This window comes from Aegilops tauschii, chromosome 4 (genome assembly GCF_002575655.3).
Source record: "Aegilops tauschii subsp. strangulata cultivar AL8/78 chromosome 4, Aet v6.0, whole genome shotgun sequence".
Taxonomy (NCBI): domain Eukaryota; kingdom Viridiplantae; phylum Streptophyta; class Magnoliopsida; order Poales; family Poaceae; genus Aegilops; species Aegilops tauschii.
This window is the reverse complement of record NC_053038.3, coordinates 462,019,777-462,091,865: the sequence shown is the minus strand read 5'-3', so window position 1 is coordinate 462,091,865 and position 72,089 is coordinate 462,019,777. Positions and strand designations below refer to the sequence as shown.

Sequence of the window (72,089 nt, the reverse complement as noted above, 5' to 3'; positions counted from 1 at the left end):
AGGTGAGAAAATAACAATACCCGCCGTGAGCCTCAACATTCATCGGACCACATACATCAGTATGTATGATTTCCAACAAATATGTTGCTCGCTCTATTGTTCCGGAGAACGGAATCTTAGTCATCTTGACCATGAGGCATGGTTCACAAGTACCAAGTGATTCATAATCAAGTGAGTCCAAAAGTCCATCAGAATGGAGTTTCTTCATGCGCTTTACACCAATATGACCCAAACGGCAGTGCCACAAATAAGTTGCACTATCATTATCAACTCTGCATCTTTTGGCTTCAATATTATGAATATGTGTGTCACTACTATCGAGATTCAATAAAAATGGACCACTCTTCAAGGGTGCATGCCCATAAAAGATATTACTCATATAAATAGAACAACCATTATTCTCTGATTTAAATGAATAACCGTCTCGCATCAAACAAGATCCTGATATAATGTTCATGCTTAACGCTGGCACCAAATAACAATTATTCAGGTCTAAAACTAATCCCGAAGGTAGATGTAGAGGTAGCGTGCCGACCGCGATCACATCGACTTTGGAACCATTTCCCACGCGCGTCGTCACCTCGTCCTTAGCCAATCTTCGCTTAATCCGTAGTCCCTGTTTCGAGTTGCAAATATTAGCAATAGAACCAGTATCAAATACCCAGGTGCTACTGCGAGCATTAGTAAGGTACACATCAATAACATGTATATCACATATTCCTTTGTTCACCTTGCCATCCTTCTTATCCTCCAAATACTTGGGGTAGTTCCACTTCCAGTGACTAGTCCCTTTGCAGTAGAAGCACTCAGTCTCAGGCTTAGGTCCAAACTTGGGCTTCTTCACTTGAGCAGCAACTTTCTTGCCGTTCTTCTTGAAGTTCCCCTTCTTCCCTTTACCCTTTTTCTTGAAACTGGTGGTCTTGTTGACCATCAACACTTGATGCTCCTTCTTGATTTCTACCTCCGCAACATTTAGAATTGCGAAGAGCTCGGGAATTGTCTTATCCATCCCTTGCATGTTATAGTTCATCACGAAGCTCTTGTAGCTTGGTGGGAGTGATTGAAGAATTCTGTCAATGACACTATCATCAGGAAGATTAACTCCCAGTTGAATCAAGTGATTGTTATACCCAGACATTTTGAATATATGCTCACTGACAGAACTATTCTCCTCCATCTTGCAGCTGTAGAACTTATTGGAGACTTCATATCTCTCAATCTGGGCATTTGCTTGAAATATTAACTTCAACTCCTGGAACATCTCATATGCTCCATGAAGTTCAAAACGTCGTTGAAGTCCCGGTTCTAAGCCGTAAAGCATGTCACACTGAACTATCGAGTAGTCATCAGCTTTGCTCTGCCAGACGTTCAGAACATCTGGCGTTGCTCCTGCAGCGGGTTTGGCACCTAGCGGTGCTTCCAAGACGTAATTTTTCTGTGCAGCAATTAGGATAATCCTCAAGTTACGGACCCAGTCCGTGTAGTTGCTACCATCATCTTTCAACTTAGTTTTCTCAAGGAATGCATTAAAATTCAATGGAACAACAACCCGTGCCATCTATCTACAACAACATAGACATGCAAAATACTATCAGGTACTAAGTTCATGATAAATTGAAGTTCAATTAATCATATTACTAAGAACTCCCACTTAGATAGATATCCCTCTAATCATCTAAGTGATCACGTGATCCATATCAACTAAACCATGTCCGATCATCACGTGAGATGGAGTAGTTTTCAATGGTGAACATCACTATGTTAATCATATCTACTATATGATTCACGCTTGACCTTTCGGTCTCAGTGTTCCGAGGCCATATCTGCATATGCTAGGCTCGTCAAGTTTAACCTGAGTATTCTGCGTGTGCAAAACTGGCTTGCACCCGTTGTATGTGAACGTAGAGCTTATCACACCCGATCATCATGTGGTGTCTCGGCACGACGAACTTTCGCAATGGTGCATACTCAGGGAGAACACTTGTACCTTGAAATTTAGTGAGAGATCATCTTATAATGCTACCGTCGAACTAAGCAAAATAAGATGCATAAAGGATAAACATCACATGCAATCAAATATAAGTGATATGATATGGCCATCATCATCTTGTGCCTTTGATCTCCATCTCCAAAGCACCGTCATGATCGCCATCATCACCGGCGTGACACCTTGATCTCCATCGTAGCATCGTTGTCGTCTCGCCAACTATTGCTTCTACGACTATCGCTACCGCTTAGTGATAAAGTAAAGCAATTACATGGCGATTGCAATTCATACAATAAAACGACAACCATATGGGTCCTGCCAGTTGCCGATAACTTCGTTACAAAGCATGATCATCTCATACAACAAAATTTAGCATCATGTCTTCCATATCACATCACAACATGCCCTGCAAAAACAAGTTAGATGTCCTCTACTTTGTTGTTGCAAGTTTTACGTGGCTGCTACGGGCTGAGCAAGAACCGTTCTTACCTACGCATCAAAACCACAACGATTTTTCGTCAAGTATGTGTTGTTTTAACCTTCAACAGGGACCGGGTGTAGCCACACTCGATTCAACTAAAGTTGGAGAAACTGACACCCGCCAGCCACCTATCTGTGAAGCACGTCGGTAGAACCAGTCTCGCGTAAGCGTACGCGTAATGTCGGTCCGGGCCGCTTCATCCAACAATACCGCGGAATCAAAGTATGCCATGCTAGTAAGCAGTATGACTATTATCGCCCACAACTCACTTGTGTTCTACTCGTGCATATAACATCTACGCATAAACCTGGCTCTGATTCCACTGTTCGGGAACGTAGTAATTTCCAAAAAAAATCCTGAAGAGGACTCACGCATAAATTTCCTGAAGAGGACTCTTCCATATACTCTACGATCGTGTTGCTTTTGTGCTAGCCTTCTTAAGGCATCCTTGTCTAACTTTATGTTTGTACTCAGATATTGTTGCTTCCGCTGACTCTTGTGCTTTCGAGCTTCTGTATTCGACCCCTCAAGGCCCCTGGCTTGTAATATGAAGCTTGTATTATTTTATTTGTGTCTAGAGTTGTGTTGTGATATCTTCCCGTGAGTCCCTGATCTTGATCGTACACATTTGCGTGTATGATTAGTGTACGGTCGAATCAGGGGTTTAGGGAAGCCAGTAGAGTATAACCCGCATAACTTTCGAGTTCACGCGGATTTAGGGAAGACATAGATTCAACCCATCGGGGCACCTCAGGAACATATACCACAAACTTTAGGAATAAGTAACTCAAGCTTGAAAGTAGAGCATGGTTGAGGAAGCAGAGGATACAATTTACCAAAGGCTTTATGTATCCGAGGAAAGGCTCACAAGGTAATTGAATATGAAGGACGTTGTCGGATAAAATCCAACAAAGGACCTTGTGGTCCACAAGGGATCTGATCTGAGTACCGGTACTCAACCAGAAGAAGAAATAATGTAAGGAGATCAAATTATAGAAACAACTGACTAATTCGAAGCTCAAGTGTAACGGAATTACGATTTGCAATTCAAGAGATCAGAAGCAAACACTCTGATTAAGAATGGATAAGTTGAATAGACTCAGAATGACAATCAATCAAGGGTTGATTTGCCGAACACCAGCTCATGTCTGGAGTGACATATGAGCCGGAAAGACAATTCCAGGGAACAACTGACGATTGCGTGCATTCACACACATGTTGAAATAATAGGGTAAGGATGTCAATCGCAAAGGATTTTAATGAATATTGCTAGACAAATGGAAGTAACCATAATGTAAGCAGGTAAGTATTTGCAGAGCAATAGTTGGAGAGGATTATCGAAAGATCGGATAGTACTTCAAGGTATCTTGTGAATCACTTGATCAACTAGGAATGAACAAATCCTCGATAAGTGTGAGGTATTATTCATAGGGGTATTCATGGGGCAACGAACTGCAGGGCAGTAAGCATAAAGGATTCTCGGAACATCGGAGAGTATTTCAGGACATCTTGTAATAACAAGAGCAACTGGGGATGAAGGTATGACTAACAACGTATGTAGTTACGCATAAGGATTTATCGGTGGTAGGGATCGCAACGGCGAAGGGTCCAAGGGTCTCGAGAAAACATTGGAGAGTATCTTCAGAATCTTCTGGTGCACCAAGCAATCATCTGGAGTGAGGGGCTCTCCGAGAGAAAGTATTTACGAGAACCTAACGTTAGAGTTAGCAAAATCATTTAACCCGAATAGAAGATAGATCAGAGCCCCAGAGTATAGACGAGGAATAAAAGATCCTAATACCACCCAATGGCGACGTGGGCCCGTAAGCCACACAACCATGTTAGTAAAAGTTTTTCATTGACTAGACTCAAATTCGGCCAAGGAGTTGGAAAGGGGGATCCTACAGGCAGTTGGCTCTGATACCAACTTGTGACGCCCCCGATTCGACCGTACACTAATCATACACGCAAATGTGTACGATCAAGATCAGGGACTCACGGGAAGATATCACAACACAACTCTAGACACAAATAAAATAATACAAGCTTCATATTACAAGCCAGGGGCCTCGAGGGCTCGAATACAGAAGCTCAAAAGCACAAGAGTCAGCGGAAGGAACAATATCTGAGTACAGACATAAAGTTAGACAAGGATGCCTTAAGAAGGCTAGCACAAAAGCAACACGATCGAAGAGGCAAGGCCTCCTGCCTGGGACCTCCTAACTACTCCTGGTCGTCGGCTGTCTCCACGTAGTAGTATCCTTTGGCGGTGGCATCTGGCTCCAAGGATCCACCATCTAGTTGCATCAACCGGAAAGAAGAAGGAAGGGGGAAAAGGGGTAGCAAAGCAACCGTGAGTACTCATCCAAAGTACACGCAAGCATCAGATCTATGCTAAGTATGCATTGGTATCAAAAGGAAGGGTTATATCTGTGGACTGAACTGCAGAATGCCAGAATGAGGGGAAGGCCTAGCCTATCAAAGACTAGCATCTTCAAGCAGCTCCAAGCATCTTGCAGCATGTAGAAGAGTAAAGAATAGCAGTTTATATTTAACAAACATGTTGTAGCATTAATGCCCACATATCCTTCCTTGACTCCCTGCAAGAAAGCAATCCCGGAGCCACATATCTCAAGTATCCATTTCTAGTTGTAATAGATCAGGATATAAATCTGAACGTCCGTTACCGTGGACATGGCTATTAATAGATAATCTTCCCTGCAGGGGTGCACCATGTTTTCCAACACCTCTGGCCAGACACACTTTTCTGGGGTCAATGCCCGGCCTCGGAAGATCAACACGTCGTAGCCCTACCTAGGCTCAGCAGAGAGGTCCCCGCCGGTCTACATCCTAAGCACTCCGGGGTCTTGGGCCCCTCGCCCGGTGCACTCCGGGTCGTTGCGCGCATGGCGGGTCCAGGCTCCACCACTACAGGATGGTGCCGGCCCAGCCGTGCCGCCATGCTGAAATAGACGTATGACAAAGCTTCGGTTGATACTACGATGTCGAGGCCCATAACTATTCTCGCGTGGTGGTTAGTGCGTAAAGGCCAAAGGCCAACTCAGAATAAATACCCAAACCATAGTGTATTATTAGCTTGCAGAGACGAGCAGAGACTCACAATAATGTGACCCCGTCGCCCCGTCTCGAGGAAATACGGCAAGGGCTAGCCCAGCCCACTCGGGGGCGGCCTGCCGGCCCGGCTGTGCCTCGTAACCATCTTGCAGGTGCTCTCCTGGCCCGCCCGTCTTTCCCAAGGGTCTCAAGTAAAGTTAAGGTAACCGTGTGTCCAAACATCAAGGGGAAAACCCAAGGAATCACCCTCGGAGGATTCCACTTGATGTAATCATCAAGGTGAACATAAGAGGGACCACCCTCGAGGTTCACACTTGAGGTGTTGAACGACAGAGCTGTATCGGGAATGGTGAAAGAGGAAATCACCCTCGATGACCACGACCGAATAGCTACACTACAGAATTATCATCAGGGGTGCGTTATGAGGGATCACCCTCGGCACTCGATAGTAGCTCTGCAGAGTCGAGCAACAAAAGGGGTGTGATGTGATGTGAGGTGTCGGGCTCTGGTCGTCGTTCATGTTGATCGAGTCGTCGAAGATGAAGCAGGGGCAACAAGGACAAGGTGGGGGTCACTGATGGATCTCTAACCAACCTATACTAAGCAGTTTAGGATAAGCAGGTAGGTAACAATAGCAGGTACAAAAGCAGGCTATGCATCAGAATTGGAGCAATCAATTAAAGTAGCAAAATCTAATGCAAGCATGAGAGAATGGAATGGGCGATATCGGATGATCAAAAGGGGGGGCTTGCCCGGAAGCTCCGATGAAAGGGAAGAAGGGTCGTCGTCGACGTAGTCGATCACAGGGGCATCAGCAGCGGTCTCGGGGTCTACCGGAGAGAAGACGGGGAAGAAACAGTAAATATAATGCAAACAGATGCAACACAGATGCATTACGGCAGTAACACGTAGGGCTAGAGGTGTTCTAACGCGGTGCTACACGATACCGGCGAAGGGGAAAAACATCCGGGAATACTTTCCCGATGTTTGGCATTTTCGGACAGATGAATCGGAGGGGGACGGTTGCATGTTCAGGTAGTTAGGGGCACCTGACAGGCATGTGGTTAGCGTATCCGGCTACGGATTATTTTCTTATGATTTTTCAAAGATTTAAACAATTCCTGAATTAATTTATTTCGAAAATATTAAATAGCTAAAATTGTTATGGGTACACAGAAGTGTACCCAACAACATGCACATGCAGCTGATAGCGGGGTCCAAGGCATGCTGAGTCAGCATGGTCAATAGTCAACCTTGACTGGGTTGACTGGTCAAAAGGGATAGTGGGGCCCATTAGTCATTCACCGTTTTAACTAACTAATAGATTTAACCAACTGACTAGGTAATTAGGCTAATTCAGCAGGTTAATTAACTTAATTAATTACATTGCTAATTAATTAACTATTAACTATTATTATTATTTCTTTTTTCTTTTTCTTTAAAAATGTTCCAGGGGCGTGGGGCCCCGGTGTCATAGACCCGGGGGCTAATCGGGCGGCGGATGCGGGCGTAGCCTGAACGGGCACACCCGACTGGGCGCTGGCCCAGTCAGCCGCGGTGGACGGCGGATGGCGCGGCGAGGCAGTAGAACCGCGGCGCAGAGGAGCAGCGGATCCAGGCCGCGGCGGGACCGCGACGGGGCGGGGCAAGGCGAGGCTGCAGGCGACGCGGGTTGCGGCAGCGCCGTGCGGGGCTGCGGGCATGGCGATGCAGGGGGCGCCGGCGCGCGTCTGGGCGCAGGGCGACGAGAGGGAGGGCTCGAGGGCGAGCGGGTGGAGCACCACGGCCGCAGGTGTGACGCGCTGCAGGCGGCAGCAGGCCTAGCGAGGCGGCAGCGGAGGTGGCTGCAGAGGAGGTGGACGCGTGCGCGGGATGGGAACTCCGGCGGGCGCGGACGCTAGGCGACGGGGAAGCGGCGACCAAGGGAGGCGCAACGGTAGCACGAAGAAGCATGCGGGCTCGGACGACATGCGAGGTCGGTGAGGACAGGAGGGTGCGCGCAGGCACGGCGACCACGTGATGACCGCGGCCATAGTCAGAAGCATGGATGGCGCGGACGACAACCTACATCGGTGAACCGGGGAGGGGGAGAGGAGGCGGCCGCTCACAGCGTTGACGAGAAGGGGGGTCGTCGAGGCTCGGTGGAGCCAGCTCGAGGCGGTGGTCGGGGATGCGGTGCCGGCGACGGAGTCGTCCCCGGGAGGCGGTGGCCATAGTCAGGGAAGACGAGGCGATGGCGACGAGGGAAGGCTTCTCTGGCTTGAACGGCTCCTCCAAGATGACGTAGTCGACGATGGCGCTTCCACTGGACAGCCTCACCATCTATGTGGATGACGGTGGCCACGCGACGGAGGAGGTCAAGGCGGGCGGAGCTCGCGTGAGGGGGGAAAGAAATGGATCTAGGAGGCGAGAGGGGAAGAGTGAGCGAGGCCTAGGGTTTGGGGCGTCGAGGGGGGTATTTATCTCCCTTGGGGTACCGGCGGATGATTGCCACGGTGACAGCCGAGGCCGTGGCGGCGTGGATGGAGGCCACGACCCCCTCCCGTGAACAGGAGGAAGGGGATGTGGGGTTAGATGGGCTGGGCCTCTCCTGTGCACTAGAGGCCCAGGTGATGAGGTGAGGTTTTTCTTTTTATTAATTTCTTTAGAGTTTTATTTAATTTTAGTGCACTAAAACACTTTACGAAAAAGTTGGTTTACTACCATAATTACTTATGGAATATTTGCCACAGTTTGTACATTTTAGTTTTGACATAAGAAAACTTTTATTATTATTTTTTAATTTAAATTTGAATTTGGACCGAACTCGAACCAACGCGAGTTTAACAACAGTAATCTCGGTGACGTGGCATCATTAGCAGAGGATTACTGTAGCTAAATTATCCGGGCGTTACAGGCTCGGTGACGTCCCACGAACTCACGATCCAGCAGAGTGTCAATGGAGAGCTTCGTCAGCACGACGGCGTGATGACGGTGATGATGAAGCTACAGGCGCAGGGCTTCGCCTAAGCACTGCAACGATATGACCGGGGTGGATTATGGTGGAGGGGGGCACCACACACGGCTAAGAGATCAATGATCAACTTGTGTGTCCTAGGGTGCCCACCTGCCCCCGTATATAAAGGAGCAAGGGGGAGGCCGGCCGGCCCTTGGGGCGCGCCATGGAGGGGGAGGAGTCCTCCTCCTAGTAGGAGTAGGACTCCCCCTTTCCTAGTCCAACTAGGAGGAGGAAGGGGAAGGCAGGAGAGGGAGAGGAGAAGGAAAGGGGGGCGCGCCCCCCTCCCTAGTCCAATTCGGACTCCCTATAGGGAGGGGGCATGGCTGCCCCTTGTGGGCTGCCTCCCCTCTTCTCTATGGCCCATGTAGGCCCAATAGTTCCCCCCGGGGTTCCAATAACCCCCCCGGCACTCCGATAATTATCCCATGACCCCCGGAACTCATTCGGTGTCCGAATATAGTCATCCAATATATCAATCTTCATGTATCAACCATTTCGAGACTCCTCGTCATGTCCATGATCACATCCGGGACTCCGAACTATCTTCGGTACATCAAAACACATAAACTCATAATACCGATCGTCACCGAACGTTAAGCGTGCGGACCCTACGGGTTCGAGAACTATGTAGACATGACCGAGACACGTCTCCGGTTAATAACAATAGCGGAACCTGGATGCTCATATTGGCTCCCACATATTCTACGAAGATCTTTATCGGTCAAACCGCATAACAACATACGTTGTTCCCTTTGTCATCGGTATGTTACTTGCCCGAGATTCGATCGTCGGTATCTCAATACCTAGTTCAATCTCATTACCGGCAAGTCTCTTTACTCGTTCCGTAATGCATCATCCCGCAACTAACTCATTAGTCACATTGCTTGCAAGGCTTATAGTGATGTGCATTACCGAGAGGGCCCAGAGATACCTCTCCGACAATCGGAGTGACAAATCCTAATCTCGATCTATGCCAACTCAACAAGTACCATCGGAGACACATTTAGAGCATCTTTATAATCACCCAGTTGTGACGTTTGGTAGCACACAAAGTGTTCCTCCGGTATTCGGGAGTTGCATAATCTCATAGTCATAGGAACATGTATAAGTCATGAAGAAAGCAATAGCAACATACTAAACGATCAAGTGCTAATCTAACGGAATGGGTCAAGTCAATCACATCATTCTCTAATGATGTGATCCCGTTAATCAAATGACAACTCATGTCTATGGCCAAGAAACTTAACCATCTTTGATTCAACGAGCTAGTCAAGTAGAGGCATACTAGTGAGACTCTGTTGGTCTATGTATTCACACATGTACTAAGTTTCCGGTTAATACAATTCTAGCATGAATAATAAACATTTATCATGATATAAGTAAATATAAATAACAACTTTATTATTGTCTCTAGGGCATATTTCATTCACTAACAGGGGAAGTGGAAGGGAAGTGGACGAGGAGTTGGCAGAAGGGGTGATATAAATTGTCGAAGTGGTGGATGCATGCCCGCATGGACGACCGCTTTGATGAAACCAAGAAAACAAGTGTGCCATTAAGTAGTAACTGATGGCAATAAGCCATGCATGTGGCCGTGTGGTGGCCGGGTCGTGGCGAGTGTGCGTGCAAGCTACAACAATATTGTGTTTAGTCGAGTCAAATGCATGCACGGGTTAGTTAGTGGCTGCATGGATAAGTTGTTAGCTGGGAGGGATTTCAGGGTAGTTACCTGGGCGTGCGCTACGTGGAGTTAGTGGCCCAACCTGGCGGCTAGTTAGTACGTGTGTGACGCCAGCCCCTTGTATATATGTTGCATATCAAGCAATGAGAAAGAGGCCGAGAGGGCTGGAAAACAATGTAGCCACCGTGTGATCACCAAGGGAGCCTCTTGGCAAAGTTTGTGCGTTCTTCCTTGGTGCATGTGTGCGTGTGTGTGGAGTTTGTCCTTGAGTGAGGCAAGAGGTAGAAGAAGGGCGTTGCGGCGAGGAGGCGGCGCCAACATTTGGTATTCAGAGCCACAAGGTTCGAGGGGCGGCCGTGGCGCGCGGTCGGGTCCGCGGCGGACGGGGCGTGCGCGGCCGACATGGAGGCATCGGCTGCGGCGCGCGGCGAGCGCGTGGCGGCGGCGACGCACGGCGAGTCCGTGGCTGTGTGGTGTGATGTCGTGCGCGCGAAGAGCACGGTGGTCGCGGAGACGAGGAGGTCGCGGAGGACCTGCGTCGTGGCGCAGAGGTCGCGGCGGCTCGGCGCGACAACCGTGGAGGTGCGTGGCACGAAGCCGCGGTGGCCGCGGCGGACCTTCGTGGTGGCACAGGGGCTGCGGTGGCGCGGCGTGGCGGCATGGAGGTGCTGCGTTGTGGTTGAGGCCGCAGCGGTGCAGGGCAATAAGCCGCGGCGGCGAGCCGGGTGTGACCGGTGCGTGTTATGGGTGCGCACTGGACGCGTCGGGCACGTCGGGACCGCGGGCGCGCGTACGAGCATGCGGTTGACGTTGGAGGAGGCGTATGTCGCCGTTGTGCTCGAGTTCGGCTACATCCTTCCGGCGTTTGTCGCTGGCGGCTGCCATGGCGGACGCGTAGGCAGCGCGCGGTGAACGACTGGGGCGGTCGGGCTCGTCGGGCGCGTCGGGTGCGCGCGGGACGTGCGGGATGCACTATTGCGGTCGGGCGTGTCGGGTGTGCGCGGGACGTGCGGGGCGCCGAGGGACGCCAGGCGTGTGTCGCGGTGGAGAAGGAGCTCGGCGTGTGTCGCCGGAGTCGTGACGGAGCACGGTGTGACCGGCGTCGTTGCGCCAGGTCAGGTCCGCGGGCTGGGTCACGGTCGTGGCGACATCAACAACAGGAGCTGCAACAACTCCGACAACGACGATGTCATGGCTTAGGGGGTGAGTGATGGCAATAAGCCATGCATGTGGCCGTGTGGTGGCCGGGTCGTGGCGAGTGTGCGTGCAAGCTACAACAATATTGTGTTTAGTCGAGTCAAATGCATGCATAGGTTAGTTAGTGGCTGCATGGATAAGTTGTTAGCTGGGAGGGATTTCAGAGTAGTTACCTGGGCGTGCGCTACCTGGAGTTAGTGGCCGAACCTGGCGGCTAGTTAGTACGTGTGTGAGGCCAGCCCCTTGTATATATGTTGCATATCAAGCAATGAGAAAGAGGCCGAGAGGGCTGGAAAACAATGTAGCCACCGTGTGATCATCAAGGGAGTCTCTTGGCAAAGCTTGTGTGTTCTTCCTTGGTGCATGTGTGCGTGTGTGTGGAGTTTCTCCTTGAGTGAGGCAAGAGGTAGAAGAAGGGCGTTGCGGCAAGGAGGCGGCGCCAACAGTAACGGCTTAAGCAACCAAACAAAACCCTAGCTGCCTCCCGGGTCGCTCCTGAGCGAGTGCGGAGGCACCGCCGCCCCTACCCAAAAGTCCCAACCTAGCCACCAAATTTCCTGCCGCCGCTGGAGGAGGCTGACTCTCGACAGATGACGGGGGAGGGACGCCCCTCTGGCCCGTTCTCCCCTGCTATCGCCTCTCCTCAAACCTTCACCCTTCCTCCGCCCATCAACCATCGATTTGGGGTCGTCAACCGCTGGCCAGGTTCTAGCGCTGGTGGACGCTCTCACAACTATCCGTGCCCACAGGCAGTGGGGGCTCCAGTCGCTTGGCTACTACCCTATCTGCCGCCTGGTGCACTCCATCCAGGCTACTAGTGCTGGGGGGGGGGGGGGGCTTTCTCTCGGTCGGGGCACCAGATCCGGCAGCTGACTGTCTGCCCTCTCTCTGTGTCTGTGTGTGTATGTGTGGAAGCCTCGGGCTTGGGGTCTGTGCACAGCGGCAAACAACCCCTTTCTCCTCTTCTTGTGTGCATGATCTCCAAGTACAGCCGTGGAGGGTTGTGGATCAGGGTGGACACGGTCCGAGCCGGTCCGGTTCCGGTCTGAGCCGTCGTTTGGACCGGCCGCCGGCGGTCCGGTCCGGACCGGACCGAGCAGTGCAGCGGTCCCGATTTCGGGGACCGGACCGGCAGACGCAAAGCTCGGTGCGGACCGTCGATCCCCACGGTCCTGACGACATACAGTCACTGCCATGTAGGCCCAGGCTGTCGGAGCGGTAGTCGGCGCAGCAGCACGGTGGTCGGAGACGGACCTGATGCGCGGCGGGACGGCGGCGCGAGGGAGAGAGACGGAGAGGCACGGCCGCGCGGGGGAGAGGGGAGGAACAGCCGCGCAAGGGAGCGGCGGCGCGAGGCAGAGGCACGGCGGCCGGCGGCGCTTCCTGGTGACTAGTCCAGTCCGCTGGTGGAAGGAGCGGCGGCGGCGCGGTGCGTCCTGGTGGAAGCTGGAAGGAGCCGAACGGGATGCGGGATGCGTTTAGGTCACGCACACCCGCACGATCTATATGTGATGCGTGATGGGCTCTCCTGATTAGCTCTAATTGGGCTGGGCCATCGGTCCTCCGAGCCGGACCGAGCTAAGACCGGACCGGACCGGTCGATTTTTGGGCCGAAATTGCCAGCTCGGACCGGCCAGTTTTCCTAGCGGGCTGGGACCGATCGGTTCGGTCCTGGTTGGTCCACGAGTGGGCCCAAAAGCCCGCTCGCTACGTCCAGGCTGAGTTGTGGATGAGCGGGTACCTCCGTGTGCGGACCGGTCTCTGGCTAGATCCGGTCAGATTGGGAGCCAGGGGCCTGGTGTGCGCTGGGCTCTCCGCTGGATGTGGATTGCGCATTGAGGTGCTGGTCTTCCCCGCGTGCAGTGGCCGGCTGGCCGGACTACGGTCCACCGCTTGGTGGTGGTGATCCAAATCCGATTGATCGGATGGTGGTGACTGCAAACTCTATTGCGGCGACTTGCTACGGCTCCTCCACAACGCCGGTGGTCATCGAAAGATCTTCGGGAGGGGGGGGGGTGTCATCTCTCCTGATCCAGTGGTTGAATTCAGCAATGAGATTCAAGTTGTGGACGATGGCTTGACGCGGAGGGATGGTGTGCAGTGGCGGTGGGCGCATCACATGTGGATGCTGAGATCGTGAAAAAGTGGTGGCGACATCACATGAACGACTTCAACGGTGGTGCTACTCGAGCACTCAGTCTCGAGCTTTGGGGCGAAAGCCTAGATCCCGAGTTGGAGTGCCCTATTTGTCGCCTGGTGCACTCCATTAAACTGAAGAAGACGACACTCTCTGCCCTATCTGACAATGGCGATGGTTTTCTTATGTGATTAATTAGTTTGCTGAAGGCATTGCTCGGATATACCCGGATTGATTCTTATGGTGAAAACTTATATTCTAACCTTGTGGTTGGATCCGGCGACGAGGGCGCTTCAGCGTTGTTCCCATCATGAAGTCGCTACTGTTGAAGAATCTCGTCGTTCATGTGGTGCCATGAGATGGCTGAGGCGGTTATGATCATTGTTGTAGTTTGCTGATCGTATATATGATAGCTTTTTTTTTCATTTCCCCTGCCTACGCATTGCTTTGATCTTGGTCTTACATAACTTAGCAAGTTGTCGGCGTGCGTGTTTTCACATGTATGTGAGTTGATGTTGGCTGTGCATCCTATCTATGGAGAGACCAGTTGTGTGCTCATTGTGTAATTTATCTTCTTGAAGTTAGATTTTGAGCCTGTGAATTCTATGGAAAAAAATATGGAAAAAGTTCTGCACGAGATGCGGGTGGACTGATTATATATAGACTGTGAATTCTATAGATGATTTAACATTGAAGTATTGCCTATGTGTTATATCTGAATGAGACAAGGCTTTGCAGGCTAGAGTGCAGAGGCAAAATCAATAGACTTGGCTTTCCGAAATTCTCCAGCCACGGTCTAATGCACAAATTACATCAAAGTTTACATATTCATTCATACTGTTGCGTTGCCAAGAGCATGCAGTTGTCACAACACAAATTGACAAATCTCAGTAACAAACACAATGCAAACAGTTGGTCACACGGCATAACAACCTTAGAATTATATGGTCACACTAGACTAACTGAATACTTGAATAGAAAGCTGTCGTTCCTCTGAAACCAACAAACCGACCAGAAAGTTATTGTTCTCTGAAACCAAGTCGAAAGTTCAATACTTCAATCATACTCTCAAAACGCTCCAGCATTTCTCCACAGAAACTTGGCCATTATCCATGCAACTCCATGATTCATCTGCTCTGCAAAGTGGTCAAACGTTAGTGCTTTAGTCTGCCGCAGTAATAACGAGACAATGACTTCACATATGACGAGCTAATGGCATGGGCTCTATGTGGCAGACTGATCCTCTGAAGTAATGAATAAGGTGATATAATTACTAAGAGTGCATGTAAAGAATGCGCTGATCACAAGAAAGCTAAAATATTATAGATGCTCTAGCAACCTTCTTGATTCGACCTGAATTGAACTCAACCGCAAACAACCTGACCATTAAACTGAAGAAGACGACACTCTCTGGCTCTGGAGTGCTTAATTTGTTGCTTTAATCTGTGTGATTGTAAATATAGGCATGGAGCAGTTGGTATCATGCATGTGCATACTCTGAATACATGATCTGAATATGTCTACAAAAAAGGTAGAACCATATATACTATCCGAAATCATGGAGGGTGGAGTTAGAAACCCTATTTTACTTTTTATTTTTGTCAGTAGTAAAGCATATTCTATTTCCAGTTTTTATGTTTCATCCCCTATTTTTAATTTCTTGCCATGTGGGTGCAGGCAATCCAGTGGTAGTCTGTACCCGGGAAAAAGCAGAATATTTGATGGAACAACAGGCGACCCCTTTGAGCAACCGAGACTCCATGCTCTTAAGTACTCCCCCCTAGTATTTTTGTATAGTAGACACAATTTGGTAGCTTTGTTTGGGCAGATTACTTCCAACTGGCCAGGTAATTTGTAGTTTAATTAGTTCCGGCCATCTTGGGTGCTCACTTGGAGAAACACAACACTGAAATTCAGTGACTGATAGTAAATTTGGTATGTGGGTCTATGATTTCGAAAGGGACAAAATAATGATTAGAACCATGTTTGATCTAAAAACACAAAGAACTCTATATCACTTCCCTTAACTTCCAAAATAACTGCCAAAGCATGATGGAATTTGTTTCACTTCTAATTGTCAAGCAGATAAGTTCTACTAGTTGTCAGCCTTCTTTTTTGTAACAAAGTAAGCATTTCAAGCTGGTTGTCCTTAAACCTTTCATGTCATCCACTTATCTGCAGATTAAGTGTCTGCTTATTTTACTTGTCAATGCAGGGTTATGAAAGATTCCGGGTTGTAAGAATTGCTGTTTTTGGAGATGGACCGTACATGTGCGTCATTGTTCAACTGCTAACTATTTGCTGTTTTCAGTATTGAAGGAATCTGGAGCACTTTCATCTTCCTGTCCATATATATAGATAAACCTGCATCTGTCTTGAGTCCATTAAGAAAATGAAGCCTTTAAGATTGACTTCTGTTGCGCTTATCAAAATTCCATTTGTGTACTATTGTTTCCAAAATTTGCTGCACTATTTTTACGAAACATAAATTATTATATTTGTAGGCTTGAATACTTTGCATCAAAAAGATTGAACTCCACTTTGGTTTTCGATATCCCTACTCATATCCATCACAAGTTGTAGTTTGATTTATCCGATGAGAGCAAGCGACCACCATTTGTAGTCAGTACCAAGAAAATTGCAGATTACCACCTTATGTATGTCCCTTACAGATAAAAAAACTATTCAGCGGACTTGCCATGCCTAGACTAATTTTATGTGCACCAACGCAAAAAATAATTAAACTCAATTGCGCAGCTATTATAATAAAAATAATTAATCTTATTTGCACCGACGTAAAAATAATTAAACTCAGTTGCTACACTTCACCTATTATGGTTCTTTATGTTCAAAATAAAAAGGATGTTGATTTGAGGTAATTTCAATGTGTCTGCATATGTTGTGTATATAAGGAAGCAGGAGAAAACAAACAATACTAACAAACTTATAGTAAGTTAATATTGTACCTCATATTTGATTAGTTAGCTTCTTGGTTTTGCTGATGAATATGTGGAATTACAATGATTTGCATTCTGTAGAAAACAACTCCCTTAAACTGGCTATATGTCTAATATACAGAAAAGTTTAACCCTGGTTTTCCAAGATGTCTTAAGGAGCTGTGGTACGTTTAGTAGTCTAGGTCCCAAACTTTTTTGTGCCCCTAAAAATAGGAACAGATATCTTAATTAGTAATGTATGTAATATAGATTTAAAAATCTTTTATATATTTAGAATTTTGTTTTCCAAAGTAAACTGCGAGCACAAAATTATTAACTTGAGGTAAGTACAGCAAGGGAATGGTTCTTGTCATATTAACTATTCTAGAATGTACATTTTACACTTCTGTTTTATCAGAATCCATCGATCGAGTATCCATGATCCTTTGCTCAGTGATAATTTCATCAAGCTAGCATACAATGAACCATGCAAATCAACAATTTATGTGCATAAGAGATGATTCCCATGAGAGGTGGTTCCATTGATGCATGGAGTCAATTGGACAATTGAGGAGAGCCAACAAAGATTGGGAGCAAACCTTGAACATAGAAGTATTAACTCAAGAAAGATATAAGTACGGCAAGGGAGCACACTCTTTGTTTGTAAGTACATGACGTTATATACACCGACATGTTCTCCAGTATGAATATTTGACCATAACTTTTAGGCTAATGTCTGCAAAAGATAATGAAAATGCATGTGTTGCAAATATTTTTCACTCAAAATCCATTTGCTCGATTATTCTGTGTGCATGAGTTGTGGGTCGTTCTTATGCAATATAAAGTTGATATATATAAAATGAATTCTGCTCTAGCAAAACCGATATTTATATCTGTACATGGAATTAATAAGATTCCGTACACTTACCATTATGGATAATATATCTATGCCACGGAATTAAAAATTGGAGGCAAGCAAGCTGGCATGTCATTTTGTGAATAATTGATATTAAATCAATATGCTGAGATTAGTTGGAATAATAGCACAAACAATATTTATTTTTGCAACATATTATATCATCATGTAGGATCGAAGTTCAGATCACCAAGCAGATCGACCATGGGTTTTTTATTTTCTATTTGCACACAAATTATGGCCGCATGCATCTTTCGGATGCAGAGGCCGGGGGTGATCCTCCTTTTTCAAAAAATAAAAATAAAAAATTGCACACAGATGAAGTTTGAACCTCGAGTAGATTGATTCGTCATTTGTACTAAACCAATAGATTATCAGTTAGTGAAGTTCGCTAGACCTAGCACTATGGAAAACATATTGACCCTGCGAGTCACATGTATATGGTATTACACCAGTACATGACTTTGAAGCTTAGTAAATGTCATAGTAGAAGTCCTTGTTCAAGCAGTTGTTAGCTCTAAGGTAGACATTAAACTAAATCACAAGATGATTGGTACTTTGTACATGATATTAGACCAGTACATGTGATATCACGTATGAGGCCACTGAATTTCCAGAAAATAGCAGGCCACTCGATTGTACACCTTTTTTTGCGTATAACACTTGTACATGTGAAAGCATTACACTATTGTGATACTACATGAGCACAAAAATAATTAAATTCAACTGCTTAGCTATTATAATTAAGAATATGCAAGTCATGTGTCATCACTTGCCACACTTCATTATTATGGTTCTTTCTGTTCAAAATAAAAAGGATGTTGATTTGAGGTAATTTCAATGTGTATGTATATGTTGTATAAGGAAGCAGGGGGAAACAAACAATGCTAACAAACTGATGCAGTAAGTTAATATTTGGACCTCATATTTGAATAGTGAGCTTCTTGGTTTTGCCGATGAATATGTGGTATTACAAAGATTTGCATTCTGTAGAAGACAACTCCCTTAAACTGGCTATGTCTAATAAACAGAATACTATCACATTGGTTTTCCAAGATGTCTTAATTAAGGAGCTTTGATACATTTAGCAGTCTAGGTCCCAAACTTTTTTGTGCCCCTAAAATAGAAATTGATATATTAATTAATTAGTAATGCATGTAATATACATTTAAAAAAATCTTATGTATATTTAGAATTTTGTTTTTGAAAGTAAACTTTGAACACAAAATTATTAACTTTGAGGTAAATATAAGTACAACAAGTTCTTAACTATTCTAGGATGTACAATTTAGACTTCTTCTGTTTTATTAGAATCCATCGATTGAGTATCGATGATTCTTTGCTCAGTAATAATTTCATCAAGCTAGCATACAATGAACCATGCAAATCAACAATTTTTGTGCATAAGAGATGATCCCAGTGAGAGGTGGTGCCATTGATGCATGTTGTCGATTGGACAATCGAGGAGAGTCAACAAAGATTGGGAATAAACCTTTAACATAGAAGTATTAACTCAAGGAAAATATAAGTATGGCAAGGGAACACACTTTTTGTTTGTAAATACATGACGTTATATACACCGGCACATTCTCGAGTGTGCATATGTGACCATATGTCCGTAAAAAATAATGAAAATGCATGTGATGCAAATATTTTTGATTCAAAATCCAGCTACTCGATTATTCTGTGTGCATGAGTTGTGGGTCATTCTTATGCAATATAAAGTTGATACATATAATGAAATTCTGAGTTAGAGGAACATCTAACATTGTACATGATATAATATAATATTGGGTCTTTCTTGGGCACATCTAGATGTGCCCTAGTTATTGCACATCTAAGTGACAATCAAACATAAAAAGAAAAGGAAAAAAGAAAAAGAAAAAAGTAAATACCCGCATGAATCTTCATGTAAGATCATTGACATAGAATTTAGATGTGCTATAGAATTAAAAATTGGAGGTGAGCAAGCTGGCATGTCATTTTCAGAATATTTGATATTAAATCAATATAATGAGATTAGTTGGAATAATAGGAGAAACAATAGTTTTTTTCTTCAAGATATTATATCATCATGTAGGATTGAATTTAAGATCACCAACCAGACTATGTTTTTTTTATGTCCTATTTGTACATAGATTGAACTCTGAACCTCGAGTAGATCGATTCGTCATTTGTACTGATCCAATAGATTATCACTTAGTCGAGTTCACTTGACCTAGCACTATGGAAAACATATTGGCCCTGCCGGTCACATGTATATGATATTACACCAGTACATGAATTCGAAGGTTTGTAAATGTTATAGTAGAAGTCCTTGTTCAGGCGGTTGTTGGCTCTAAGGTAGACACCAAAGTAAATCACGAGATGATTCGTATTGTGTACAAGATATTAGACCAGTATGCATGATATCAACTAAGAGGCCACTGGATTCCCAAAAAAAAATAGCAGGTCACTTGATTGTACATGTGAAAGCATTACGCTATTGTGATATTACATGAGCGCAAAGAGTTAAAGTTTGCATCATGAGATGACCATTTCGATCTTCTTAATGAGCCGGGAAATTGTTTGGCATGGTATTAGATGTACATAGAATTTATATTTGGTTCATAAGTGAGCCAATCCTTGTTAATCAGGGTAATTTTGATATGTGGGTCTATGATTTTGAAAGGTAAAAATAAGGATTTGAACCGTGTTTGATCTAAAACCACGAAGTTTCCTTTCCTTAACTTCCAAAGTAACTGCCAAAGCATGCTGGAATTTGTTTCACTATAATTGTCAAGCAGATAAGTACTACTAGTTGTCGGTCCTTTTTTTATTTAACAAAGCAAGCATTTCAAGCTGGCTGTGCTTAAACCTTTCATATACATCCACTTGTCTGCAGATTAAGTGTGTTTGCTTATTTTACTTGTCAATGCAGGGTTATGGAAGGTTCCGGGTTGTAAGAATTGCAATTTTCAGTATTGAAAGAACATATTCTGGAGCACTTTATTGTTGCTGTCCATATATTGATAAACCTGCATCTCTCTTGAGTTTCTTATACCATTAAGAAACTGAAGCCTTTAACATCAACTTATGTTCCAATTATCAAAATTCCACTTCTATACTATTAATTGTTTCCAAAATTTGCTGCACTTATTTTACCAAATATAAATCGTTATATTATTAACCTTTTTGGTTTTGGATATCCGTACCTATTTCCATCATAAGTTGCAAGCTGACAGATTTATCTGATGAGAGCAAAGCGGCCACCGTTTGTAGTCAGTACCAAGAAAATTGTGGCTTACCACGATGACACACTCAAGCAAGCTCTCTGCTTTCAGCTGTAAATAGGACTTACTTGGAGGATTGCACGATATTTTGGAATAGATATAATGTCTCATATCAAGCTTATCATTCTTCTAATCATGAAATGTTTTTAAGAACTTGGTACCATTTCTAGCATGTTATCATAGCAGCAGTTCCTCTTGCATAAGCATTCTAATCTTTACTCAAAATCGCAATAAATTTGTTACTTGCACATGCCTTATGTGGCGTCATTCTACTTGATTTAATTTACTAACCGCCTTAGTTACTATGTCGTGTCTTCTAGTCAACAGCTGGTCCCAATACTATTCTAACAATTTGATATTTTATGAATCTTCCAGTCATTTGATTATCGCCGCTAATGAGCTATAGTGACGACATCACTGCTTACAAAATCCTCGCTGGTCAGCTAATCGTGTTGATGCTGCAGTAAACACACTATCATCCATATCTTTCATGAACTACTTGCTAGTTTAATTGACCACGTCAGTCTTAGTTAAAGAAAACTCTTTTTGTCCGGGGCTTGACCATCGGTACTTTTCAGGTTTTACCGCACTTGATTTTTTTTATTTAAAGGTCCATTGTACTTCTGTACCCAAGAATGATGTTTAGCAAACAAGTTTTGTGATCAGACTGAAATGTACATTTCTCATACCAATTATTCAAGCCAGGCTGCTAGCAGTTGTTAATATGTTTCTGCCATGTTATCTAACCCATGTCAGAGATTAACCAAATAGAGCCTACTGGATTAGAGACCCTAGTGGAACTAATCCCTTGCCATATGGTATGGTAAAATAAGACATTAAACAAAATCTTACCATTCAAACTGGCGGCCGGTTCACTTGTATGATTTTGATTGCAGTGGCAGCATGCTCTGAAAAGGCAAAATAGTATAAATAAGAAAGCAAACATATGAAAGTTTACACGTCTAAATTAAAGAAGCTATATAGTACCTCGAGTGTAGAAGCTCATATAGGGAATGACTGGCTCGAAGGTCTTTCCGTTTATTTTCTTGGTTCGGCCAGAGCAGACCTCAACTGTAAACAACCCATCTTCTGTATTTAGGAAGATGACACCGGCACCTTTCGCGAAACCAACCGGTGTGCATCTGCCATCCAAGAAGGGATTGCCTACCATCCACGAGAGGGCAGGAGGAGGGAGAATCTTTTCAAGCTCGATGGCCCTGCGTTGCCCCCTCGCCACAACTCCATTGGGACCAGCCTCCATTGACCACACAGAGAGTTTAGTCTCCTCCATGGCCGCAAATACCAGTGCACCGTCTTCCTCTCCCATGAGTATACCGCGCGCCTGGTCCTGCAAATTAATCAGTGAAAGTTCCTGCTCGCCTACATTGTACATCACCATTCTCATGCTCCAGTAGCCCCACTTGACGGCGAAGTAAACTTTCTTTCCCACAACCGCAGTGTGCCCACTCTCTTCAATGGCGTAGGGATGCATGACGCTGCCAAACGGATACGTCACGACGACATTCGGATTCTCAACCGAGACCATCTCGCTCCACTCAGTAGTCTCGGATGAGTAAACGAATGCGAACATGGTCTTCTCTACCATGTTGGAGCCGACGAAGGCCACGAGGAAGGGACCGTCATGGCAGCCCAGGTGGTCGCAGCCGTCCTTGGCGCACAGCACCGCGGTCATCCAGGTTACCTCCTCTCCAGCACAAAGAATCTCCAGTAGCTCGGAGCCGGCGGAAATCACCCGCTGGTTGTCGGTGATGGGGTCCCAAACGACGAAGTCAGTATCCTTCTCCTCGGGCGTGTAGAAGAGGACGCGGCCATGGCGGGAGTCGACCGCGTCCCAGTCGCGGCGCTCGCAAACGAGCGGGCAGAAGGGTCCGGTGGGGACGAATTGGGCGACATCGTGGCTCTCCTGAGATTTGTTGTGGAGGTAGCCCAATATCGGGGGAGTCCCGTGAAAGGCCCGGTAGGAGCGAAGGAAGGCGGGGTCGGAGATGATACCGAACAGGGTGGTGCAGACGGCGGAGGCGCGGACAAGGCTCGCCGGGTCACCCGGCGGGATGCGGAACAATATCTCGCGGATGGCGTCGTCGATCAGCGAGAGGAGGCTGGGTTGCGGCGGAGGCGAATTCATTGTGGCTGGGTGGAGGTTGTGGGGAGAGTCGCCCTATAGCTCTATCAGCGGTAGCGGTGGCGGAGGGTGGAAGCAGGGCGGCGCCGCGGCAGCAATAGCATGCGGGAGCCGTGCGCCCGCTGTTGAGTTGAAAAAGGGGCGCCGCCGCCGCTGCTTGCCTCGAACGAACAGGCAGCGAGTGTGGAGGACTGCGCTCACTTCTAGGGTTTTCGGTGGAACTGGGCTGCGCTATTTCTCGATGGGGCCCGTTCTGACAACAGTTAGAGATGCCGTCAGCGGCTCAGCACCTGATATGGGAAAGAGTAGTTTACTAAAGAGGAATTGGAGCCTGGAGGGAACCCTCCAAAAAAAATAAAAATAGTATACAGGGCGGGGGGGGGGGGGGGGGATTACACTGGCAGTAGTTTGAATCATTTGGTTTTTTTAGGGAAGTTTGAATCATTTGCTTGGTATTATATCTAATAATATATAGGAATTATGTGCGGGAACTGGGCAGTACTCTGCGCCGGCGCGCCGGCTCAAATTTGGGCCGGTCGTTGCGCTACCATCTGATTTGACCTACTAAACCTCCTCCCGTTCTTCCCTTCGCACAGGATCTGAAAAAAAAGAAGTCAACAACCGGCCGGCGCGTTCCTCCCCTCGTCTCCCACGCTCGCCGGCGACCTGAGTCGCCCGTCGCCGCCTCCGCTCGTTGTCGTCATCGGCCACTGTGTTTCCTAGCAAGAAAAATCCCAACAAAAACAAAACATCATTGGTTTGCCGGCAGCAGCAAAAAACCATGCGGGTTCCAGCAAAAATTATACCCCGATGCAGCTATCATGCCGCTCCCAGTTCGATTGCCGCAACATCTCAGTTCCAGCAAAACAACTCACTGCTTCCAGCAAATTGCATCATAGATTCCAGCAAAAAATTGTCTCTTCCTAGTTCCAGCAAATTTGATCACAGGTTCCAGCAAATTGACTCACTAGTTCCAGCAAAGAAAAACACCGGTTGTAGCATCACACCGCCTGTCATCGCGGTGCTCGGGCGCACCACCGATTGCATCCCAAAAAAAAATCCATCCCCAGGTTCCAGCAAAAATTGTCACCGGTTGTAGCAAAAATTGATACGGTATGTAGCAAAACCAAGATAGCAAGTTGCAAATCTCCAGCAAAAACGATCGCCATTTCCAGCAAAAATCTCCGACGGTGGTAGCAAAACAAAACACCAGTTGTAGCATCACGCCGTTTGGGCGCAAAAAAATGCATCTCCTGCCGGGTCCAGCGCCCTCCACGAAGCCGACAGCAGCCCCGATGTTCACCGGTCCCAGCACCGAAACCTCGAGGGGTTCCAACGCTGGCAACCAACAGCCCCAACAACCGTCGGGCACAGAATCTTTCATGGGTTTGCTGCGGCAGCCACCTCTTCCCTTGGTACCATGGCTGTGAGAAGAGGTAGGTGAGGATATGTGTACCGTGAGGAGGAAAAAGGAAAGAGGTAGGAGATAAGGGAGAAGCAAGTGGGTGGACGAGAGCAGCCCAAGATGCGGCCTGGTCGAGCGATAGGATAAGGATCGAGAAGCTTCGCGAGGGGATCAACATTTGTGTAGGCTGTTTGATCGGGTTTCATCCGATGGCCCGCGCGCGTCTAGCTGAAAGTTCGGCCGACACGCCGGGTGTAAACTTTTACCTTTTTTTAGGGTCAAACGCTACTTTTATTATTTAGCTCATGTTCACATCGTTACAAATAACACCACTAATATAAACTGGAGGAAAATTAAATTAGGTTTCACAACACTTCTCATGCAGCCTTCCCTCGCCAGATTATGAGCCGCCTTGTTCGCTGATCTTCTAGACCAGGTCACCCGGTGTTCGTCTACACCCTTGAGTAGCTCCTTGATACCCTCAATTAGAGGGCCGAAACGCGACCTGTCACGATCATTATATTGAAGAAGTTGTACCACTCCCAGATTGTCCGTCTCCAGGGATATCTTCTCCGCAACAATTTCCATGGCAAGTTGGACTCCTCGCCTGCAAGCCAACAGTCCTGCATGTTCGGGAACCGTGACATTAGGGAAAAAGTGACAGGCCCCGACACGGAAAATGCCGTGATGGTTGCGAACAACCACTCCTCCACCAGCCCAAGCTCCTTCCTTCTTCATAGCTCCATCAACATTCACTTTTAGCCAATCAACATCCGGTAGACTCCAAGCCATGGTGGATGAGGTTGTAGCATTTCTAATCTTCGGTGTATGGGCTACCACCCACTCATCAAGAAGCATCCAGATTCTATTCACCATAGAACTAGTCTTTTCAATTTGTTACCCATCCCTGCAAGCATTTCTTGCCAGCCACATATGATATAAGGTCATAATCATGACAGCCTTCTCCCCCTCCTGTCTACCAAACCAATCAAGAAGCCAAAGACTCAAATTGGCTTGGGAATCAATATGCTTAGGAGGGATAAAATCGCATCCATTACCACGAGTTTCGAGCACCAGACTCCAGCATTCTTTGGCAAACGGACACCTCCAGAACCAGTGAAGAGCTGTCTCTTCCCGGTTACAAACGGCACAACGTATCCCTACCTTAATATTTCTTCTTTGAAGCTCCGCTCCAACAGCCAAGCCGTTCTTCAGGAGTCGCCACAGTGGATCTTCGCTTTGCCTGGAACCTCTGTATGCCAAAACTCATTCCATCATTGCCTCATGACAACAGTTGAAGAGCAGGTCAGGCTGTCCCGCTGCTGCTCCCGAAGTTGCATCTCTAGGTGGTACACGGAGCGGACAGTGAAACACCCATTTTTAATATAATTCCATGCAAGGTGATCATCTCGCCCACACCCCCTACAACCACTTGGCGAATATCTTCAAATCAGCTGAGTAAAACGCTCGATCCAGAACAGCCATGCCCCATGCTTTGCCTGAATAGTCTAGAAGATCATCCACAGTATTTATATTTGTGCTATCCTTCATCCCAATAGGCTTTCTCCGACCCTCTCTAGGTATCCAATTGTCAGTCCACGCACGAATATTTCTGCCTTCTCCTATTCTCCACACAAGTACTTCTCTCAACAGACTACGTCCATGGACAATGCTCTTCCAAGTGATTGAGGGACACTTGGGACAAGAAGCATCCAAATACGTCGAGTTCGGATAATATCTAGCCTTGATCACACAAAGAATCAGGGTCGTCGAGAATCCCATGCTTGCTTTGCGAGAAGTGCCTTGTTGAAAGCTTCGAAATCTCTAAAACCTAGTCTGCTAGTACTCTTGCTCTTACACATTCTATCCCGTGCAACTCAATGCACTTTCCGCTGACCATTTTCATCTCCCCACCAAAATATAAGAGATACTTGTCAAGTTCTGACACAATTTCTTGGTGAACTCGAAACAACTCATGGCAAACATTGGTGTTGCTTGAAGGGCTGATTTAACTAGGACTTCCATCCCTTTTTTGACAACCCCTGACCCTTGCAACCTGCTACCTTTGCTCCTGCCCTTTCCCTAATATATTTGAAACATCCATCTTTAGACTTGCCAACCACCGTAGGAAGTCCCAAATATTTTTCATTCAGTGCTTCCGAATCAATCCCCATTGTCTACTTCATTGTATTCTTTTATGCGTCCTCACACCCCTTACCAAAGAAAATAGAGGACTTGTTCAAATTGACTTTTTGACCAGAAGCTTGCTCATATTTCTGCAAAATACTACTCAATTGAATCATGCTATCATAATTAGCTTCCATAAAAACAATACTATCATCAGCAAAAAGAAGATGTGTAATGTGCAGGTCGTCCCTCCCGAACATCACTTCTTTGATCATTTGGTCCTGCTGAGCTTTTTTTACAAGCGCCGAAAAACCTTCCACACAGAAAAGAAACAAATAGGGCGACAACGGATCTCCTTGCCGAAGGCCTCTGGAAGGACTGAAAACATTGGATAAATCATTATTAAACCGAATGGAAAATTTGACCGGTTTAATGCACCTCATGATCATATCAATCCATCCACTGGCAAAACCCATACGCTGCATCATAGACTCCAAAAAAATCCCATTCCACCCGATCGTAGGCCTTCATCATATATAATTTCACTTCACAGATGGGCTTCTTCCTTTTCTTTTTGCGAATGGAATGGATGCACTCGTACCAACCAAAACATTATCAGTTTTATTGTCTTGTTTGGTTCATGAGAGTTGATGAGGGATTAGCTAAGAGTTGATAACATAATAACCTACATCTAAGGGTTGAGATGTAGTCACTAAAACAAATCGCTTGAAATTCTAGCGCTATCCCATGTTATTGGAGTGGTAGGCGCTGGCAAGAGCCCTAATCAATTCTATCTTCAGCTGTGAATGCATGAATAATTATGCAAACCCCCCTAAATAATATGGCTTTCAACAATTTTACTATTTCATAGCATTGCTTCATAAATGGAACTTTTTCTTGCTTGTCATGTCGAGTAGAACAACCAATTTAGGGAAAGCACACTGAATCTTGTTGCACTGAATCTGGCGATTATAAACCCTGTCTGGAAGTAGCTCTTAAGGTGAAGATCCCTTGCAAGGCACATATTTTTTTTGTTGGAGAACACTACATGGAATCATCCCGCTTAAAGCAATCCTCACGAACATGCAGCGTGGACTTACGTTTAGGGTTTTTGGTGGAATGGCTTGCACTATTGTCCAATGGGGCTTGTTCCTACGACAGTCATGAGGGGCCGTCGGCACCTTGTTACTAGTAAGGAATGAGGTGGAATTTTATCATTTGACTCATTTTACTAGTACTCACTTCCATTACTCCTCCCCTCTCGCAAAACTTCCGTGTGAGGCACTAGGACACAATTCATTGAGATAACCCAGAGAAAATATTCAAATGCCAAAGTAAAAAAAGGCAAAATAATTCAAACCCCTCGAAGATACATGTGAGTCTAAGGGGTGAAATTATACTGAGAATAGTAATGAATATTAATTGTTTCGAGTCCTTTCCTTCAAAAAGGGGATAACCCATGCCTCTGCATTATACGATGCACACAACCATAGTCTTTTGTTTGGTATATAATAATAGGAATTGTATGTGGAAACTTTAGGGAAAAGTTTATTGTCTTGTTTGCTTCATAAGAATTGACGTTGTGATTAGCTAAAGGTTGATACTATAACCTAAAATGAATGGTTGAGATTCAATCACTGGAACAAATCCTTTCGAATCCCCACCCTTTCTTATGTTATTGAAATGGCCGATCAGTGGAATGAACCCTAATAAATGATATCTTTAGCAGTGGATGCATGAACATTATGCAAATCCCCTCTAAATAATACGGCATTCAACGATTTTATTTCATGGCATCCCTTCAGAACTGGAAAATTTTCCAGCTTGCCATGTCGAGTGGAAGAACCAGTTTAGAGAAAGCGCGCTAAATCTTGCTACACCAAGTTCTAAAATGCTAAACCATATACGAAAGTTCTTCTTGAAGCTGAATCCTTGCAAGGTACATATTTTTTCTTAGAGAGCTCTACATAAAATTATCCCACTTAAAGCGAGCCTCGTGAACCTGTCACAGACGGGTAGTCTCCGGTGTGTCGCCGGGGAGCAGAGGACATCCAAGATTTGTTGTCCAGATGTTGTGAAGCTCTGGAATTATGGCATGGATTGGGGTTATCGGCTGTGAAGCCACAATAGTAGTCGAGAGGAGTAGGCCTAGTTATGTTTTGATACAATGCTTGCCGCGCATTTCTTTGTAAGTGGTGATCACAGTTGGATGCTGGTGCCTTTGGTGGCTCCGCCGCTAAAGGACTCACGTTGAGCGAGTCCCACTAGTGGATCAATGACCTACTTTTGTTACAACCATTAGATCAAATGTCGGTAGCGCTGAGCGAGTCCATAGGGCAGGCGAGCTTGTTCATTGAGCAAAACCGTACCTAAGGTTCATCAAGTTGAATGTACATTCATCATTTCATGCAGATGAATGGGACAGGGCCATAGTGGTTATCCTTAGGGACACTGATGGCATGTTTATCATCAGAAGGTGTGTCCACTACATCTATGCCGCGGACACGATGACAATGTAGGCCCCGGCTATGCAGATTGTCCTCACACACAAATTCGCCTAGGATTCACATGTTAAAGATCGAATATAATTCCACAGTGGTCATCAACTTCTGTATAGGGCAAAAATGATGGTGAGATTCTGCAGTAGCTATTTATGCGGACTATATATATGGATGCTTCCATGGCAACTAGGAACGTCATCTTGTTGCATTGTCATAGGGAAACAAATTGTAATGGTCTAGCTACCTTCATTTATCACAATGAAATTTCATGTTCTTGGGACGGTGGTCACCCTAGTTGTTTTCCGATAAAGCACTAGTGCAGAACCGAGCTTTAGCGCCGGTTCGTAAGGGCCTTTAGTGCCGGTTCTACAACCGGCACTAAAGAGTGGAGACTAAAGCCCCCTCCCCCCCCTACTACCGGTTCGGCACGAACCGGCACTAAAGTGCCACCACGTGGCACCAGCCAGGCCCGGGTGCTGGTAGACCATTAGTACCGGTTGGTAACACCAACCGGTACTAAATGTTTGGGGGGTTTTGGTTTTATTTTTTATTTTTCCATTAATTTTGTGGTTTCCATTTAATTCTTTTTTGTTTGCTGCTATTTTACGATACTACATATTGTACACGTTATGCATATATATAAATAGATTTTCTCGTAGAACCGCATATATATATAAATATATATCATCAAATGTCTCACAACCACCACCATTAATTATTCACACATACACATGTATATATATATACAATTTCTCCTACATGTTGCCTTGGTGCCTTCGGAGCACGATGACAAGTGGTTCATGGGGGCGGTAGCGGGTAATAGTATTCTCCTTTGGGATCTATAACCTGGTCGAGCAAAAATCCCGCTATTTCCTCTTGAAGTGCTAGTATGCGCTCCGTTGGTAGGAGCTGCTCCCCCACCTCTCTGAACTGTTAAGAAGGAGATCAATATGCATGTGTATTAGTTGTGTAACTAGATATCGATAATGGTGTAAAAATTTATGAATAGTGTTCTGACAAACGTACCCAGTCCTGTCTTTGAGATCTGCTCCTTTCGGACGCCATCATGCGAATGTTCTCGCAAACGTAGTATGCACACAGATCAGTCCCCGACGCCTGCTTCAGGGCCTTTACGAGAATGAAATTGAATCAGATAATGATTAATCAAGAATGATAATTAATTAATGGTATTGAAACAAGAATTAAAGGGATGGTTGCTAGCTAGCTAGCTAGTACTACTTAATTACTTACCTTGGGTCGATACCAAAACAGCTTTTTTGCCCATTTGCCTCGAGTCACCTTGATGAACTTTGCCCAAGCCCTTCCCGCCGGCAAAGAAAATTAATAAAGGGGTTATTAAATAGTTCATATCAGGAAATGACGAACTAAATAGGCCGAGATATAGGTAATAATGATTGAAATTACCTGTTGAATATCCCAAACAAGATGGTGCAGTCACTTTCTTTTTTAAGTAGTGAGTCCAGTACTTCAACTTTTCCTTCTTCAACTTTAATGTCTAACAAGATCCAGTGGAAACTGCATGCGCACACGTTTGCATGTCTTAATTAAGCGGGCATGTGCATAACACTAATCAACTACCCTAAACCCTATACACTTAATTATTAACATCTAGCTAGCTAGTAAGCAAAAACAGAATTTATAGTACAAGACAGTGTGACTCACAGGAAGTTGTAAGGAAGTAGTATATCTTCATTGGTATTGAGGCACTTGAAGAACTCTAGCATGCTTTCCTCTAAACTTGCTCGACAACATGGAATATTCCATGTGTACTCATTAATGGTATTTGGGTCAATGAACCCAATGCCATAGCGTCCAGATTTTTTCATTTCATACATCTTCATCCTGCATAATACCACGGAAAAGAATATAGTGAGGATAATTACAGGTAATGATTGATCAAAATGATCACTACAGCTAGCTTGAGACTTAAATTACAGAAAGAAATTACTTACAGGCAATAGCAACTGACGATAGATTTGTCGAGTGCGTCTTGATTGTATAACTGAAATAGTTCTGAATACTCAATGGACACAGCTTTCTCATGGAAGTAATGCTCCTCCTTGACATTCACCATGAGGGACTCTCGATTGGAAATCTTGGTAATGTTCATGTACCATTGATGCAATTCATACATTCTCGTTGGGAGGTTCTTGACCTCGTCTGGCTCGACCAAAGTTTGGCCCCGGACATATTTCCGTTTTATTTCTTCCTCTCTAAGCGGAGACATGAGCTCGATATCGAGGAGTTGTCCAATAGTGATCCTGAGCATTTCAGCCTGCATTATATGCTCCTCGGTTATTACCACATTGCCCAGCTAGGGAACGTAAACGGTTTGCCCACAATAATATTGGGCGCGCGTACTCTCATGTGTTGTTGGCACAAAAAGCGGGGGGGGGGGGGGGGTCGATTGCGCCGCCTGTTCTCCCAGCTGGGGAACGGTTTTTCCGCATTTTTTGACAATTGCTTGTTGGCTCGAGCTCGAGCTCGCTTCTTTCTGTAGTCGAGCTCGATGTGCCTTCCTGATTTGGCGCTCATAGTCTGAGTCAACAGGCTTGGGAGCTGGTGGTCTAGCCATACGAATGAAGTGGTCAATCTTTTCCTCAGGCACTTTCTCCCTCGGCGGCGGTGCCGGTTTCGGTCCAAAATGGGTGTCCACTTGGGCCTTCACTATGGCTTCGTTTTGCTCCTCGGCCATGTCGTAAGGCCTCTAAGGAAGAGGAGCGAGGCTTGGACCATATTTATATCGCTTGTCTCCGCCTATACTTCCTGTACTACCTCGACTCGTACCGCTACGCACCATAGCTGTGGCGTGTCTCTTCTGCGATTGCTGAGGCGGCGGAGATGGCTGACATGGCTGAGTTGGAGTAGGAGGAGTGGCCTGACGCTGTGCCGGACTTGAAGCAGGAGGTGTGGCCTGACATGGTGTCGGACTTGAAACAGGAGGAGTGGCCTGACGCTGTGCCGGACTTGAAGCAGGAGTTTGCTCACGCGTTCGTGGACTTGGAGGAGCGGGAGTCTGCTGACACGGTGGCGGACTTCGAGGAGGAGTCGGCTCACGCGTTCGTGGACTTGGAGGAGCGGGAGTCTGTTGACTCGGTGGCGGACTTTGAGGAGGAGTCGGCAGACGCGGTGTCAGTGGACTTCGAAAGATGATGTAATCCTTTCTCCATAGGATGATACAATGTATGGCCTCTCCCAGTGTGTGCTCGTCGTCACCTCCAGGAATGTCAAGCTGTAGCCCCGAATATGGGTCCACCACCTCATCAACCAAGACACGAGCATAGCCCGCTGGAATCGGGGTGCAATGGAAGGTTGCTTCGGGGGTAATTGTAAAAGAAACGACGTCCGCCACCTTCATGGATATGTTCTTTATTTTGAAGTGTAGCTCACAGTTAGTGTTCTCTATGATGTCATCCACAGGGTATGTATCCAGCAGTGCGTCGCCCGGGGCGGAACCAACGCTGCTTCTCGACATGGATGGGACGATGCTATCCAATGCTGGACGATCATCCGCTTGCTGCTGCCGCTGCTGAGACCCCCTTTCCTGGCTAAGTGAGTCGATCTGCTACTGCTCCTGCTGGAATTTGAGTGCCAAGTCCGCGTGCCTTGCTTCTAGGCCTTGAAGGCGTTAATCTAATTCATCTAATTCATCTAGCTAAAACTAATTCTAAAATTTCTAACATTTCTATATATATAACTAACATTTCTATAACATTTCTAATATTTCTATAACTAAAAAACAGAAAAATTGCTAGCATTTCTATAAATATTTCTATAACTAAAAAACAGAAAAATTTATAACATTTCTATATAACTAACATTTCTATAATATTTCTAATATTTCTATAACTAAAAAAAGAAAAATTTCTATAGATATTTCTGTAACTAAAAAACAGAAAAAATTTCTATAACTAAAATTTATAACTAAACAACTAAAAAACAATGTGTGTGTGTGTGTGTGTGGACATTGTGGCCGGGGCAGGAGCTCACCGGCGAGGCGCGGCAACGGGGGGCGGCGACGGGGATGGAGACGGGCGGTGACGACGGGGATGGGGACGGGGACGGGCCGAGCGGGGACGACGGGGCGGGGCGCGGCGACGGGGACGACGGGGACGGGGACGGCCGGGGCGACGACGGCAACGGGGACGGCGACGGACGGCGACGGGGGCGGCGGCGACTGGGCGGAGGAGAAAGAAGCAGAGGGAGAGATGAGAAACTGAATTTTTTTGAAGTGCTTTCTTATATAGAACACCCCTTTAGTACCGGTTGGAGCCACCAACCGGTACTAAAGGTCTGTTTTGGCTAGGCCAAGCGGCGGGAAGCGCCCCCCTTTAGTACCGGGTGGTAACTCCAACCGGTACTAAAGACCCCCCTTTAGTACCGGTTGGAGCCATGACCCAGTACTAAAGGGTGTGCGCTGCCAGGCGAGGGGCGCAGAAGTTTAGTCCCACCTCGCTAGTTGAGGAGCACCAAGACCAGTTTATAAGCCCCGGCGCGGGCACTGCATTGAGCTCCTCTCAAAAGCAGGCCTTCTGGGCCTACCTTTCCTACTCTGCCTGTGGGCCTACTGGGCTTGCGGGCCTGCATCCTGGCCCAACTACAAGTTGGGTTTCTAGTCGTATGCAGGCCGCTCTGGCCTAGTAGGTGGGCTTTTTATTTTCTTATTTTTTTAGTTTTCAAATTTGAATAGTTTAAATTTTGAATTATTTGAAATTTTTGTGAATCACTAGTTTGTGAATAACTTAACCTTTTCTGAGTTCATTTGAAATGGTTTTCAATTTCAGGGTCATTTAGCTGAAAAAATCAGTAAATGCATGAAAGAATTTTTTTGCACATAAAATTTCTTCGCGTTTCAAATGCCAAAACACATAACTACCCTAACTATTACAGAGATTCCCTCCTGGGTGTGAAACACAGAATAAACTGATGATAGTGAAGCCGATCACATCCCAGATCTTTGGGTGTGAAACTTTTTCTTCGCGTGTGTCCCTTTGCACCGTAGCCATGGAAAATCTTCATCATTTAACTGGATGCTCGGGTCAATATTCACTGTGAATGGAGCAATTTCATCAAACTTTTCATAATCTTCTGACATGTCTGTCTTGTCATCCACTCCCACGATGTTTCTCTTCCCAGAAAGAACTATGTGGCGCTTTGGCTCATCGTATGATGCATTCGCTTCCTTATCTTTTCTTTTTCTCGGCTTGGTAGACATGTCCTTCACATAGAAAACCTGTGCCACATCATTGGCTAGGACGAATGGTTCGTCTGCATACGCAAGATTGTTGAGATCCACTGTTGTCATTCCGTACTGCGGGTCTTCCGTTACCCCGCTTCGTGTCATATTGACCCATTTGCACCGAAACAAAGGGACCTTCAAACCATGTCCATAGTCAAGTTCCCATATGTCCTCTATGTAACCATAATATGTTTCCTTTCCCGTCTTGGTTGTTGCATCAAAGCGGACACCACTGTTTTGGTTGGTGCTCTTCTTATCTTGGGCGATCGTGTAAAATGTATTACCATTTATCTCGTACCCTTTGAAAGTCATTATATTCAAAGATGGTAACTGGGACAGCGAGTACAGGTCATCTTCAATAGAGGCGTCATGCATGGTACGTGTATGCAACCAGCCGGCGAAACTCCTGGTTTTTTCACGTGTAATCCAGTCATCAGACCTCTCCGGGTGTTTGGAGCGTAGAAAATTCTTGTGTTCGTCCATATACGGAGCCACCAAGGCGGAATTCTGTAGAACTGTGTAGTGTGCTTCAGTGAGAGAATGTCCGTCCATACATATTAGTTGATTCCCTCCTAGCGTGCCTTTTCCATCCAGTCTTCCCTTATGCCGCGATTCAGGAACACCAATCGGCTTAAGGTCAGGAATAAAGTCAATACAAAACTCAATGACCTCCTCATTGTGATGGCCCTTGGAGATGCTTCCTTCTGGCCTAGCACGGTTATGAACATATTTCTTTAAGACTCCCATGAACCTCTCAAAGGGGAACATATTGTGTAGAAATACAGGACCCAAACGTTAATCTCTTCGCATAGGTGAACTAGGACGTGCGTCATGATGTTGAAGAAGGATGGTGGGAACACCAACTCGAAACTGACAAGACATTGCACCAAATCATTCTCTAATCTTGGTATGATTTCTGGATCGATTACCTTCTGAGAGATTGCATTGAGGAATGCACATAGCTTCACAATGGCTAATTGAACGTTATCCGGTAGAAGCCCCCTCAATGCAACCGGAAGCAGTTGCGTCATAATCACGTGGCAGTCATGAGACTTTAGGTTCTGGAACTTTTTCTCTGCCATGTCTATTATTCCCTTTATATTCGACGAGAAGCCAGACGGTACCTTAATACTGAGCAGCCATTCAAAGAAGATTTCCTTCTCTTCTTTGGTAAGAGCGTAGCTGGCATGACCCTGATGTATGCTGTCTTTTCCGTGCATACGTTGCTGGTCCTCCTGTGCCTCAGGTGTATCTTTTGTCTTCCCATACACGCCAAGAAGCCAAGCAGGGTCACGCAAAGATTCTTCGTCACATGCATCACGTCGATTGCGGAGCGGACCTCTAAGTCTTTCCAATAGGTCAGGTCCCAAAATATAGATTTCTTCTTCCACATGGGTGCGCGTCCGTCAGCGTCATTCGGAACAGGTTGTCCGCCAGGACCCTTTCCAAAGACTACCTTCAAATCCTTGACCATGTCATGTACATCAGCACCAGTACGGTGGCGAGGCTTCGTCCGGTGATCCGCCTCACCTTTGAAATGCTTGACTTTCTTTCTTATGGGATGCCTGCTCGGAAGAAATCGACGATGTCCCAGGTACACATTCTTCCTACAATTGTCCAAATATATACTGTCGGTATCATCCAAACAGTGCGTGCATGCGCGGTATCCCTTGTTTGTCTGTCCTGAAAGGTTACTGAGAGCAGGCCAATCCTTGATGGTCACGAACAACAACGCCTTTAGGTCAAATTCTTCCCCCATGTGCTCATCCCACGCACGTACACCTGTTCCATTCCACAGCTGTAAGAGTTCTTCAACTAATGGCCTTAGGTACACATCAATGTCGTTGCCGAGTTGCTTAGGGCCTTGGATGAGCACTGGCATCATAATGAACTTCCGCTTCATGCACAACCAAGGAGGAAGGTTATACAAACATAGAGTCACAGGCCAGGTGCTATGGTTGCTGCTCTGCTCCCCAAAAGGATTAATGCCATCTGCGCTTAGACCAAACCATACGTTCCTTGCGTCATCTGCAAACTCCTTCCCGTACTTTCTCTCGATTTTTCTCCACTGCGACCCGTCAGCGGGTACTCTCAACTTTCCGTCTTTCTTACGGTCTTCTCTATGCCATCGCATCGCCTTGGCATGCTCTTTGTTTTGGAACAAACGTTTCAACCGTGGTATTATAGGAGCATACCACATCACCTTGGCAGGAATCTTCTTCCTGGGGTGCTCGCCCTCGACATCACTAGGGTCATCGCGGCTAATCTTATAGCGCAATGCACCGCATACTGGGCAAGTGTTCAAATCCTTGTACTCACCGCGGTAGAGGATGCAGTCATTAGGGCATGCATGTATCTTCTGCACCTCTAACCCTAGAGGGCAGACAACCTTCTTTGCTTCGTACGTACTCTCGGGCAATTCGTTGTCCTTTGGAAGCATATTCTTTATCATTACCAGCAACTTTCCAAATCCCTTGTCAGATACACCATTCTCTGCCTTCCATTGCAGCAATTCCAGTCTGGTGCCCAACTTTTTCTTGTCAGCTTCGCAATTCGGCTACAACAATTTTTGAGATCCTCTAACATGCGCTGCAACTTCTTCTTCTCCAAATCACTTGCGCAGTTTCTCTTTGCAATGGCAATGGCCCGACCTAGATCATCAGCGGGCTCATCTGATGCCTCTTCTTTAGCTTCTTCCCGCATTGTCGGCTCAGTTTCTTCCCCCTATTGTTGTATCATCGTGTTCAGGGAACCCATGGCCAGGATAGCTGTCGTCGAACTCTTCTTCTTCATTGTCTTCCATCATAATCCCTCTTTCTCCGTGCTTGGTCCAAACATTATAGTGGGGCATGAAACCGGACTTAAACAGGTGGACGTGAATGGTTCTTGACGTAGATTAATTGTGATCATTCTTACAGACAGCACATGGACAAGGCATAAAACCATCCGCCCGCTTGTTTGCCTCAGCCGCAAGCAGAAAAGTTTGCACGCCATTAATGAACTCGGGAGAGCATCAGTCATCGTACATCCATTGTCGGCTCATATCTTCATTACACAACACCGAAAAGACCAAATTAATACAAGTTCATACAACACTTAAATGCAACAAACAAATAACTCTCTAACTAAAGCATTTAAGTGCAACAACAAATGCGATCAAGATCGCAACTAAGGTAACAATTGATCCAACAGCATAATGATACCAAGCCTCACTATCAATGGCATATTTTCTAATCTTTCTAATCTTCAAGCGCATTTTCTCCATCTTGATCTTGTGATCATCGACGACATCGGCAACATGCAACTCCAATTCCATCTTCTCCCCCTCAATTCTTTTCAATTTTTCTTTCAAATACTCGTTTTCTCTTTCAACTAAATTTACCCTCTCGACAATAGGGTCGGTTGGAATTTCCAGTTCACAAACCTCCTAGATAAAAATATCTATGTCAACTTGATGGGCATAATTTGTCATAAACACGAAATGCAACAAGTATTTTTAAAAGAGAATACCACATCCGAATCATAACAAGGACGAGGGCCGACGGGGACAGATATCAAAACCATGGCACTATGTATAACAAACAACGTACAGGTAAGATAATTATACGAGTAACTATATATCCAAATCATACAAACATCAATTTGGTAATGTAAAACATTCATGAACAAGAGGCTCACCACAAGGTGGTGCCGGCGACTGGACGGTGCGGGCGATCGACGGTGGTTACGACGGAGATTTAGAAGGCACTAAGTAAACCACACCTACATATGCAAACTAAGTGTTATTTTTGACCTCAAATTGCATATAAATCAAATACTAGCACATATATTTCCTCCCAAATTACTAAACTCATAAATTAATCACTATACAAAGCATTGCAAGAGCTAATCTAGCAATGAGAGATGAAAGTACAAAGTTGCTAACCTTTGTGATCATTTGAATGGATGGGGGCCGTCAAATCTTGACAAATTTTGGGCAAAATGTGTGACGAGCTCGAGAGGAAGAGGGGAAGAACAGAGAGGAGAGGGGAAAGGGGAAGAACAGAGCGAGCTCGGGTGGACAAAGGGTTTATGTAGGACGACCTTTAGCACCGGTTCGTGCCACGAACCGGTACTAAAGGTGCTGGAGGGGCCCCGGACTGACAACATCCTGCCACCACTCACTTTAGTACCGGTCCGTGGCACGAACCGGTGCTAAAGGTTCGCCACGAACCGGTACTAATGAGAGCGGCCGGCTAGCCGTTGGAACCGGCACTAATGCACACATTAGTGCCGGCTCAAAATCAAACCGACACTAATCTGCTTGACATTTGACCCTTCTTCTACTAGTGAAGGCTGGATTTTGTTCTTAAAATAAATCTTTATGGGGATATAAACACAATGACACACACCTAACCTCAACACAACTAAGATGCAGACAACCAAAACATCCACACACACACACACACAGAGAGAGACAAACACACACAATCATGCTGGAAAACAACAAAGTCACTGAAGACCAAAGTCGTGCCTAGGCGGATGAAAAAGAAAGAAAATTCTCAAGTGATCATGTCAGGACCCCGATTCCAAGCCACATCGATCTAGCCGGTAACACCTCATATCACTTTGCGGCCTCACGCACGGTATTCCCACGGGTGTCGCCTTACCATGGCCCGGGACAGTTTGCGCCTTTTGGCTCACGTATATGATAGTGTCACTAGCATCCATATGACAGGGAACCCAGGCCAACATGACTAGTCGTGAACCCAAAGTGGCACTAACTTACGGGGACAGGCATACATGAATCAACATCGAGCATGTCGGTCAGTAGCGTGCGAATCCGGGCTGTAGCACTGGGCTAACAGGACTCCGGTGAGCCGGGCTGTAGCAGGCTAGGCAGGACACCGAATGTCACCGCGTGACATTTCCCCGAAGGGACAGACACAGGAACGAAGTGAATCACATGCCGTCCAGTCAAGTGTTCCGGAGCAGTAGTGCTGGGCTAGCAGGACTCCGGTGAACCAGGCTGTAGCGGACTACTATGGCTCATGGAAGCACAAGACTACATTTCCCCATAAGAGAGGCTACCAAGGATAAACAACTAGGTTGTCGGATCCCAGACATACCAAGCATTTCAATCATACACACAATATGCTCGATATGTGTAAATACAACATGGCATCACAACATAACTCTACAACTCAAGTATTTATTCAATAGGCTCCGATGAGCGAGAGATTACAAACATGGGTCTCATGACCCAACATTCAGAGCATACAAGTCAAAGCACAAGCAGAAGCTTAACATGTCTGAGTACAGACATCTACAAATGAAAAACGCTGAGAAGCCTGACTATCTACTAGATCCTGCCAATGGCACAAGATCGTAGCTGAGGTATCAAGCTAACGTCGAAGTCCACGCGGAACTACTAGTGAGACTGAAGTCTCTCTGCAAAACATAAAATAGGCAAACGTGAGTAAAAATGTACCCAGCAAGACTTACATCAGAACTAGCTACATATGCATCAGTATCAACAAAGGGGGTGGTGGAGTTTGACTGCAGCAAGCCAGCTTTGACTCAGTGGCTATCCTAAACTATGACTGCAAGTAACTCTTTTGAGGTGACGCACACGAGTCCACATATTCACCATATCAATACACCACTATGGATCCGCTCCTGTCTCCCTACGAGAACGCCATCCATAGCACTCACGCTTATCTTGCGCATTTCAGAGTATCCACTTTCACTTGTCTATGAACTGTATAGGCAACCAAGTAGTCCTTTACCGCGGACGTGGCTATTCGAATAGATGATGTTAACCCTGCAGGGGTGTACTTCTTCACACACGCTCTCACCACTTAACGCCGTTTACACGACATGTACTCGGCAACCTTCAAGCGGAAGCCCAGCGAGGGTGTCAGCCACGGCCTACCTAAACACTCAAGCCTCTAGTCCAGGTTTATCACCTATTCAGGTTCCATCCGCAGGGATTCCGGCCGAGGTTTCCACATACGTCCCCGAACGATGTGAGCAGGGTTCCCGAGACACCAAACGGGCGCCCGGTACACCGTGCCATGTGCCTACCGCATCACAGCCCACCCCTCGGGTCAGCGCTGCGCACGGCCTCCAGCATACTACAAACACCAGAAACTACTTGCAACTCCTGGACAGAGGACAAGGGTGGATAAGAAGCCGAGAGGGTCCATTGGTTTTGGGCCCAATGCATGGTAGTAACTGAATCTTAAATCACACATACAGATCTCAGTGCTTAAGGACGGTTTCAATGAAACAACCCACCATGTACTCCTACATGGCCTCTCATCGATACCTTTACCAAATCGTGTTCACACACTTAGCTCACAACAGTAGGACATGTTCACACACTTTCGATTCATTCCCGATGAATCAGACCTAACACAACTCTAAGCAATAGCAGGCACGACAAACAAGCATGAATGAGTAGGCACATCAGGGCTCAAACAACTCCTACTCATGCTAGTGGGTTTCATCTATTTACTATGGCAATGACAGGTCATGCAGAGGATAAGGGGTTCAACTACCGCAGCAAGTAACAGTTGAATCGTTGTTGTCCTAATGCGGTAAAAGAGAGTAGGAGCGAGAGAGTGGGATTCTATCGGAATGAACAAGGGGGTTTTGCTTGCCTGATGGAGTGGTAGTAGGATGCTGCCCTTCAGTCGGATAATCATGGGTATCCTCGGAGGCAGAACCTACCACGAAAGATACATCGAACACAATCAACACATGACGATATGCAACAATATGATGCATGCTATGACATGGCAATATGAATGTGTTTTGGGCAAATACAAGTTAAAACAGATTGAAATGAGTCCATTTGAACCAAAGATTCAAATGCAAACCCATTTTATGAAGTCATAAAGGTGCATTAACTTGTTTCACTTGAACAACAAGGTTAAGTTGCTTTATCATGCATGAAACCAGTACCATTGGATAGATTGGATTTTTCTGATCATTTTTCATATATAAATCTTTGTATTTGGAGTTACAGATTAATTTCTACGAATTTTTGAAGTTCGTAGCTTTTTCTGGAATTTCCTAAATAATAATAAATCCAGAAAATGTATTACTGCGTCAGCATTAGGTCATGCTGATGTCAGCAGGTCAACAGGCGTCGTCCAGGTCAAACCTGACCTAGGGGACCCACTGGTCAGTGACACCACTAATTAACCGAGTTAATTAGCACTAAGTTAAATGCAAAACTAAGTTAATTAGGGCCTGGCCCACGTGTCAGTGTCTAACTAACAAACTTAGGTTAATTAGCACTAAACCAGATTAGTTAGCGAGGTGGCCCCCACACGTCAGTGACTCAGGCGGTCAAACCTGGTCAAGAAGGGGTCAACCTCGCCGGTCAAACCGGTCAACCCACCGGCGTTTAGCCGCCGGCGAGGCCAGACGCGGCAGAGCGCGTCGGGATCCACCTACAGGGGCCCTTTTGGCGCGCAGAGAGCGGCTACGGGAAGAGGGCGGAGTGGCGCATCCAACGGTGGCGATGGCGGGAGCAGCGTCGGCGACGAGGTTTGCGGCGGCCGGAGTTGGCAGCGAGCGGGGACGCGGTTGCGGTGGCCGTGGCGATGTGCGTTTATCACCTACGGTGTCTATGTGGTGCGGTGAGTATGATGGGCGCATGCCCGGGACCAAATGGTCACCGGAGCAGCACCGGCGACGAGCGCGGGCGGCGCGGGATTCGGTCTTCGGCGGAGCGACGGCTACATCGTGCAAACGAAGCGCGGAGGAGGGGGGTTCGGGTCAGTGGCTCACGGCGTGTCGGACGAGCAGGTCGGCGAGCTCGGAGATGGTCCGGAGCGGGCGGTGCGGCGAAGGCGATCTCCGGCGGCCGGAGGTTGAAGAAGAGCTCGGGTCGTTGCTTGGGGCGTTCGGCGTCGCATGCGTCAACGGAGATGGCGATGGCGATGAGGCGGAGCTCGGGGGCGCGTCGGAGAGGCAAGGGGGTGGCGGTGGGCACAGTGGCAGTGAGCGGCGGCGACGGATGCGGTCGGGTCCGAAGTGCGGAGCGAGAGGCGGGTAACGGGGACATGAGCGAGAAGGTGGGGCTTGGGGACGTGCGTGGCGTCCCTAGCCAGCTCCAGGCGGTCGGCGGCAAGCAGGAGGAGGCGTGGCGCCTAACGCGCGCGTGCGCATTCCCGCCTCTGCCTACTGGCAGAGGTTAGGGATGACTGGCACCAGGCCAGGTGGGCTGGGCCAGCACAGGTGAGGCCCAGGTGGGTTTCTCTCTCTCTCTCTCTCTCTCTCTCTCTCCTTTATTCTGTTTCAGTTTTCTATTTTATTTCTCTATTTTGAATTAGTAAAAATACTAATTCATTTTGTAAAATCCTGAAAATAATTGTGGGCACTTTTGAAAAATATTTCCAACAGCCCTCAAATGCTTTCAAGATTATTTGGACATTTAAAATATTTTATAGAATTTAAATGTCCAAATTCAAATACTTATGATTTAATTCAAAAATCCAGACTGTCCTAGAAAAGTGTGCACCATTTTTTGCAGAGGTTCTAACCCAAGGCAAAGATGATGAACATTTTAGAAGGGCATTTCAGGTTCATGAAAAAGTATTTTAGTAACCCTAGTTGGTTTAAGTGGTGCTGCGGGTTTCTGTCATCCCCATTTCAACTTTGTGAGAAAATTTAACATGATGACATGATGATCATGCAAGGACAAGCAAAGGCTAAGCTAGGGCTGTGATAACTCACCTCCACTAAACAAGAATCTCGTCCCGAGATTCAAGACGTGAGGTAAGAAGACAGAGGGGACACAAGACCAACACAATCTTCAAGATCCAGGTTGCACCCCATAAGGTTGTTGATTCGTTGCATACGTTGATCTTGACATCCTCGCTTTTGAGATCTTCATCCATGCGATGACGACGGAAAGAAACTATACTAGGATTGATCTTCTCGAAGATCGAGCTACACAAGATCAACTCGCGGAATGAGATGTTGAAACATCTCGCGTTGAGACACAAAACACATAGAGAGGGATGGAAGAACAAATGACGGGGTTTCAAAGTAGCGATGAAAAATTGCCATGATTCCATAACGGGGCACCTCAGGGAAGGTGACTCGTAGATTTATTCACTTAAGTGGCAAAAATAATTACTTTTGATACAGAGATCATTGATACTCTCTATACCAGCCTAAGGCAATCACAATCGATCGTTTGAAGGAGTTCCAAAGAATGACATAGTTGGACTAGGATGGATGATGTGGACTACCTTGTTGAAGACAACGCAATGGATGATTTTGCTCATCATTGAAAAATGGATGGGACCCATGGTAGGACCACTTCTGAAGATGATCCTGAATGAGAATCACTAAGAAGGCAGCCCATAGTAAAATGGCACAAAGACGGGTGCAAGCTGGGAACAAAATGCAAATGCTGGGAATGTTCCAACCATCATATCTGCCTGAGATTCAGATCTGGTTGGTAACGGGATATTTCAGACGTCATTTCTGGAAAATAAAGTTTGCAACACAAACCGACGAGATGACGTTGCGAGATTCTCGGGAAATGAACTACGATAGCAAGCTCCAAAACATGAGCTGGTTCTGCTACACACATGTGAACACATTGTCTAAGACAAGCATGACCACGTAGAAGTCTTACGATGAAACACTACCGAGTTCTGGTTAGGATCCATCATCAAGGATTTCGAAGTCTTTACACAAGTCCATGGATTAGATCCCAAGCATAGACTTCTTTTCCTTGAACAAGTCAATCAGTGGCTTGGCGTGCTAGGGATGCATATGGAATGAAGATGATCAGTCTATCAGACCATAGAATACTTCGCACGTGCATGATTGACTTGGGATGATTCTAGAGGAAGAAAAACAAGCTTTCTCGAATTCACGGTGGCAACTTACATCAAACACATGTGAATTAGAGGAAGTTACTTCTTTCACCCGAGCATATGCTTCATGAACGAAACACGAAGGCAATGCTTTAAAAGTTTCCAACACTATTTAATGTTCAACATGAATCATGGACGAGATAAAATGTTGCTGATGGGCTCAACAACAAGTCACCAAGATTTCCCTATAGATGGAGTTCCATAATTAGGTGAACACGGTGGTAACATTGGTCAGACCGAAAGATATAATGGTGTATGCTCGAGGGATCCACCACGAGTAAGACAACATTACGAATATCATTGGTTCTGATTTGACCTGACGAAAGCCCACACTCAAGTCAAAGTTTGGATAAAATGATAGGTCCATTAACTGATCACGAGGATCAATCAATGAAAATACCATCTTTCTTCAACACAGATACAAGATATCCCTTAGAGATGAGCTAGGTCGGGCAAGCTTTTATCTTCCAACTCTCCAAGTTGTTGTCTAGCTTAACCGACTAGCTCAAGGGTATGCAGCACAGACTCTTGGAGAAGGGTTGGTTACAAGAGACCAACTTGATCACGAGCGCAACATAGCGGTCGGGGAACAACCTGGAAATACTTCTGAGAAGATATTCAGAAAATCACGAACCACCGACATGTTACTATGCTCGAGATCAATCTTGCTTTCAAGGAAAGACAACGTGATCAAAAGAGCAAGGGTTTGACAAAATCCTAACTCATCGATCAAAGGGTGCACCAACAAAAATGGACTAGGTAGCACGATCAGTCCTAGGATGGTGATTCAATAACCAGCACGCTAAGGATGAGAATATTGTCCATTAACTACCAAGCAATGAGGTTGCTAGGAGTATCGATTTCACACATCACAGTTCACTTGTCGGCATTCCTGTTACAACAAAACGGGACCGAGCAATGAATAATGATAGCGAGAAGTATCACTGCGTCAAGAATTCATAAGAGGTGGTGCAATTCTCGTGACACTCTTGACATAAAGATGGTAACACTCCAAGGTAGAACAGAGCAAAAGCTGGATTGGCATTTTGATCTGCGAAATACAACTACTTTGACCCAATCCTGGATATGTATGAGGTACTGGAGTTTGTTTCTCCTAGTCATTCTGAAATAGAACAGCTGGACGGACCACAAGAATAATAAGCATCGATAACACGAATGCACAACTACTCCTGACTATCAATTGATAGCCGAGGGTCAGAATACAACTAAAGAGGGACAACTCAAAGGAACATATAACTTTCTGAGTTGTGGATGCATAGATTAGTATGTCGAATCAAGTTCAACAGGTTTCTTCCGGATAACCCATGCAGAGAAGGTAGGACTGGCAGATTCACAATTCTTGAATGGAGAACCCATTAAGAGCGCTCTTATTGTGATCTTTTGGTTCAAAGGCTTTTGCCATATTGGTTCATGGTGTTGGAAGAAGGATATACCACGGACCTCAAGGACTATCGCAAAGGTTACTAATATCTTAAGGGAACTAGCAAATACTAACAACATGAAGTAGGGTGAATCTCAGGTTCAAAAACCCAGGAATAGAATACCTACTAACTAATAACATCATGGGATGCTTTCGAGAATGGTGGCCAGAATCATCACACCTGAAACACAAAACATGGCTAGATTACTAGGTGACTCCCTAAAACACCTAGGGTCATAATAATAGCTCCAACATATATGTCGAGGCAACAGAGTACCTCAACTCACCGATTAGTGTGATCAATCTGGCCCAAATGGACATCAGGAACATGGAGGAATGATTGCAAGTGCATCAGATTATCTAGAAACCTGGGATGACTCGGACAGCATAACGGCTGTAAATGCTCAGAAAAAGATTTGATACATTCACAAGGATTTGCATAGTCACTTAACAACATCATATCAAGGTTCTGGTTCAACGGACAACATACTAAAAGTAGTAGAAACTGAATTGAGGCCTGAAACCAACAATCCTATAAGTCTCTACCATAGTAACTCGTCATCCTAATGGATAGATGAGAAGGCCTAGTTCTTAATCCCCGTAGAAAAGAAGAGGTTGACTCAGATCATAAGGGCATAAGGTAAAGGAGTAAAAGAGCCTTACGTTCCCTTCCCCAATCAATTCCCTTTAATAACTAAAGCATTTCTAGACACAACTTCGACCAGTTTGGCTTGGTAATCCTACAGGCAGTCAGGCTCTGATACCAAAACTGTCGGGACCCCGATTCCAAGTCACATCGATCTAGCCGGTAACACCTCATATCACATTGCGGCCTCACGCACGGTATTCCCACGGGTGTCGCCTTACCATGGCCCGGGATCGTTTGCGTCTTTTGGCTCACGTATATGATAGTGTTGCTAGCATCCATATGATAGAGAACCCAGGCCGACAGGACTAGTCGTGAACCCAAAGTGGCACTAACTTACGGGGACAGGCATACATGAATCAACATCGAGCATGTCGGTCAGCAGCGTGCGAATCCGGGCTATAGCACTGGGCTAACAGGACTTCGGTGAACTGGGCTGTAGCAGGCTAGGCAGGACTCCGGATGTCACCGCGTGACATTTCCCCAAAGGGACAGACACAGGAACGAAGTGAATCACATGCCGGCCAGTCAAGTGTTCCGGAGCAGTAGTGCTGGGCTAGCAGGACTCCGGTGAACCAGCTTTGACTCAGTGGCTATCCTAAACTATGACTGCAAGTAACTCTTCTGAGGTGGCGCACACGAATCCACATATTCACCATATCAATACACCACTATGGATCCGCTCCCGTCTCCCTACGAGAACGCCATGCGTAGCACTCACGCTTATCTTGCGCATTTCAGAGTATCCACTTTCACTTGTCTATGAACTGTATAGGCAACCAAGTAGTCCTTTACAGCGGACGCGGCTATTCGAATAGATGATGTTAACCTTGCAGGGGTGTACTTCTTCACACACGCTCTCACCACTTATCGCCGTTTACACGACATGTACTCGGCAACCTTCAAGCGTAAGCCCAGCGAGAGTGTCGACCACGGCCTACCTAAACACTCAAGCCTCTAGTCCAGGTTTATCGCCTATTTAGGTTCCATCCGCAGGGAGTCCGGCCGAGGTTTCCACATACGGCCCCGAACGATGTGAGCAGGGTTCCTGAGACACCAAACGGGCGCCCGGTACACCGTGCCACGTGCCTACCGCATCACAGCCCACCCCTCGGGTCAGCGCTGCACACGTCCTCCAGCATACTACAAACACCAGAAACTACTTGCAACTCCTGGACAGAGGACAAGGGTGGATAAGAAGCCGAGAGGGTCCATTGGTTTCGGGCCCAATGCATGGTAGTAGCTGAATCTTAAATCACACATACAGATCTCAGTGCTTAAGGACGGTTTCAATGAAACAACCCACCATGTACTCCTACATGGCCTCTCATCGATACCTTTACCAAATCGTGTTCACACACTTAGCTCACAACAGTAGGACATGTTCACACACCTTCGATTCATTCCCGATGAATCAGACCTAACACAACTCTAAGCAATAGCAGGCACGACAAACAAGCATGAATGAGTAGGCACATCAGGGCTCAAACAACTCCTACTCATGCTAGTGGGTTTCATCTATTTACTATGGCAATGACAGGTCATGCAGAGGATAAGGGGTTCAACTACCGCAGCAAGTAATAGTTGAATCGTTGTTGTCCTAATGCAGTAAAAGAGAGTAGGAGCGAGAGAGTGGGATTCTATCGGAATGAACAAGGGGGTTTTGCTTGCCTGATGGAGTGGTAGTAGGATGCTGCCCTTCAGTCGGATAATCGTGGGTATCCTCGGAGGCAGAACCTACCACGAAAGATACATCGAACACAATCAACACATGACGATATGAGACAATATGATGCATGCTATGACATGGCAATATGAATGTGTTTTGGCCTAATGCAAGTTAAAACAGATTGAAATGAGTCCATTTGAACCAAAGATTCAAATGCAAACCCATTTTATGAAGTCATAAAGGTGCATTAACTTGTTTCACTTCAACAGCAAGGTTAATTGCTTTATCATACATGAAACCAGTACCAGTGGATAGATTGGATTTTTCTAATCATTTTTCATATATAAATCTTTGCATTTGGAGTTACAGAATAATTTCTACGAATTTTTGAAGTTTGTAGCTTTTTCTGGAATTTCCTGAATAATAATAAATCCAGAAAATGTATTACTGCATCAGCATTAGGTCATGTTGATGTCAGCAGGTCAACAAGCGCCGTCCAGGTCAAACCTGACCTAGGGGACCCACTGGTCAGTGACACCACTAATTAACCGAGTTCATTAGTGTTGGGGAACGTAGTAATTTCAAAAATTATCCTACGCACACGCAAGATCATGGTGATGCATACCAACGAGAGGGGAGAGTGTTGTCCACGTACCCTCGTAGACCGAAAGCGGATGTGTTAGCACAACGCGGTTGATGTAGTCGTACGTCTACACGATCCGACCGATCAAGTACCGAATGCACGGCACCTCCGAGTTCAGCACACATTCAGCCTGATGACGTCCCTCGAACTCCGATCCAGCCGAGTGTTGAGGGAGAGTTTCGTCAGCACAACGGCGTGGTAACGATGATGATGTTCTACCGACGCAGGGCTTCGCCTAAGCACCGCTACAGTATTATCGAGGTGGACTATGGTGGAGGGGGACACCGCACACGGCTAAAAGATCAAACGATCAATTGTTGTGTCCTTGGGGTGCCTCCCAGCCCCCGTATATAAAGGAGCAAGGAGGGAGGTGCGGCCGGCCAGGGAGGAGGCGCGCCAGGAGGAGTCCTACTCCCATCGGGAGTAGGACTCCCTCCCTTCCTTTTTGGAATAGGAGAAGGGGGAAGGAGGTGGAGGAGAGGAAGGAAAGGGGGGGCGCCGCCCCCCTCTCCTTGTCCTATTCGGACTAGGGGGAGGGGCGCGCGGCCCTTGCCCTGGCCGCCTCTCCTCATCTCCACTAAGGCCCACTATGGCCCATTAACCCCCGGGGGGTTCCAGTAACAACTCCGGTAAAATCCCGATTTCACCCGGAACACTTCTGATATCCAAATATCGGCTTCCAATATATCAATCTTCATGTCTCGACCATTTCAAGACTCCTCGTCATGTCCGTGATCACATCCAGGACTCCGAAAAACCTTCGGTACATCAAAACATATAAACTCATAATATAACTGTCATTGAAACGTTAAGCGTGCGGACCCTACGGGTTCGAGAACTATGTAGACATGACCGAGACACGTCTCCGGTCAATAACCAATAGCGGAACCTGGATGCTCATATTGGCTCCCACATATTCTACGAAGATCTTTATCGGTCAGACCGTATAACAACATACGTTGTTCCCTTTGTCATCGGTATGTTACTTGCCTGAGATTCGATCGTCGGTATCTCAATACCTAGTTCAATCTCGTTACCGGCAAGTCTCTTTACTTGTTCCGTAATACATCATCCCACAACTAACTCATTAGTTGCAATGCTTGCAAGGCTTAAGTAATGTGCATTACCGAGAAGGCCCAGAGATACCTCTCCGACAATCGGAGTGACAAATCCTAATCTCGAAATACGCCAACCCAACAAGTACCTTTGGAGACACCTGTAGAGCACCTTTATAATCACCCAGTTACGTTGTGACGTTTGGTAGCACACAAAGTGTTCCTCCGGTAAACGGGAGTTGCATAATCTCATAGTCATAGGAACATGTATAAGTCATGAAGAAAGCAATAGCAACATACTAAACGATTGAGTGCTAAGCTAACGGAATGGGTCAAGTCAATCACATCATTCTCCTAATGATGTGATCCCGTTAATCAAATGACAACTCATGTCTATGGCTAGGAAACATAACCATCTTTGATCAACGAGCTAGTCAAGTAGAGGCCTACTAGTGACACTCTGTTTGTCTATGTATCACACAAGTATTATGTTTCCGGTTAATACAATTCTAGCATGAATAATAAACATTTATCATGATATAAGGAAATAAATAATAACTTTATTATTGCCTCTAGGGTATATTTCCTTCAGTCTCCCACTTGCACTAGAGTCAATAATCTAGATTACACAGTAATGATTCTAACACCCATGGAGTCTTGGTGCTGATCATGTTTTGCTCGTGAGAGAGGCTTAGTCAACGGGTATGCAACATTCAGATCCGTATCTATCTTGCAAATCTCTATGTATCCCTCCTTGACTTGATCGCGAATGGAATTGAAGCGTCTCTTGATGTGCTTGGTTCTCTTGTGAAATCTGGATTCCTTTGCCAAGGCAATTGCACCAGTATTGTCCCAAAAGATTTTCATTGGACCTGATGCACTAGGTATGACACCTAGATCGGATATGAACTCCTTCATCCAGACTCCTTCATTTGCTGCTTCCGAAGCAGCTATGTACTCCGCTTCACACGTAGATCCCGCCACGGCGCTTTGCTTAGCACTGCACCATCTGACAGCTCCACCGTTCAATATAAACACGTATCCGGTTTGTGACTTAGAGTCATCCTGATCAGTGTCAAAGCTTGCATCGACGTAACCATTTACAACAAGCTCTTTGTCACCTCCATAAATGAGAAACATATCCTTAGTCCTTTTCAGGTATTTCAGGATGTTCTTGACCGCTGTCCAGTGATCCACTCCTGGATTACTTTGGTACCTCCCTGCTAAACTTATAACAAGGCACACATCAGGTCTAGTACACAGCATTGCATACATGATAGAGCATATGGCTGAAGCATAGGGAACATCTTTCATCTTCTCTCTATCTTCTGCAGTGGTCGGGCATTGAGTCTTACTCAACTTCACACCTTGTAACACAGGCAAGAACCCTTTCTTTGCTTGATCCATTATGAACTTCTTCAAAACTTTGTCAAGGTATGTGCTTTGTGAAAGTCCAATTAAGCATCTTGATCTATCTCTATAGATCTTGATGCCCAATATATACGCAGCTTCACCAAGGTCTTTCATTGAAAAACTCTAATTCAAGTATCCCTTTATGCTATTCAGAAATGCTATATCATTTCCAATCAGCAATATGTCATCCACATATAATATTAGAAATGCTACAGAGCTCCCACTCACTTTCTTGTAAATACAGGCTTCTCCAAAAGTCTGTACAAAACCAAATGCTTTGATCACACTATCAAAGCGTTTATTCCAACTCCGAGAGGCTTGCACCAGTCCATAAATGGATCACTGGAGCTTGCACACTTTGTTAGCTCCCTTTGGATCGACAAAACCTTCCGGTTGCATCATATACAACTCTTCTTCCAGAAATCCATTCAGGAATGCTGTTTTGACATCCATTTGCCAAATTTCATAATCATAAAATGCGACAACTACTAACATAATTCGGACAGACTTAAGCATCGCTACGGGTGAGAAGGTCTCATCTTAGTCAATCCCTTGAACTTGTCGAAAACCTTTTGCAACAAGTCGAGCTTTACAGATAGTAACATTACCATCAGCGTCAGTCTTCTTCTTGAAGATCCATTTATTCTCAATGGCTTGCCGATCATTGGGCAAGTCAACCAAAGTCCACACTTTGTTCTCATACATGGATCCCATCTCAGATTTCATGGCCTCAAGCCATTTTGCGGAATCTGGGCTCACCATCGCTTCTTCATAGTTCGTAGGTTCGTCATGGTCTAGTAACATAACCTCCAGAACAGGATTACCGTACCACTCTGGTGCGGATCTTACTCTGGTTGACCTACGAGGTTCAGTAACAACTTGATCTGAAGTTCCATGATCATCATCATTAACTTCCTCACTAATTGGTGTAGGCATCGCAGAAACCGGTTTCTGCGATGAACTACTTTCCAAAAAGGGAGCAGGTACAGTTACCTCATCAAGTTCTACTTTCCTCCCACTCACTTCTTTCGAGAGAAACTCCTCCAGAAAGATTCCGAATTTAGCAACAAAAGTCTTGCCTTCGGATCTGTGATAGAAGGTGTACCTAACAGTCTCCTTTGGGTATCCTATGAAGACACATTTCTCTGATTAGGGTTCGAGCTTATCAGGTTGAAGCTTTTTCACATAAGCATCGCAGCCCCAAACTTTAAGAAACGACAACTTTGGTTTGTTGCCAAACCACAGTTCATAAGGTGTCGTCTCAACGGATTTTGATGGTGCCCTATTTAACGTGAATGCGGCCGTCTCTAAAGCATAACCCCAAAACGATAGCGGTAAATCAGTAAGAGACATCATAGATCGCACCATATCTAGTAGAGTATGATTACGACGTTCGGACACACCATTACGCTGTGGTGTTCCGGGTGGCGTGAGTTGCGAAACTATTCCGCATTGTTTCAAATGAAGACCAAACTCATAACTCAAATATTCTCCTCCACGATCAGATCGTAGAAACTTTATTTTCTTGTTATGATGATTTCAACTTCACTCTGAAATTCTTTGAACTTTTCAAATGTTTCAGACTTATGTTTCATTAAGTAGATATACCCATATCTGCTTAAATCATCTGTGAAGGTGAGGAAATAACGATATCCGCCACGGGCCTCAACATTCATCGGACCACATACATCTATATGTATGATTTCCAACAAATCTGTTGGTCTCTCCATAGTTCCGGAGAACGGCGTTTTAGTCATCTTGCCCATGAGGCACGGTTCACAAGTACCATGTGATTCATAATCAAGTGGTTCCAAAAGTACATCAGTATGGAGTTTCTTCATGCGCTTTACACCGATATGACCTAAACGACAGTGCCACAAATAAGTTGCACTATCATTATCAACTCTGCATCTTTTGGCTTCAATATTATGAATATGTGTATCACTACTATCGAGATTCAACAAAAATAGACCACTCTTCAAGGGTGCATGACCATAAAAGATATTACTCATATAAATAGAACAACCATTATTCTCTAATTTAAATGAATAACCGTCTCGCATCAAACAAGATCCAGATATAATGTTCATGCTTAACGCTGGCACCAAATAACAATTATTTAGGTCTAAAACTAATCCCGAAGGTAGATGTAGAGGTAGCGTGCCGACCGCGATCACATCGACTTTGGAACCATTTCCCACGCGCATCGTCACCTCGTCCTTAGACAATCTTCGCTTAATCCGTAGCCCCTGTTTCGAGTTGCAAATATTAGCAACAGAACCAGTATCAAATACCCAGGTGCTACTGCGAGCATTAGTAAGGTACACATCAATAACATGTATATCACATATACCTTTGTTCACCTTTCCATCCTTCTTATCCGCCAAATACTTGGGGCAGTTCCGCTTCCAGTGACCAGTCTGCTTGCAGTAGAAGCACTCAGTCTCAGGCTTAAGTCCAGACTTGGGTGTCTTCTCCTGAACAGCAACTTGCTTGCTGTTCTTCCTGAAGTTCCCCTTCTTCTTCCCTTTGCCCTTTTTCTTGAAACTGGTGGTCTTATTGACCATCAACACTTGATGCTCCTTTTTGATTTCTACCTCCGCAGCCTTTAGCATTGCGAAGAGCTCGGGAATCGTCTTATCCATCCCTTGCATGTTATAGTTCATCACGAAGCTCTTGTAGCTTCGTGGGAGTGATTGGAGAATTCTGTCAATGACGCTATCATCCGGAAGATTAACTCCCAGTTGAATTAAGTGATTGCAGTACCTGGACATCTTGAGTATATGCTCACTGACAGAACTGTTCTCCTCCATCTTGCAGCTGTAGAACTTATTGGAGACTTCATATCTCTCAATCCGGGCATTTGCTTGAAATATTAACTTCAACTCCTGGAACATCTCATATGCTCCATGATGTTCAAAACGTCGTTGAAGTCCCGGTTCTAGGCCGTAAAGCATGGCACACTGAACTATCGAGTAGTCATCAACACGTGACTGCCAGGCATTCACAATGTTTGTAGTTGCTGGCGCAGGTGGTACACCTAGCGGTGCTTCCAGGACGTAGTTCTTCTGTGCAGCAATGAGGATAATCCTCAAGTTACGGACCCAGTCTGTGTAATTGCTATCATCATCTTTCAACTTTTCTTTCTCAAGGAACGCATTAAAATTCAATGGAACAACAGCACGGGCCATCTATCTACAATCAACATAGACAAGCAAGATACTATCAGGTACTAAGTTCATGATAAATTTAAGTTCAATTAATCATATTACTTAAGAACTCCCACTTAGATAGACATCCCTCTAATCCTCTAAGTGATCACGTGATCCATATCAACTAAACCATGCCCGATCATCACATGAGATGGAGTAGTTTCGACGGTGAACATCACTATGTTGATCATATCTACAATATGATTCACGCTCGACCTTTCGGTCTCCGTGTTCCGAGGCCATATCTGTTATATGCTAGGCTCGTCAAGCTTAACCTGAGTATTCCGCGTGTGCAACTGTTTTGCACCTGTTGTATTTGAACGTAGAGCCTATCACACCCGATCATCACGTGGTGTCTCAGCACGAAGAACTTTCGCAACGGTGCATACTCAGGGAGAACACTTATACTTTGATAATTTATTGAGGGATCATCTTATAATGCTACCGTCAATCAAAGCAAGATAAGATGCATAAAAGATAAACATCACATGCAATCAATATAAGTGATATGATATGGCCATCATCATCTTGTGCTTGTGATCTCCATCTCCGAAGCACTGTCATGATCACCATCATCACCGGCACGACACCTTGATCTTCATCGTAGCATCGTTGTCGTCTCACCAATCTTATGCTTCTACGACTATCGCTACCGCTTAGTGATAAAGTAAAGCATTACAGGGCGATTGCATTGCATACAATAAAGCGACAACCATACGGCTCCTGCAAGTTGCCGATAACTCGGTTACAAAACATGATCATCTCATACAATAAAATTTAGCATCATGTCTTGACCATATCACATCACAACATGCCCTGCAAAAACAAGTTAGACGTCCTCTACTTTGTTGTTGCAAATTTTACGTGGCTGCTACGGGCTTAGCAAGAACCATTCTTACCTACGCATCAAAACCACAACGATAGTTTGTCAAGTTGGTGCTGTTTTAACCTTCGCAAGGACCGAGCGTAGCCACACTCAGTTCAACTAAAGTTGGAGAAACTGACACCCGCCAGCCACCTGTGTGCAAAGCACGTCGGTAGAGCCAGTCTCGCGTAAGCGTACGCGTAATGTCGGTCCAGGCCGCTTCATCCAACAATACCGCCGAACCAAAGTATGACATGCTGGTAAGCAGTATGACTTATATCGCCCACAACTCACTTGTGTTCTACTCGTGCATATAACATCAACGCATAAAACCTGGCTCAGATGCCACTATTGGGGAACATAGTAATTTCAAAAATTATCCTACGCACACGCAAGATCATGGTGATGCATAGCAACGAGAGGGGAGAGTGTTGTCCACGTACCCTCGTAGACCGAAAGCAGAAGCGTTAGCACAACGCGGTTGATGTAGTCGTACGTCTTCACGATCCGACCGATCAAGTACCGAATGCACGGCACCTCCGAGTTCAGCACACGTTCAGCCCGATGACGTCCCTCGAACTCCGATCCAGCCGAGTGTTGTGGGAGAGTTTCGTCAGCACGACGGCGTGGTGACGATGATGATGTTCTACCAACACAGGGCTTCGCCTAAGCACCGCTACAGTATTATCAAGGTGGACTATGGTGGAGGGGGCACCGCACACGGCTAAAAGATCAAACGATCAATTGTTGTGTCCTTGGGGTGCCCCCCTGCCCCCGTATATAAAGGAGCAAGGGGGGAGGTGCGGCCGGCCATGGAGGAGGCGCGCCAGGAGGAGTCCTACTCCCACCGGGAGTAGGACTCCCTCCCATCCTTGTTGGAATAGAAGAAGGGGGAAAGAGGTGGAGGAGAGGAAGGAAAGGGGGGGGGCGCCGCCCCCTCTCCTTTTCCTATTCGTACTAGGGGGAGGGGCGTGCGGCCCTTGCCCTGGCCGCCTCTCCTCATCTCCACTCAGGCCCACTATGGCCCATTAACCCCCGGGGAGTTCCGGTAACCCCTCCGGTACTCCGGTAAAATCCCGATTTCACCGGAACACTTCCGATATCCAAATATAGGCTTCCAATATATCAATCTTCATGTCTCGACCATTTCGAGACTCCTCGTCATGTCCGTGATCACATCCGGGACTCCGAACAACCTTTGGTACATCAAAACATATAAATTCATAATATAACTGTCATTGAAACGTTAAGCGTGCGGACCCTACGGGTTCGAGAACTATGTAGACATGACCGAGACACGTCTCCGGTCAATAACCAATAGTGGAACCTAGATGGTCATATTGGCTCCCACATATTCTACGAAGATCTTTATTGGTCAGACCACATGACAACATACGTTGTTCCCTTTGCCATCGGTATGTTACTTGCCTGAGATTCGATCGTCGGTATCTCAATACCTAGTTCAATCTCGTTACCGGCAAGTCTCTTTACTCGTTCCGTAATACATCATCCCACAACTAACTCATTAGTTGCAATGCTTGCAAGGCTTAAGTAATGTGCATTAACGAGAAGGCCCAGAGATACCTCTCCGACAATCGGAGTGACAAATCCTAATCTCGAAATACGCCAACCCAACAAGTACCTTTGGAAATACCTGTAGAGCACCTTTATAATCACCCAGTTACGTTGTGACGTTTGGTAGCACACAAAGTGTTCCTCCGGTAAACGGGAGTCGCATAATCTCATAGTCATAGGAACATGTATAAGTCATGAAGAAAGCAATAGCAACATACTAAACGATCGAGTGCTAAGCTAACGGAATGGGTCAAGTCAATCACATCATTCTCCTAATGATGTGATCCCGTTAATCAAATGACAACTCATGTCTATGGATAGGAAACATAACCATCTTTGATCAACGAGCCAGTCAAGTAGAGGGATACTAGTGACACTCTGTTTGTCTATGTATTCACACAAGTATTATGTTTCCGGTTAATACAATCTAGCATGAATAATAAACATTTATCATGATATAAGGAAAAAATAATAACTTTATTATTGCCTCTAGGGCATATTTCCTTCAATTAGCACTAAGTTAAATGCTAAACTAAGTTAATTAGGGCCTGGCCCACGTGTCAGTGTCTAACTAACAAACTTAGATTAATTAGCACTAAACCAGATTAGTTAGCAAGGTGGCCCCCACACGTCAGTGACTCAGGCGGTCAAACCTGGTCAAGAAGGGGTCAACCTCGTCGGTCAAACCGGTCAACCCGCCGGCGTTTAGCCGCCGGCGAGGCCAGACGCGGCAGAGCGCGTCGGGATCCACCTACAGGGGCCCTTTTGGCGCGTAGAGAGCGGCTACAGGAAGAGGCCAGAGGGGCGCATCCAACGGTGGCGGTGGCGGGAGCTGGGGCGGCCGGGTGCAGCGCTGCCGACAAGGTTTGCGGCGGCCGGAGTCGGCAGCGAGCGGGGACGCGGTTGCGGTGGCCGTGGCGATGTGCGTTTAGCACCTACGGCGTCTACGTGGTGCAGTGAGTACGATGGGCGCATGCCGGAGCGGGCGGTGCGGCGAAGCCGATCTCCGGCGGCCGAAGGTTGAAGAAGAGCTCGGGTCGTCGCTTGGGGGCGTTCGGCGTCACGTGTGTCGACGGAGATGGCGATGGCGATGAGGCGGAGCTCGGGGGCGCGTCAGAGAGGCAAGGGGGTGGCGGTGGGCGTGGTGGCAGTGAGCGGCGGCGACGGATACGTTCGGGTCCGAGGTGCGGAGCGAGAGAGAGGCAGGGAACGGGGACGCGAGCGAGATGGTGGGGCTTAGGGACGTGTGTGGCGTCCCTAGCCAGCTCCAGGCGGTCGGCGGCAAGCAGGAGGAGGCGTGGCGCCTCGCGCGCACGTGCGTCGTCCTGCCTCTGCCAACTGGCAGAGGTTAGGGATGATTGGCACCAGGCCAGGTGGGCTGGGCCAGCACAGGTGAGGCCCAGGTGGGTTTCTCTCTCTCTCTCCTTTATTCTGTTTCAGTTTTCTATTTTATTTCTCTGTTTTGAATTAGTAAAAATACTAATTCATTTTGTAAAATCCTGAAAATAAATGTGGGCACTTTTGAAAAATATTTCCAACAGCCCTCAAATGCTTTCAAGATTATTTGAACATTTAAAATATTTTATAGAATTTAAATGTCCAAATTCAAATACTTATGATTTAATTCAAAAATTCAAACTGTCCTAGAAAAGTGTGCACCATTTTTTGCAGAGGTTCTAACCCAAGGCAAAGATGATGAACATTCTAGAAGGGCATTTCAGGTTCATGAAAAAAGTATTTTAGTAACCCTAGTTGGTTTAAGTGGTGCTGGGGGTTTCTGTCATCCCCATTTCAACTTTCTGAGAAAATTTAACATGATGACATGATGATCATGCAAGGACAAGCAAAAGGCTAAGCTAGGGCTGTGACAGATCAAAACAACGACGGATGAACTACAAAAACAACCATCCGCCCCAACTTTATATTGACATCAGAAGGATAACGAAAAATGTTCTTCAGTAGCAATGCCTCCAAGAAGGGAATGATGCTCAAGTATCTCCGTCGCCGAATACAACCATTGAAGGCTAGATCGTGGGTTATCACCTTGCAGATCAAGTCAAGTAAACTCCAATCTATGCCTTCAAGAAGGTAGCAACCCCAAAATGCTGACATTGCTAGATAGAACCAACTACGGTCAGATCCCTCGGTAGGATACCTAGCATAGCTGGAAGTCACAGATTCGAGGTCACACGAGGAATTTACCCGGGTTCAGGCCTCCATGGTGGAGCAATACCCTATATCCTGCTTGCTGTTGTTTATTGATGATGGGTATACCTTGTGCGAGGGACTACAGAGAGATGTATGATTCTACAAAGAGTTGTTTCTACGAGAGTAGATGGATATGAGACCCCCCTAGTCTCCCCTTATATACACGATCGAGGCTAGGGTTTTATAAAGAGAGATGTGATTTAGGTCGCCGTTGTGATCATCTTTGGGAGCAAGATGATCCAAAGACATATATCACTTCCCTCGGGCTCCCTCCTATGGGCATATGGTGAGCGTTGTGGAGCTACCAGCAGGCCTACTACCGGCGTCCTTGTTGGGGAGCTACCCCCATTGCATTGCACCAGGAGTAGCCCTCGAGCTCGTCGGAGGTCGTAGAAGTTGGTCTTTGAGATCTTCAGCTGGCTCTTTTCTTCGTAGTGCTTGGTCTTCAAAAGAATGTCGTTTTGGGAGCCCGACTCTCCAAGAATGTCCTGGGGCCGCTCGACCTCTGATGAGGCCTCTGCGATGGGCATCCTATTGTGAGGGTTCTGTTGGTAGGCCTCCTGAGGATTGAAGCGTCGCAGATGTATCCTTCTCAATTGAGACGAGTGATGCAGTCAAATGCAACAAATCTAGGGTAGCGGTTGCCGAACTGGAAGCCTTGGTGCAATGGTAACAGAGACACATAGTTTTACCCAAGTCCGGCTCTCTTGAATAGATAATCCCCAACGTCCTGCTTTGATTGTATTGATGTGAGGGAGTATAGATTACAGGTCGATCTAGCACGAGATCATTGTGTGTCGTCTATGATCCCTACCCCTCGGCTTATATAGATACCAGGTAAGTCTAGGGTTTACACATTGGTTGATTACGTCTGGGGTAATCGTAGGATAGATGACTACTAAGTCTTGGAGTATGTGCCAAGTCCTAGGAAACATCCCATCTTGGCATCGTGGGCTATGACGAACATGGCCAACCAATAAATCATCATGGGGGACCTCGGCCCGGCCCTCCTGGCCGGGAGACGATGAGGCGAGCACCTCCTAATCTAGGGAACCATCAGTAGCCCCTGAAATGGTCTTCAAGTCAAGGACGCTCCTCAGTTCTTCTGAGCTGCTCTGCATCTTCTATCATCGATCTTGAAAGTTGGTTCAACAAGTCCTTCCTCTACCCATTTGAATTGATAGAATCTGGCCGAAGTGTCAACACCTCGGGCATCCGAGGTGCCCCTTAAGAATTTTGACCGCCTTTCGTCAGACACTCTTGTCGCTTCCATGTCACACCTCAGATTGGAGGGTGATGTCTACTACACAACCTTCTTCTTGTAGACGTTGTTGGGTCTCCAAGTGCAGAGGTATGTAGGACAGTAGCAAATTTCCCTCAAGTGGATGACCTAAGGTTTATCAATCCGTGGGAGGCGTAGGATGAAGATGGTCTCTCTCAAACAACCCTGCAACCAAGTAACAAAGAGTCTGTTGTGTCCCCAACACACCCAATACCATGGTAAATTGTATAGGTGCACTAGTTCGGCGAAGAGATGGTGATACAAGTGCAATATGGATGGTAGATATAGGTTTTTGTAATCTGAAAATACAAAAACAGCAAGGTAGCAAGTGATAAAAGTGAGCACAAACGGTATTAAAATGCTAGGAAACAAGGCCTAGGGTTCATACTTTCACTAGTGCAAGTTCTCTCAACAATAATAACATAATTGGATCATATAACTATCCCTCAACATGCAACAAAGAGTCACTCCAAAGTCGCTAATAGCGGAGAACAAACGAAGAGATTATGGTAGGGTACGAAACCACCTCAAAGTTATTCTTTCCAATCAATCCGTTGGGCTATTCCTATAAGTGTCACAAACAGCCCTAGAGTTCGTACTAGAATAACACCTTAAGACACAAATCAACCAAAACCCTAATGTCACCTAGATACTCCAATGTCACCTCAAGTATCCGTGGGTATGATTATACGATATGCATCACACAATCTCAGATTCATCTATTCAACCAACACATAGAACCTCAAAGAGTGCCCCAAAGTTTCTACCGGAGAATCAAGACGAAAACATGTGCCAACCCCTATGCATAAGTTCATGGGCGGAACCCGCAAGTTGATCACAAAAACATACATCAAGTGAATCACGTGATATCCCATTGTCACCACAGATACGCACGGCAAGACATACATCAAGTGTTCTCAAATCATTAAAGACTCAACCCGATAAGATAACTTCAAAGGGAAATCTCAATCCATTACAAGAGAGTAGAGGGGGAGAAGAAACATAAGATCCAACTATAATAGCAAAGCTCGCGACACATCAAGATCGTGCCAAATCAACAACACGAGAGAGAGAGATCAAACACATAGCTACTGGTACATACCCTCAGCCCCGAGAGTGAACTACTCCCTCCTCGTCATGGAGATCGTCGGGATGATGAAGATGGCCACCGGTGAGGGTTCCCCCCTCCGGCAGGGTGCGGGAACAGGGCCCCGATTGGTTTTTGGTGGCTACAGAGGCTTGCGGTGGCGGAACTCCCAATCTCTTCTGTTCCCCGAAGTTTTTAGGGTATATGGAGATATATAGGTGGAAGAAGTACGTTAGGGGAGCCACGAGGGGCCCATGAGGGTGGAGGGCGCGCCCTAGGGGGGTGGGCGTGCCCCCCTACCTCGTGGCTCCCTCGTTTCTTTCCTGACATGCACTCCAAGTCTATCAGGTTGCTTTCCTTTCAAAAATAACTTCTCCAGAAGGTTTCATTCCGTTTTGACTCCGTTTGATATTCCTTTTCTTTGAAACACTGAAATAAGGGAAAAAACAGGAACTGGCACTGGGCTCTGGGTCAATATGTTAGTCCCAAAAATAATATAAAAGTGTAAAATAAAGCGCATAAACATCCAAGATAGATAATATAATAGCATGGAAAAATCAAAAATTATAGATACGTTGGAGACGTATCAGCATCCCCAAGCTTAATTCCTGCTCGTCCTCGGGTAGGTAAATGATAAAAACAGAATTTTTGATGTGGAATGCTACTTGGCATAATTTCAATGTAATTCTTCTTAATTGTGGTATGAATATTCAGATCCAAAAGACTCAAGATAAAAGTTCATATTGACATAAAAGTAATAATACTTCAAGCATACTAACTCCTCTCAAAATAACATGGCCAAAGAAAGTTCATCCCTACAAAATCATATAGTTTAGTCATGCTCCATTTTCGTCACACAAGAATGCTCTCATCATGCACAACCCCGATGACAAGCCAAGCAATTGTTTCATACTTAAGTAATCTCAAACTTATAAACCCTCACGCAAAACATGAGCGCGAGCCATGGACATAGCACTATGGGTGGAATAGAATATGATGATGGGGGTTATGTGGAGAAGACAAAAAAGGAGAAAGTCTCACATCAACGAGGCTAATCAATGAGCTATGGAGATGCCCATCGATTGCTGTTAATGCAAGGAGTAGGGATTTCCATGCAACAGATGCACTAGAGCTATAAATGTATGAAAGCTCAACAAAAGAAACTAAGTGGGTGTGCATCCAACTTGCTTGCTCACGAAGACCTAGGGCACTTGAGGAGGCCCATTGTTGGAATATACAAGCCAAGTTCTATAATGAAAAATTACCACTAGTATATGAAAGTGACAAAACAAGAGACTCTCTATCATAAAGATTATGGTGCTACTTTGAAGCACAAGTGTGGCAAAGGATAGTAGCATTGTCCCTTCTCTCTTTTTCTCTCATTTTTTTGGGCCTTCTCTTTTTTTATGGCCTTTCTCTCTCTTTTATTCCTCACTTGGGACAATGCTCTAGAAAATGATGATCATCACACTTCTATTTATTTACAACTCAATGATTACAACTCGATACTAGAACAAAGTATTACTCTATATGAATGCCTCCGGCGGTGTACCGGGATATGCAATGAACCAAGAGTGGCATGTATGAAAGAATTATGAACGGTGGCTTTGCCACAAATACTATGTCAACTACATGATCATGATAAGCAATATGACAATGATGAACGTGTCATGATAAACGGAATGGTGGAAAGTTGCATGGCAATATATCTCGGAATGGCTATGGAAATGCCATAATAGGTAGGTATGGTGGCTGTTTTATAGGAAGATATAAGGAGGTTTATGTGTGAAAGAGTGTATCATATCACGGGGTTTGGATGCATCGGCGAAGTTTGCACCAACTCTCAATGTGAGAAAGGGCAATGCACGGTACCGAAGAGGCTAGCAATGATGGAAGGGTGAGAGTGCGTATAATCCATGGACTCAACATTAGTCATAAAGAACTCACATACTTATTGCAAAAATCTACAAGTCATCAAAAACCAAGCACTACGCGCATGCTCCTAGGGGGATAGATTGGTAGGAAAAGACCATCGCTCGTCCCCGACCGCCACTCATAAGGAAGACACTCAAAGAACACCTCATGTTTCAAATTTGTTACACAACATTTACCATACATGCATGCTACGGGACTTGCAAGCTTCAACACAAGTATTTATCAAATTCACAACTACTCAACTAGCACAACTTTGATATCACTACCTCCACATCTCAAAACAATCATCAAGCATCAAACTTCTCTTAATATTCAACACACTCATAAGAAAGTTTTTACTAGTCTTGAATACCTAGCATATTAGGATTAAGCACATTACCATGCTATTTAAGACCCTCAAAATAATATAAGTGAAGCATGAGAGTTCATCTATTTCTTCGAAATAAAACCACCATTGTGCTCTAAAAGATATAAGTGAAGCACTAGAGCAAACGACAAACTACTCCAAAAGATATAAGTGAAGATCAATGAGTAGTCGAATAATTATACAACTATGTGAAGACTCTCCCATTTAATAATTTCAGATCTTGGTATTTTATTTCAACAGCAAGCAAAGCAAAAGAAAATAAAATGACGCTCCAAGCAAAACACATATCATGTGGTGAATAAAAATATAGCTCCAAGTAAAGTTACCGATGAATGAAGACGAAAGAGGGGATGCCTTCCGGGGCATCCCCAAGCTTAGGCTCTTGTTTATCCTTGAATATTACCTTGGGGTGCCCTGGGCATCCCCAATCTTAGGCTCTTGCCACTCCTTATTCCATAGTCCATCGAATCTTTACCCAAAACTTGAAAACTTCACAACACAAAACTTAACAGAAAACTCGTAAGCTCCGTTAGCGAAAGAAAACAAAACACTACTTCAAGGTACTGTAATGAACTCATTCTTTAGTTATATTGGTGTTAAACCTACTGTATTCCAACTTCTCTATGGTTTATAAACTATTTTACTAGCCATAGAGTCAGCAAAATAAGCAAACAACACACGAAAAACAAAATCTGTCAAAAACAGAACAGTCTGTAGTAATCTGTAACTAACGCAAACTTCTGGAACTCCAAAAATTCTAAAATAAATTGGTGGACCTGAGTAATTTGTCTAGTAATCATCTGCAAAAATAATTAACTAAATAGCGCTCTCCAGTAAAACGTTGAAGCTAATCTCGTGAGCGCTAAAGTTTCTGTTTTTTACAGCATGATCATAAAGACTTCACCCAAGTCTTCCCAAAGGTTCTACTTGGCACAAACACTAATTAAAACATAAAACCACATCTAAAATAATCTAGATGGATTATTTATTACTAAACAGAACCAAAAATCAAGAAACTAAAATAAAATTGGGTTGCGTCCCAACAAGCGCTAACGTTTAACGCCCCTAGCTAGACATGATGATTTGAATGATGCTCGCATAAAAGATAAGAATTGAAACATAAAGAGAGCTTCATGAAGAATATGACTAGAACATTTAAGTCTAACACACTTCCTATGCATAGGGATTTTGTGAGCAAACAACTTATGGGAACAAGAATCAACTTGCATAGGAAGGTAAAACAAGCATAACTTCAAAACTTTAAGCACATAGAGAGGAAACTTGATATTATTGCAATTCCTACAAGCATATATTCCTCCCTCATAATAATTTTCAGTAGCATCATGAATGAATTCAAAAATATAACCAGCACCTAAAGCATTCTTTTCATGATCTACAATCATAAAAATTTTCCTACTCTCCACGTAAGCAAAATTCTTCTCATTCGGAATAGTGGGGGTATCATAAGAGACTTGAATACTATAAATTGTTTCCACATTAAAAGAGTAATGTTAAGAAAAAGGGTAATCATAATCATGACAAGTTTTATAGATATAATCATCACTACTTTTTATAGCATAAGTTTCATCACAATAATCATCATAAGTAGCAACTTTGTCCTCATCATAATCAATTGAAACCTCTTCCGAAATAGTGGATACATCACTAAATAAAGTCATGACCTATCCAAATCCACTTTCATAAATATTATCATCATAAGTAGGAGGCATGCTATCATTATTATAAATTTTCATATCAAAACTTGGGAGACTAAAAATATCATCTTCATTAAACGTAGCATCCCCATGCTTGGGACAAACATTAATTGCAGCAAATATATTCTCAAAAACATCATCTTCATCAAACATAGCATCCCAAGCTTGGGCCTTTTCATATCATAAGCATAATCACTCTCATCATTAATAGTATGGATAACACCAATAGTATAGCAATTATCATATTCTTCCAAGCAAGTGCCAAAAAGATTTTCAAGATCATAAGAAGTATCATTATCTTCCCAATCATAATCATCACAACAAGCAATAGGCATAACGAGATCATCATCAAGTGCATCATCTTCCACAATTATTTTTGATTCATTTTCATGAGGCACAACAATAATAGGAGCAACATTATTTGGGAGAGATATCTTTTTACCTCTCTTCCTTTTCGTTTTCTTCTTCTTCACCACATCATGTGTGGTTTCAACCCTCTTTTTGAAGCTCCTTATTAATGAAATTGGTTGAATAGAAGGCTCCTCCTCGTTACTTGATTCATCATAAGAAATAATAGGAGGATATTGGGAAGTCTCCTCCCTTTCATTAGTGTTCTCTTCATCCTCTATTTGTTTTCTTTTCTTTATGTAATTGGCAATATAAGGGTTTTCAATACAATTCACCGCACAATACATATAAATTTCCTCTAGATCAAAATCAAGAAATTTATCGAGATTAAATTTTGGAATACCCTTAGTTATACGTTTCATTTCTTCATAACCCAAAAGAAGACTAAGCTCTTTATGATGCTCAAGGGTAATCAAGTTATCACAATTTTTGGACACGACTTGATCATGAAACAAATAGCATTGGAGCTTTAAATGACCATGTTCATTGCAAAGTTCACAAGGCTGGCGATAAATATTGAATCTTTCAGCACAAATATCTGACCTTTCTTGCAACAATTTAGTTTCTAAATGCTTACGCCTCTTGCAATATCTATCTTCCCTATTTGGTATGTACTTGCAAACCCAATGCAGTCCACAAAAATTGACATGTTTATAGGAGACATTTTCATCATAACTAGTGCAATCATAATTGGCACTATGGATATTCAAGGAGTTCATACCAACAACATTGCAATCATGCTCATCATTCAAATATTTAGTGCCAAACATTTTAATGCATTATTCTTCTAACACTTTGGCACAATTTTCCTTTCCATCATGCTCACGAAAGATATTAAAAAGACGAAGCGTATGAGACAAACTCAATTCCATTTTTTTAGTTTTCTTTGATAAACTAAACTAGTGCTAAAACAAGAAACAAAAATATTCGATTGCAAGATCTAAAGATATACCTTCAAGCACTCACCTCCCCGGCAACGGCGCCAGAAAAGAGCTTGATGTCTACCACACAACCTTCTTCTTGTAGACGTTGTTGGGCCTCCAAGTGCAGAGGTTTGTAGGACAGTAGCAAATTTCCCTCAAGTGGATGACCTAAGGTTTATCAATCCGTGGGAGGCGTAGGATGAAGATGGTCTCTCTCAAACAACCCTGCAACCAAATAACAAAGAGTCTCTTGGGTCCCCAACACACCCAATACAATGGTAAATTGTATAGGTGCACTAGTTCGGCGAAGAGATGGTGATACAAGTGCAATATGGATGGTAGATATAGGTTTTTGTAATCTGAAAATATAAAACAACAAGGTAGAAAGTGATAAAAGTGAGCACAAACGGTATTAAAATGCTAGGAAACAAGGCCTAGGGTTCATACTTTCACTAGTGCAAGTTCTCTCAACAATAATAACATAATTGGATCATATAACTATCCCTCAACATGCAACAAAGAGTCACTCCAAAGTCGCTAATAGCGGAGAACAAACGAAGAGATTATGGTAGGGTACGAAACCACCTCAAAGTTATTCTTTCCAATCAATGCGTTGGGCTATTCCTATAAGTGTCACAAACAGCCCTAGAGTTCATACTAGAATAACACCTTAAGACACAAATCAACCAAAACCCTAATGTCACCTAGATACTCCAATGTCACCTCAAGTATCCGTGGGTATGATTATACGATATGCATCACACAATCTCAGATTCATCTATTCAACCAACACATAGAACCTCAAAGAGTGCCCCAAAGTTTCTACCGGAGAATCAAGACGAAAACGTGTGCCAACCCCTATACATAAGTTCATGGGCAGAACCCGCAAGTTGATCACCAAAACATACAACAAGTGAATCACGTGATATCCCATTGTCACCACAGATACGCACGGCAAGACATACATCAAGTGTTCTCAAATCATTAAAGACTCAATCCGATAAGATAACTTCAAAGGGAAAACTCAATCCATTACAAGAGAGTAGAGGGGGAGAAGAAACATAAGATCCAACTATAATAGCAAAGCTCGCGACACATCAAGATCATGCCAAATCAAGAACACGAGAGAGAGAGAGAGAGAGATCAAACACATAGCTACTGGTACATACCCTCAGCCCCGAGAGTGAACTACTCCCTCCTCGTCATGGAGATCGTCGGGATGATGAAGATGGCCACCAGTGAGGGTTCCCCCCTCCGGCAGGGTGCCGGAACAGGGCCCCGATTGGTTTTTGGTGGCTATAGAGGCTTGCGGGGGCGGAACTCCCGATCTCTTCTATTCCCCGAAGTTTTTAGGGTATATGGAGATATATAGGCGGAAGAAGTACGTCAGGGGAGCCACGAGGGTGGAGGGCGCGCCCTAGAGGGGTGGGCGCGCCCCCCTACCTCGTGGCTCCCTCGTTTCTTTCCTGACGTGCACTCCAAGTCTATCAGGTTGCTTTCCTTCCAAAAATAACTTCTCCAGAAGGTTTCATTCCGTTTTGACTCTGTTTGATATTCCTTTTCTTCGAAACACTGAAACAAGGGAAAAAACAGGAACTGGCACTGGGCTCTGGGTCAATATGTTAGTCCCAAAAATAATATAAAAGTGTAAAATAAAGCCCATAAACATCCAAGATAGATAATATAATTGCATGGAACAATCAAAAATTATAGATACGTTGGAGACGTATCAGAGGGTTTTCCCATGCACAACCACCTTAGCATGAAGTTTTCCCGTGATTGGATCAGGAAGACGGTCTAATCTTGTTTTGACAACTTTGACTGGCTCGATTCATCATCCTATACCGCAGTGATGTGTTGTCATTTCGGTAGTCTTGTTTTGACAACTTTGACTTGCTCGATCTGTCATCCTATACCCTACTATTGACACATCTAATCAGTAAATCGATCGTGCCCCAAGATATGTAGTGGCACAATTAGCCGCCTCCTCGATTTATGCATGTGCTTAACGCACGTTGTCTGGGGAACTTGTGAAATTATAGCCACATGGCATGCTTATTCGGTGTTTTAACTTGCCTATAAAGGGCTAAAAGCGAGCGGGCGAGAGAGAAAGAGAGAGAGAGGGAGAGCCAGATTTACGCTGTCAATCTCCCTTCATCTTCTTTCTTGAGCTCTTGCGCCAAGAAACCTACCCAGCGCCCGTGCCCAAAAACTTCACCGCTCCACTCTCTTGTTTGCTCTCAAGTGATGGTCAGAGAGAGCAGCCGCGTTTAGGCAGCGAAGCCCCCGAAGGGCGGACAGGAGGCAGCATCGGAGGGCAAGACTGCTCCCAATGAGGGGGTTGTGGCGGTGCTTGACGCTCATCGAGAAGCACACTTCCATCATCAGAGGTCGCCCTGACCCGCTCCCCCGTCATCACTGGGTCGGACAGCACCCACTCCGTCAGGGTTCCTGTAACATCCCAAATTTTCAATTTGGTATGTTATACATAGGTCATTCTTGCATATCATATTTTTAGTGCATTTTGTTTCGTGATCCTCGAAATTCTAAGCAACTCAAGGACCCTCGGAGAGAGTTGGGGATTTCGCGTTTTTCATATTTGAATTTTATCAAATATTGAAACAAGGATCACGTTGGTTTTAATTTATTTTTCTCTCCGAAAATATTTCATATCAAAATATATGAGAGGAGATAATATGACATCTCCAAAATAAATGAAATATTGGAGGAAAAATATTAAAATCAAATATTTGACTTTATTCGGATTTTATTGCTATTTTATTTGCATAGGAAAATACACGTTTTTCAAAATTGCATTATAGGCCCAAATAAATGTTCACCTTGTCCGGCTTATTTTTAGAGGACGGGGAAAAGTTATTTTGGGATATTTGGAGTCCGTTTAGTATTCCTTTTCTTCGTTTTTCTGCGCTGATTTATTAAAAAAAAAAGGTCGAACCGACTTGGGCCGCCGTGGGCGACCCGGAGTCCGCCTCGCCCCAGGCTTTATAAGCCCGCGACCCCGCCAGCCCCAGCCCACCCCAGCCGCCTCCGAACCCTAGCCGTGCCGCGCCTCGAGCCCCGCGCCTCCGCCGCCGCCCGCGCCGCCGCCGCCTCGCCAGAATCCCGCCGGACTCGAGGTAGCCGCCGCCGGTTTTTCTTTTAAAACCGTTCGGTTTTTTTATAAACCCTAGTTCGTTTTTTTAGATCGGTTCGTCGGTTTTCTCGATTTAATTTATTTAGCGGACGTTCGTCCGTACGTTCATTTTAACGAACGGTTTTCGCCCGTTAGTCACAGATAGCAAACGTTCGTTCGTTAGCCTGTTCGTCAGTTTTTCTTTTTCTTGCATTTTTCGCGATTATTTTCGATCACGATTTCTGATCCAATTTTCGTTTTAGTTTATCTTTTCGCTCGTTTATCGGAATCAGGCGATTCAAGCGCCTAGATCTTCGTCTCGAAGCCCTCTTTCTGTTTAACCAACTTGAACAAGATTTTGGTACTGTAAAATTTGACTTTAGTTCAGATTAGGAAACGGATCTTGTTTCTTTCGCCGTTTGAGTTTCGTTGCTTCGATTGATTTGATTCTTTTTGCAAACCGGAGTTCTTAAGTTGAACTTTCTGGTTAGATCTTCTTATTTGAGTTTTACCCGTGCATCTTTGCTTGATTGCTTATGTATGCTATTGTTTGTTTGCGATAGAATTCCCGAAGTGCAAAGCGTGCTACTACGAGTCACTAGGTTTTGCGGATCGTCAGCAAGGCAAGTAACACATTGATCATATCCCTTTATTACCCAGTTTTTACGTATTAGCTACAATCCTCACACAGTGCATGAGTAGGATCTCTTAATTTTTGGGTTTGGGAAGTAGATGATGAGGTAGAACCTATTACCTGTTTTCATATCAAACCCTTGGGAGTTACTTCTACGTATTGCTTATATTGCTATGCTATGCTCGTAGACGTGGATTGGGTCTGAGTGTATCCATGGAAGATGTGAGATTGTTAATTAACGGTTCAACTTAAGGTGGCAACTTTAATACACATCTGGGTGGATTGCTTGTTTGGGCACCTGGGGTATCCAGTGTTGTCCTAGGAGATCCCGGGGTATTCGTGTGATCATCCTACGGTCCGCCACCCAGGCTCAAAGGGATCGTGAGATTATTCATGCTAGAAACTTCCGTGTGCAGCCACAAGCCATTATGGGCTCTGGCATATTTGAGTATGTTGTGTGACCTCTTTCAGTAGTGGGCTAGCAGATGTAGGGGAAAGTAGGTGTAACTGTCCACCCGAAGTAAAGAGTTAATGCTTCTGAAAGACTGTATCTCGGTCATCCGTTTCTCAAACACCATGTAGTGCGAGAAATCCAACGGAGGAGATCGAGTCTTGTGAGGAAAAGTGCGCAAACCTCTGCAGAGTGTACAATCTAATCATGGTTAGCCGTGTCCCCGGTTATGGACATCTTGAGTATCTAGTACTTGGATTTTCCTACTGTATCTCATCACTCTAATTTAATTTGGTGGGTTAATAATTACCTTTAATTAGGATTGAGATGGGGGTGCCATTCTCAATGATGTTTCTACTACCATGATAGTTAAATAAAATTTATTCCTTTGTTGTAGGGAAAAATTGGCTTTTTCGCAAAATCATATAACCATAGAGCCTCCACTAGCCATTTATGCATATAGTGATAGCGTTATCTGTTCATTGCTCTACTGTGTTATATTGCCAGCATATTCCATGTGCTGACCCGTTTTCGGGCTGCAACGTATTATGGTGCAGACTTTTCAGACGAGGAGTAAGGTTCGCTAGGTCGTTGTCGTGCAGCTCAGCTATGCCGTTGGAGTTGATGGACTCACTTTATCTTCCAAGTCTTCCGCTGTTATCGTATTAGATGGCCTTAAGACATATTTATTATAATAAGTTATCTTTTGAGACATTCGATGTAATAAGTGTGTGATTGCTACTCTGTTATAAATCCTTCAAGTACTGTGTGTGTCAGCATTACCGATCCAGGGATGACACTGAAGCACAGAGACTTGACCGTTTGAGGTCGGGTCGCTAGAAGATGGTATCAGAGCACACACTGAGTGTAGGACACGACCACTAAGAAAAGCCATAGGTCACTCTTCTCTACTCATTTCTGACTCCTCTCCATTTTCTACTCTTTAGGATGGCGGATTCAAGGAACAGGTTTGCACAACCGGATGAAGACACCCCATTTGGACGACACTTGAAGGAAGTCACTAGATACGTGAACATTGGAATACCAAGCTTCACCTGGACCTACAACGCCAATTTAACAAAAGAGGAGCGCTGGATGATTCGAGTTCAAGTTCGAGGAAGGACATTCACGCCAGCCACGGAGCCCATAGAGTTTTCCTTTGATGCCCCAACCTGGAGTCTAGGCAAGAGCATGGCAGCCCACATTACCATGGGACGCATTGGAGAAGTTTACCACAAGGATCTCAAGGATACTATCTACCAGATTTGTGGGCGCCGAGATGAGCAATGGGAGCTAGTCAGCACCAGGAAGGACAGGTCCATTGCAGCATTCATCCAGGAGTTAAATCAGCACATTCGTCGCCAGGAGAACCAGATGTGCGCAGGCATGATAGATTTGAAGAAGGCGATGACAAGGATCAGCGA

At 45.2% G+C, this 72,089-nt stretch overlaps 1 protein-coding gene across 2 annotated transcripts; it reads right to left on the bottom strand.

Moving 5' to 3' along the window:
* Positions 1-14,298: 14,298 nt before the first annotated feature.
* On the bottom strand, positions 14,299-24,662 carry LOC109761016 (uncharacterized). 2 transcript variants are annotated; one of them, XM_020319810.3, is made up of 4 exons: positions 23,630-24,662; positions 21,668-23,542; positions 21,533-21,588; positions 14,299-14,692 (listed from the first exon to the last, which is right to left on the bottom strand). In XM_020319810.3, the coding sequence occupies exons 2-3, from the start codon at positions 22,824-22,826 to the stop codon at positions 21,536-21,538; spliced, it is 1,212 nt and encodes a 403-aa protein (XP_020175399.1). In that variant the 5' UTR covers positions 22,827-23,542; positions 23,630-24,662; the 3' UTR covers positions 14,299-14,692; positions 21,533-21,535. The 2 variants fall into 2 exon arrangements, with proteins under 2 accessions (XP_020175399.1, XP_020175400.1); XM_020319811.3 differs by having other exon boundaries at positions 14,299-14,687.
* Between the last annotated feature and the right edge of the window lie 47,427 nt (positions 24,663-72,089).

Coding starts and splice junctions, on each gene's coding strand:
- LOC109761016 (XM_020319810.3), bottom strand. CDS start 22,826: ATGAATTCGCCTCCGCCGCAACCCAGCCTCCTCTCGCTGATCGACGAC. Junction 21,589..21,667: donor TATGAGCTTCTACACTCGAG/GTACTATATAGC, acceptor TTGCCTTTTCAG/AGCATGCTGCCACTGCAATC.